We start from the raw sequence: 72,089 nt of genomic DNA on the forward strand, positions 1-72,089 counted from the left end.
CCACTCGCGTAAAATGCGCTTGGCATTCAAAAAAGTGGTTTTTAAAACAATTCAAAAAAGGGCCAGATTGAGAATTCAGCTTTTTGTCTAGATGTTACCATTTATTGTAGATGTTGTGTCAAAAAATATAAATTCATGTATATGTTCCTAGTTATAAAAGATAAAAAATTTAACAGACACTACCAACATCATATTTTAAGCAAAACATGTTTGCTGATTAATCAAATTTTAAGTATGTTTTTTAAGCTCTGAGTTTACCCCAGATTACACAACAAATTTAGTTGACTCATTTGAAGTTTTTTATTTAGCATAAAGTTAATTCATCAAATAACATATCTTAAGGATTATTTGAAATATGTCCTTATTCTAAATTGCATTACTAATACTTTCAATTGAAAGCATTTAAATCAAACCAACTTTATTTCAACAAAAAGCTTTAAGTAATTCTAAGCCTTTTGTTAAATGCATAAGTAAAACCAGTTCAAAAAAAATAAAAACTAACTTTATTTGCTTTTTTGGTCAGAAGTCCATTGAAGTAAGTGATTTTTTTTTCAGTTAATATATATTTTAGTTTATATTAAATAAGTATTAGAGTGTCCTTGAGACGAAATTAATTTCAAATGTTTTTATATCAAACAAACTTTTTAAACATATCATTATAAACAAACTTAATCGATGGGATTTGCGAGATGCGTGCGTGTTTGCGTATGTATGTTTACAAATTTTATATTATTTTGTAAAAAAAAAAGTTTTGTAATTAAGTACAAAATTGCTGGTAAAGTTTATGTTAATAAAAAACTTCCCAATTGAATGTAACACGTTGTAAAATGTTTCAATTACGAAAAAAGTAATAAAATAAAAAAAACTGATCATTTATGTAAAAACTGTACCTAACTATTTGTACTAAATGTATTAATTACAAAATGAAACTTTATTAAATGAAAAGTTTTATACTTTTAATTTTTTGTTTGTTTTTTTTTCTTCAAAAAGTTTACTTTCTTTTGAACTTTTGTTTGAATTTCTTAAAACCTCATGCTGTTCTTCAAAACCATTCCAAATAAAAAACTCTCGCAGGATACTAAAATTTATATAAATGATTTTAAAACATAATATATTATTTGTGATATATGTTTTTTTGTGCTTATTTGTGTTAATTTGTACGTTTTTTGCAATTAATGAAATCAAGTGCCTTTTTTTGAATCTTCTCAAAATTTTGATTAAAATACGATAACAATCGTTTATACCGATTTGTTATGTACAAAATTAAAATTAAAATATTGTTTCGTTTTTATCGGTTTGTTTCGTTTTTATCGGTTTGTTTCGTTTTGTACCGGTTTTATCATAGTCATAAGAAATAGATTTCTTATTATTTCTTATGACAATGGTTCCTCTCACCTATTTCTTATGACAATGGTTCCTCTCACTTATTTCTTATGACAATGGTTCCTCTCACTTATTTCTTATGACAATGGTTCCTCTCACTTTTTTAAGAAATAGTCCTAAAAATGTTGCTTTTATAAAACCATAGTCAGAATTCTGACTATGGTTTTAATAAAGCAGTATTTTTTTATAGTCATAAGAAAGAGAAATCTATTTCTTATAACAATGATTTTTTTTAACCTTGTTTTTTGTTTTGTTCATACCTTATTGTTTATTGTTTTGAGACGCAGGTGTTTACATTTATATGTTTGTTTATTGCCATTTACAAACAATGCGGCTTAATCTTTTTCATGCTAATTACATTTTAAAACCATTTATATTTTAATGCTGTTTTTATGAAATTATCATTTAGATTTTATTGCGATTTGCACACATTGCCATTTATGTGTTATTGTTTATTGTCAGTTACGTTTTATAGTCATGTTTTTATGGTTTACATGTTCCCTTTTTTAAAATGAAAATGAATGAAATTTTATGGCTGCAGTGGTACATTATAGCACATCTGAAGTTTTCATTTAAACTTTTTTCGTTTAACATATATCTTACTGTATTATTAATTACGCCTTCGTAATCGGTTGTTATTTATCTTAAAATGTTATTTATCTTTAAAATGTCATCATAAAAAGCTATTATAGTTTTGAGGCTAATAATTTGTTTGAAATTGAAAAACTGAAATCTTTATTTTTGGTAGAACCCCTCCGGTATTTTTTAAATTGTTAGCCAATTCGTGGTTTCAAATGCAAAAAATGGTTTCAGATAAAAAAAATAAAGATTTTAAATAATGTCTCTAACAATTACTTTTAAAAATTTCTTTATGAAAATAGTTTAAAATCGCACTGAAACACTATTTTTAAACGGTTGTAATTTAAACAACAACAAATAAAAGGGTAATAGTGAATAAAAACAGTAAGTTAAACGGTAATAATGTATAACAACGATCAGGTACAACTTAAGCGTGAAAATATTTGTCGCAGAAACCATGAAGATATCAATGATGAGCTGCATTTTACAATTATACAAATAAATAAAAATTCTAATATTGTAATATAAGCGCAAAAGCGAATTAAAAAAATGATTTTGTGTGGGCTATCATACTCTATATGGAATCTTTCGCCGATTTATTTTTTCTGCATAAATGGTAATTAATCAAACAGTGTATGAAAATGGTTGCATCATTGTTTATTAACGAAAATTGCAGCGACGATAATTATCTATTTTGTTCTGACGTTGCATTATACCGGTATATACCTAAATAAGAAAAACATAAACTATGTTACAAAATTAATAGTATGACATGTATCACAAAATATAAACTTGTATTAAAACGATTTTACTTGTATTAAAACGATTAAAGCTGAAATGAAGATCATCTGCAAAATAGAATCAGTTCTTGGTTAAGAAAAGCTAACGAAAAATCTTGTACAAAAATGTAAACAGAAAAGTTGACGCAATATGTTATGAAGACGAGAAAGTATTTTTTCAGTTCTGAAAGTAAATATATAAAATAAATTGCTTACTTCTCTGTACTAATTTTTGTTCATTATTGCTTGCGTTTATTTTGAGAAAATATTTTGTCACCAGGGCTAGAATAAAAAAACAACAACAGAAAAACTAAACATAATTTTTGCATCACTAAACATCTTTGCACTAAGGTTTACCCTGACATTATAACTGCCAATTATCCTTGTAATATCTCAATAATCGTACGACATTGTAAGATCGTATGACATTTTTTTCTTTTTTATACGATAATCTATATTGGTATTGTATAAAGTTGTACGATACTCTTTATCTTTTGATTAAAATTTCCATGTACTTGTATTTTATAAGTGCAAATTATAAAAATTCTTTTTAAAAAATTTAACGTTATTTATCGATTTTTTTTTTTCACTATTCTGTGAAAAAAGAAGGTTAAAATTATTACTATTATAATAATAATAATTATTTATATTATTATTTGTATTTTTGTATTTTAATCAAATTAAATATATACAGATACACATTATAAGTTGATCATCTATGTTAAAATACATCTAAATTAAAAAAAAAAAAAAGTTTTAAACTATAAAATAAAATTAAAAAAAACTAGAGAAATTGTAGCAATAATAATAAGTTTATATAAAATTGATCTGTTGTTGTAGCAATAATAATAAGTTTATATAAAATTGATCTCTTGTTGCCTATACCAAGCAATATTTTTTCTCGTTAACTAACTTTATAACTAAACTCTATAACTTATAAAAAGTTTTAAACATAAGTTTAAAGCAAAGAAAAATATCTTTAAAAGACACGAGCTTTACTCACTTTCATAAAATAAGACAACCATTTAATTTCCGTTAAAGTTAATAAAAATTAAATGAAGCGAGAAAAGCATACAAAGTCTTAAGGAAATTTATTAAGGAGAATCTATCATGGAGAAATCATATTGGTCTTATCAAAATAAAAATATCCGTTGTAATTAAGGGCGTTGTATATATCAAAAGGCTTTCCTGATGATACAATTATAAAATATATGAATGTCCTAGATATATCTTAATTCGTTTCAAATATTAGTGCTTATGTATAGATATAAGAATGCTGCCAAAAGTATTTTATGATATTTTTGCATAGATTTTTTTTTTAAGTTGGTGTCAAGGTCAACGATGCCTCCGGCGTCGTTGACCCTGACATCAACCACGTCTATCACTTACCCAGTTTAAAACTACACGTGTTACAATTTATCAGTTATTAGACAAGGCCTGTCATTATGGAATTAATTTAGGTATAACAGTATAAAAGACTTTAAAAGTGTTTTCTCTTTTAAAAAAATGTAACTGCATCTTGTTAACTCCGGCCATATTATAACTGCTATAACTTATATTTATTTTTATACACCTATAATTTACATATATTAACTGTATATACCTAATATGTTAAAACGTGTTTTTCTTAAACTTAAATGAACTCTATGAAACGGTTGTGATGACATAAGTCATCTGTATCTTTATTGCGCTCCTGTCTGTTTTTTATATATCATCTTTATGTATTGTAACCGTTTCATTGTAAGTAATTTTTTATTTTATGAGCAAAATAGATATTAAAAGCAAAATAGATATTAAAAAAAAGTTTGTATTCAATTAAAAAAATTCTTTTGTTTGTTTATAAAAACGCAATTACAGTCAATTTTAAAATCTTTTAAGAACTTCACTATTAAAAGTCCAATCAACCCAACCATATCCAGAAAAAATATAATTATATAAAGGCTAGAGCGAAATGCACAATTAAAGAAATTTTGAGAGTTTTCTAGAACTTTTCGTCTAATTCACATTAGACGAAAAGTTCTAGAAAACTCTCTTCAAGATGTCGACTTTTAAGGGCGTGATAGGGCTTCAACCCAGAGTGTTTGCAAACAAAAGTACTGTGACACAGATCAACTGAAAGCAATAAATAAAGAAGAAGGCATGTTTCAAACTGAGAGGCGTGTTTCAAACTGAAAGAGGCGTGTTTCAAACTGTTGAGAGGCGTGTTTCAAACTGTTGAGAGGCGTGTTTTAAACTGTTGTTTCACAACTAACTATTGATATAAAATATTTTTATACAAATAATCATCACTCACTTTTTTAAATATCAGAAAAGAGTCCAAGTTGCTTTGTGTGACAGAGGAAGAGAGATAAAAATCTAATGTTTCAAATTTTCAATAATTTTATATTTATACAAAAAAAACTACTCACAAAACTCCCAACAAGACTTATTTTTTATGTTTGATGGAAAGGTAGTGAATTACGGAAGTTTCTCCACCCAATCATCTAATGTTTGTGTGGCAAAATTTTCCGAAACAAATGTTTATAAAATATGCTCTGTGATAAAAGGCTTTAAGAAAAAAATTTTCTTAAAAGGAAAATCTTTTCTTAAAACAGAAAAAAAAGAATTAAAGCCAAATGAATAACCTAGTCATTCAAAGTGACAGATTTTATCAACCACTTTTGTTAAACATGAAAGTTTTAATGGAAAGCCACCGCCAGACAATATCTTTCACTTTTGAAAGTATAATAGTTATCAAATGTGTGCATATTTTTTATTAATAATATATAATGCTGTATATTGAGGTTTAAATACATTATCTCATTATTTAGAAAATTTATAATTTTAAATCTACGATTTATTTATGTTTCAAGTAGAAACAGATGGTTTAGCCTCACAAAAATACAAAAACTAAATTAGTTAATTAATATATGAATCAGCATACTAGTTTTCCGCTGATCAGAAAAGTCTAATTCACTTTTTGATATTAAAAATTAAATTCTTGATCCTCAATTTATTTCATTTGATAAATTTTACCTTCATTTTTATTTTTTGATATAATTTGGAACATCAAAAACAAAATCTTTGACCCCAAAACCCCTTAATTTCATGTATTATTTGTTTATATTACATTGATAAACAATATTTGCCGCTTCTTCACTTCTCTGACAAAGTGCACAACTTCAAATTTTTTATTGCTTATATCATTATCGCATAATATTGCGTCATTTGGAGGTGTTGATAGATTTTATGTTGGTTTTTTTTTTAAAGTTTTTGATGAATGTTTGTGAAATACTTATTGAAAATTTTTGAGATTAGGTTTGGACGGAATCTGTCAATATACATTTCTTGATTAATAATGTTTTCCAAGAAAACTTTTGAAAATGTTAATTCAATAGAACTTTCTAAATCAGGCCAAATCTGTAAAAGAGATATGACGTTAAAGTTTAAAATATCTAAAAAGTCTTAATTTATTGTTATTATTTGATTATTGTAAAACAATCTTTAATCTAAACTTTATATTTTGAGCTTCTTAAGAAATTTTCAGTTTAAAATCATTTACTCTGAGTTTGTTGGATAACACTTTAGCAAAGTAGTACTTTGCATATAAATATAAATGCTTCTGCAAAAAAAATATTTCAAATTACTATGATGGAGACAAAAGAATTAAAGATGGATGTGAAAACAAATTTAAAGAAGTTACTGCTTTAGAAGACAAGCAGTTAAAGTTAATGTAGCAGTTTGAACCTAAAAAAAAGTATTTTTATATGTTTAATATAAGAGTTCAACACGCTATATTATTAGAATACTATATGTTTAAACAAATAATATTTGTTATGCAAGAAATAACTTTTAAAAAAGTGAACAATATTTGTAAAGATATATAACAGATAGTAATATTAGTACGAACTAATTTAATTAATTTTTAACTAATTGTAACATAAGTTCTTATTATGTAATAATTAGTGATTATTGCAATAAATTGTAATTTAAAATGTAATTTACAATTAAATTGCAATAAAAAACAAAAAGAGACACAATAATATATTTACATGTTATAATAATAACAATAAGTTAAAAATTTAAAATAAAGCAAAAAAAGTTTGTTGGATGCTAAAAAATAGGATTTTACATTTTTTACATTTATACACAAAATACAACACCTTTTCATCCCAAAATGTTTTTTAAACAACTAAATAAGATTTAAGTAAAAATAAATAAAGACGAAAAACTTTAATAGCCAAACGTACTTGTTTCCGCGTATTGATTTAACAAATATATATACGTTAAACAAACATACTTGTTCACGCGTATTCTTTTAACAAATATATATTTGTTTAACGAACATATTGTTCCCGCGTATTAACAAATATATATTCGTTAAACTTGTTCACGCGTTTTCGTTTTAAAATTATTTTTGAGTTATTATTTAAACAAATGTTGATATACAATTATATATTTGTACATAAATATTTTATACGAAAATCTTTAAGGATTATTTTTTAACGAATACTCCAACATCAACATTAGATAAACAAATATTCGTCCGTCACTAGTATATAATATAACGTATATTCAGAAGATAAACAAAAGAGAACTAAAAATATGATGTAAAATATAAAAAATAACTTTTTATTATGATTTTGCGTTTTATATCATATATTTTATATAATTTTTATGTTCTTTTTCAATTAAAATCAAGTTGTTTAATAATAATAACTCTTTTTAATGGGCATTTTTAGCTAAATTGAAAGAAGAGAAGTTTGTTTCTTTTATCTACCTAATCATAATGTGGTCAAACGTGCATTTCATTTTGTTTGGTTTCTTTATTAAAGGTAATTTACAACTTATTTATTTAATGTCATCAAGTGCGTGTGTGCATATTTACACCAGGTTTACATCTGCATACATTTTTTTTTTTAAAAAAAAAAAAAAAAAGCTAGTTTAGTGTTATTTTGATATATATGAACAAATATAAGCATATATATATATATATATATATATATATATATATATATATATATATATATATATATATATATATATATATATATATATATATATAATTTAGAATTATTTTGCCATAAAAAAACACCTTCGCTTTCTTGCTGAGTTAGTTAGATATTACTAATATTGCTCAATGACATTTTTTTAAAGGTTTTTATCTTTTACACATATAACCTTTGTCTTGGCAGATCATGAAGTTGTTGGTATTGGCAGATCTGGTTGAGCTAGGGCCCTGCGAATCCGAAATTTTGATTTCGAATCGAATCTCAAATCGAATAAAATGATAAATTTCGAATCCGAATCTTGCTTTAAAAACAAATTCTTTCACAAAACATGTATTTATTTAAGTTTTAACAAAATCAATTGGTCAGTCAGGCCTATACCAACAAAAAAACTAAGTCCTTGTTTGCTCTTGCCCAGATTAGTTTTTCACTACTGGCAAAAGTGTTTGACAGTCATTTATTGCAAAGAACTTAACCACCAACTGAGTTAACTCGTTCGCTAGCACAATTGGACGATTGAATTGACAAATAATCTCTAGTAGTCTGGATGTCAAGTATGTTTACATTTATAATGCAGAATTGCACTGTCAAATGTTTCTTTCAAATTATTGTAAGGATTCGATTTGAAAAGATTTGAATTAAAAAAGATTCGAAATCGAATCTCGAACCCTATATAGATTCGCGAATCTGATTCGAATCCAAAGATTCGCAGGGCCCTAGGTTGAGCACCCATACTTTTTCTTTTTTGACAATTTAAAAGTTAGAACTTTATTTCAAAAAAATTTTTCACAAATCAATTGACTGTCAAAAAGAAGCATTGTGAAAATATTAAAATTAAGCATGTCCTGTTCCGATTTCAAAAGCAGCAATGAAAAAAGTTTCTATTAGACATTTCAAATATCTGTAGTAATTTTATATGGTGACTGTGGGATCACAAAATATTTCTTTCGGATTGGATTAATGTCATTTGCCGTCACAACCTTTTGGTTTTTGGCTTTCCAGATCCCAGCCTTTGCACCTGTGCATCAGGCTTTATAAAAACTTTAGATTTGTAGTCCAGTCTGGTACTTTTTAGGTATTTTTGCATAGATCTGTTAAACAAACAAAAAATGTACTTCAACCATAGTATTATATAAATTTATATTATAAACTATGATAAAAAATATCTGTTCTCACCAATGGTTACAGTGCATTTAGGCATGGATGTCGATATTCGAGGAAAAAAACGAGGGAAGAAGGGCTTAGCTCGAAGCGCAAAATTACTTTTGTCAACATAATTGATTTTATAGTTATATTATGACATTGAAAATGATTGTTTATTTTGTAACTCCTGTACAGGACAAAAAAAATAAACACACTCCTGGATAAGAATTTAAAGCTAGCATAAATTTCAGTTGGCTTCAAAATAGGAAAAAAAGTGTCTGTTTGTTTTAAAGGTCAAAAAAGCAATAAATATCACAAGGGTAAATCTAAATTCGAACTAATTATTCCTTCTTGAGGCATTCCCTCAACAGTGTTGAATGAACAATAAGCTAGGCCAAGATCCAAGTCAGATTTGAATTACCGATTGAGAATCTCCGAGGACAAGCATATGATAAAGCGAGTAACGTGATGGCAAAAATAAACTGGTTAACTCAACAGATTTTAAGATAGAAACCAATTTTTATTGTCACTCCAGCAACTTTCAGTACAGCTTAATAATCTTTTTCCACGATACGACGGACAAAATTCTGGTTACAAGGTTCAATGAAAAACACAAGATTTTTTATTTATTTTTGCTATTTTTTTATTTGCCGTATAATATGATTTACCGTATAATATGATTATGCCGTATAATATTTACCGTATAATATGATTATGCCGTATAATATGATACGGGCAGGACTTCAAGAAGATAGTAATGACCTTATTACGAAGCCCTTAACAAAACTCTATTTTCTTCAACAATAAAAACATCTTCATACTATATAAAATAAATATATACCGAGAATATATAATCACTAAATATATCATAATTTTAATACTCTACATACTTCAGAAGTGAAATTCAAAATAAAACATATATCAATATGCAGTATAGCAACTGAAAATCTTTTTAAAAAATCAAAAAAATCAAGAATCCAAGAATACAAAATTGAGCTTGTTTATTATTGCAAAAAGCTTTTTCTAAAATGCTATTATTGCGTAGGTTATATTTGTTTTGGGGTTTAATTTTGTAAAAGTTTACAAAAACGGGACATAAATTCTTTACATAAAACACAAAACATTAAATACATTTAGTTGATAAACATTTAAGGCGTCCAATTTTTTTAAAAAGCGGTTCAGAGTTTGAAAAACGATTTTTAAAATTTATTATGCGAGCTGCTTGGAAGTTACTGAAAGAGAAAAGATGAAGATTGTAGAGCAAGATAACGATTGACGGACGACTTAAAAGATTGCAAACTATATGAATCAGGAAAACAAGATGAAAGAAGCGAATTCCAAAGAACTGATGTTCGAGGAAAAAAACTAGACGAATAAGCGTTTTTGGAACACTTAAGAACAGTCACAGAAAAAGGATGACACTTAATTGAATGACGAGTAACACGAGAATGAATTTTGGTAGATGGCACAAAAGACGCTAGCTCTTTAGAGCAGTGCCCATTATAGTATTTGTAGAAAAGAGAAAGAAAAGCAACATTACGACGATGTGATAATGGTTGGAGGTTGGCTGCAAGAGCAGGTCCAACTATGTTTGCAATGCGTTTTTGCACCTTGTCTAAAAGAGAAAGGGCATCATTAGAAGATCCGTCCCAAATATGGCAACAGTATTCCGTGCAAGGCCGGATTTGAGATTTATAGAGATAGAGAATAGAAGTAAGAAAGTGACGAGCTCGATAAAGAGATGCAACCTTAGCAGATGCTAATTTTGCAACTGATTTGATATATGGTTTCCAAGAAAGATTGGAAGTAAGAGTTAATCCTAGAAGATGAAGAGTAGGTGACTCATCGACTGTTCATAAATATAGGAAGATCTAAATTATTGCGATAACGATTGGCTGAAAAAAATTGAGTTTTATCTGAGTTAAAGTTTATTATAAAGATTACAAAGATATAAATGGATATAGATGAGAACGTTCGCAAAACTAGAGCATACCTTCTACAGGCGCCATCTTTGCTATTTAACAACTTGACAGTATTAAACAATCATAAACGAACTTGTATTCAAAGGCAATGAACACTTCATCTCCATCTTTTACGTACGGCCCCTCTACTTTATAAAATTGTACACGGTCCCTCCACTTTTTAAGATGTGGCTACGCTAATTAAGCGCGGCCCTCCACTTTTTAAGATGTGGCTACGCTAAGTCAAGAAAAAGTTTATTTACTTCTTTTAGAAGTTTAGGTGCTCTTTCTAGTTAAGCTTGAGCTCTATAAGCGCCTCTTTTATTGTCTTCTCTCAACATCTTGCTTTTCCTTGTCTTTGTAAGCATTTATTTTATATTATTTATACATTTATATCTATATCATCATCGACTGGATCTTCCCACAATAATGGATCGTCCTCATCATCTAAATGATCTCCCCCATCATCAAACAAAAAATTCATAGCTTTTTTCATGTTGGACGCATTGTCTGTCACAACGTAATGTACTTTATTGGCAATATTATTTTCTGCAATTATTGACTCTAACTCATCTTCTATATTTCTCCCAGTATTAGATCCTTGGAAGGAGCGAAACGCAAGAAGACGAGATTGTGGTTTACCATTTATAAAAATACAGAAAGTGACTGCAGGAAATGAGTGTGCTCTTCTATTAGCCGCTATATCAGTTGTTAGTGAAAGATAAGACGATTTAGCTAAAACCTGATGCAATTTTGTAAGCTTAGCTTGTTGCATCTTTGGTAAAATTTCACATGAAATTGTTTGCCTGCATGGTGGTGTGAATTTTAGATCTATATCTGTCAAAAACTTTCGGAAATCATTGTTTTCCGTTAATGAAATTGGCAAACCACAATTTACTATGACGTTGGTTATAAATGATTGAGTTAATAACTTTTGGTGAGGATTTGCTGAACTGTAGGAAACATTCTGGTCTTTTTTTTTTTGGCCTGTTAAAAACTTGTCATTAAGAGTTGATCATTATTTTTGATCCTCTGATTCTTCCGATTTGTGTACTGCTCATATAAAGACTCATGTTTGCAGGATAAATGTCTAAAATATAGATAATTATGCAATATAAAACGTTCATGTTCAATTATACAATATTGAGCTAAAATCAAATAGGAGAAAGACGCCTAGGATGGCGTACTTAACTTTGACCCTTTATTATTCAATATCCTGAAGACCAATAATAAAAGTTTTGATATGGGTATATTCCTTGTTACATGTAGAACGATTATAACCCTCGGAGTTTTCATCAGTTCTGTTTTTTTATAAGTTATTCCTATTTAAAAAAAAAAAGCACAAGTATTAAACTTAGCTGACTATTTATCTCCATTTATAAGAAAATTTTTGTATCCAAATATGATGATTGATGGTAAACCTTTATCCATTTCTTATATCTTTTTAAACACACAGGAGGATAATTATTAAAATCATTATACTATTTCAAGTAAATACTAGATATGACAACTATAAAGATCAAAATTTCATTTCTCAAGTACCTTAAGGCATACTTGGTACCTTAAATTAATCTTCTAATCATATTAAAACTGGTCCTGATTACGAATAATCTTACTTTTGTAAGTATATTTGAAAATTAACTCTGTAACAATTTCAAGAACTTTCATACTTTTTAAATAAAAACTTTTCTATTAATGAATATTTTATTCTGAATGAAAATTTTAAAATCGTTCGAATTTTTTATTTCGAAAAACCAAATTTTTCATACATTCTATCGTCTACAAAATATCACAAGAAATTTTCATTCATTTTTTTAAACTAACTAACTGTAGGTAACCAAATAATATTATGTAACGTTAAACGTTAATGAATTACAGCATGTTATTTCTATTTAATCAATAATTCTATTGTTCTAAATTCAAAAAATGAACTTTGCATCATAACATAAATTGTTCAATATTATTTATACACTATTGTTTAATATTTGAAGTAATTGTCTTAATCATCATGTAAAAAGTTGTTATCGATATCTTAATCGTTATGTAACGAGTTGTTATCGATATCTAAAATAACTTATCTTAATCGTTATGTAAAAAATATTTTCAGATTTGAAAATACTTGATAATAATAGCAAAATTTGTTAAGTTTTTTGGTGTTTAAGAATAACTAATTTAAATGAAGCAACTAGTTACATGTAAATACACCCTAAAAATTTAAAATTAAGGAAATAACGCAAAATCAAGAAACCACATTTTGAAATTCAGCAATAAATGTGCATTTATTCCAAAAGCATCATTTCCAAAAAAAATATTTTCGGCAATACATGTTCTACATCGGTAAAGGAAAAAGAATCGCATTCTTTATTAGTTCTTTTAAACTTATTAGAAAAGATTTTTTTTTGTAATATTTCATTTCCGCCATTAGTTTTTTTTAACAACTTTTTGCTGCATATTTACAGCATGATTCTTTTTTTACCAATTATAAACCTGATCGTTTTTCACCTTAACAACTATAAACCTTCCTTCAGACGACAAAAGTATCAGCATTGTTGCCATCAAAGTTACCATCATAAAGGTTGTACGTACTAAATTTGATGTTCTATTGATTCATCTGATGAACCCTCTTTCTTGACTGTCTTTTTTTCAAATTCTCTAAAGAGTGTTCTAGGTTTTGCGACGAGCTCCTAGCACGAGTACAAAATACAAGTTCTAATTTTGAAACTTGGGAATCTCATGTTATGCAAGTTACTTACCGGTAACGTTACTGACCGATAAATAACCGTTAACTTAATTCTAGTTACCAGTAACTTGTTAATTTTTTTTATACTTAATAATTAAGTATAAAAAAAATTTTTTATACCTAAAAATTAAGTATAAAAATTGTTTTTTATACTTCAAAATTAGGGTGTAAAAAATTTTTTTTATTCTTAAAAATTAAATATAAAAATTTTTTTTTATACTTAAAAATTAAGTATAAAAAAATTAACAAGAGTTTCTGGGAAAAATTATTTTTCACGTGACTTTGATTCCAGGATAATCTTTTAAGTTTTAAGTTTTATTTTGCCTGTGGAAACGTGATAAAACCAAGTAAAAATACGCGTGACGTAGTTTATGAAATCCCACGTTCTTAAAAACCTTAAAATTCTTGTTAAGGGATCGTCCATAAATTACGTAACGCGAAATTAAAAGTATAGACAAAAAATAAAAGTTTTCCCTCGCAGTGTCTTTAATTAAACCAACTAAATAAACAAGCCTTTAAGGTCAGCAAAAACCGCCGCGCAAAAGTGCAAAATGATCTCCTACTTATATTTTTTAAATAAGTTTCGCGTTTCCTAATTTATGGACAATCCCTAATCTGTTAAATAAATCTAACAAAAGAATAGTTAATATGTTTGTATCGAGAGATTTTTCAAGGAATCTGAGTTAACTTTGGAAAAAAATGTCCACAAGATATGTATAAGATTGAGGTTTTAAATAGAATAATGACATGAGATAATTGAAATGCTTTAAACTAAACGGTGTTTAACGCCTTGATAGTGACAAAAGCTTATAGCTTCTTTGCATGAAACTTCGGAAATTAACTAAAGTTGTAAAAAATATATATATTTCTAGCAAGGGACTAATTTTGGATTTTTTCTTCTTTTTTTACTGAAACTGCTTTTGAATATTTGTACGCAAACGAATTAAATGAAATCTGCGCGATTGTTATTGATAAAGTAAGAGTTCTTCTCACATTATCAATAATATTCAATCTTTTTTAAGTTACTTTATTAAATTATAACTTAACCAATATATTTGTAAGTTACATTCAAGTTACCTTAAGTTACGCCTAAATTACCGCAGTTACCGGTAACTAAAAGTAACTGTTTTGGAAGTTAACGAAGTCGTCGAACCCTACTTGGGATAGACGGTAAACATTTCAAGATCGTAATAAAATAAAAAACGTTCTAAAGTTTAGAAGACGTTTAAGAGACATTCGTAACGTAATTTTTAAAATATACACCCGTTGCACAACAAAAAATGGCAATAAACCCCTCACAATTTTTTTTATAAATTAGGTGCCCTTTCTTAAATAATATTAAATTACAATAATTTTTTATTTCAAAAGTAAAAATAATTTTTTCATAAAAATTTTATTTTGTATTTTATAGTTTAAATTTTATAAAGATCTTATTTTCAAAGAAAAATGTGAGATTTTTATTTATCAAAAATAGAGTATTTTTGATTTAAATAAAAGTGTATATCTATTTTTAAGATAATCTTTGACTCTATATATTTCAAATGTACTAAAAAGAAAAAAAAAGTTGCTTAAATTTGAAGAATTTTCGAAAAAAAAGTAACAAATAATTGTATTTTTTTGATTTATATATTATCTAAAATTTAAAATAATGTTCCACCGAGATCCAAGAATATGTATATTTTTTCCAGTTAATTAACATTTCTACTTTTAGAATATAAAGGGATTACTGCGGCCTCCTGCGGTATTGGAACATATTAAAGAAATACAAATGTATGAACCCATAAAAGCATTGTTTTCCACCATTTTTTAAAGTATTTTATAATATCAAACAAATGAAAATGGCAGGAAACTTAAATTTGAGTTTTTACTTGTATTAATTGTTCTAATATAATTTTTAAATCATAAATATTAAATATAGTTTTAAAAAACGTGCTTTTGTCATTATATACTATTTAGAAATTCTAGTATTTTTGGTTTTCGAAAATATTTATTGTTAATTTTAAAGAGCGATTTATTATTCGATAAGTACAACATGTTTGAAGCAGCTTTACTCAACAGCTTTAGTATTTTCTGTAAAATAAAATTAACTTAGTAATATAATATAAATCATATTATTACATAATAATATAATAATATTATTATTAATATAATAATATTGATAATAATATAAATAATATTACTACAGGAAATGTGATAATTGTTAAAGCAATAACAGCATAAACTTTTTAAACAGTATAAAGTAAAAAAAAAAAAAATTATTTAAATTGTTTCTGATATATTAATTTTATAATATTGATGATTCTTAAAGATAATAACAATGAAAAGATTTGATCTTATTCCAAATATACGTGAATTAGGAGTGGATAAATTTAGATTATGTAAGGATTTACTTTATTAAATAAAAAATACAGAAGAAATTCGCAAGGAAAACTTAATTTTGAGATTTTAACAAATAAAGTAAAGGTTGCTAAAGTTATATTTATTTCAAAGGTGAAGAAAAAACTAAACTAATGTGGCCGAAATTAAGCAAAATGAAAATCATTGGCTTCAAAGAAATCTCATGACCAATAAAAATATTCATTTTGGTTCTGGAAGGCCCCATAAACAATTGAGTGTTTTTGGAAAGTGAAGCAAAAGGAAAAAGATAAAAGAAATAGCCACTGAACATCTTGAAGCTCTATCTTTAGCTTCTACAAGTAGTGCAAATGCTGCTGGAGAAAACAATATGTCTAATGTTTAAGAGATCAAAAGTTTGATGAAACTTTGGATAAAACCATTCCCAATACTATGAGTGTATAGAAAGCTCTTGCATTAAAAATAAACACTGAACACAACTTGAACACAATGTACATATTTATCCTACCTTGCACAATATTTTAGTGGAAAAATTGATATTGCTATCCTGAAAATATACATTTTTCTGAAATTTTTGCAAAGTGTACTCTTCAAAGCATGTTAGTAGAATAACTAAAATGATTGATGTGCCACAATGTGCAGTGACGGATCCAAAGGAGGGGGGCATCCTCCCCCCCCTCCTCCTCATAATCTGAAAGTGCTAAAATATCTTGGAAATTGAGAACCTTTTTTTTTTTAAGGAGACGCAAATGTGGTGCGTAATACAAAAATATTTCAACATTCCCCCTTCCAAAAAAATAATTTGCTGGATCTGTCACTGAGATTGTGGTCAAGGTAACGAAATATTTGAAGTTTTATATGGAAAGATTGGTTTTGATGGAGCATCAAATCAAAGTGTTTATAAACATAAATATGAGACAAGCAACACAAGTATAGAACTTAAGAATGAAGAAAATCTTTTTAGTACAGTTTTTGTGCCTTTATTGCTCAAAGTGGAAGATGGCGAGGTCTTTTATATTATAGATAAGAGGTCTGCAAAAGTTGTCACTTTTGTAGACCTCTTCATCTACAATATAAAAAAGAGAGCCCGATTTTATCCGGAGAAGAAGAATCAAATCTAAAAAATCAAATGAATACCTTAAAGACGTTTTTCAAAGTTTTTAATATTGCAGGAATAATGGTCACATTTAAAGTCAGCTATAGGACATGGCCGGCGACATGGGTTTTGAATTGGGGGTGGGGGTGGGGGGGGCAGGGAATAATCGTAAATTTAAAAATAAAAGTCCTTCTATATCTAGAGTTTTCTTTTCCTAGGCTCCCCCCTTTCCCCAGTGTTGTTGGTCCTGTAGGATTGATCTTGCAATGTTTAATATTAAAGTAGTTAATGCACTTGCAGAGACAAAACCCACCCAATCCTGCAATGTGTGCAATGCTAAACCCAACGAATTGAAAGATATTGATTAAAAGCAAAAACTGAGAGTGGGTCAGCCTTGGCGCTCGGAATTTCAGCTTTACACTGCTGGATAAAATGCTTGTAGTTTATTCTTCATTTGATTAAAATGGAAATTATAAAAAGGTATAAGCCAAAAAAAAATTAAAAAATTATATGTAAACATAAGAAATAAAGAGATTTAGTTACTCTTCAAAGAACGGTTAAGCCCATATGTTGACATGCCTAACACTGGGTTTGGCAATACCAATGACGGCAGTACTGCCAGAAGAGCATTAAAAAAAAAGTGATGCTTTTTCTGAAGTTACTAAGGTTGATTCTGATATAATTTAAAGATTGCATAATATTCTTATAAACATTTTTTGTGGAAATCCTATTAGTATCACTGAATTAAATTTATACTGCACTGAAACAGCTAAACGTATAGTGTGTTTGTATGACTGGTATGTTATGCCTCCTACTCTACATAAACTACATAGTTCTTCTATATCACATAAACTACCTTTGCCAATCGAAGGTATATTCGGAAGATGCACTGGAGAGTTTAAATAAACAGATAAGATATTCTTGACTTAAGCACACAGAATACATACAAATATATCAAGGTTAAACACTACGATAAATCAGATGCACTAACTTCTAGTAAGATCAGATCCAAAAGTATGTACCGTATGAAAACCGTTACCAGATGAAGTTATTAAATTAATTGTAATGTAAATAATAAAATAAATGTAATAAAATAAAGTTTTTTTCTCTAGGCATCGAAAAACTATTTTTATATAAATATCAAGTAGAGTAATGTATCAAGATAATTTGTTTGTCTCGAATATTATAAAACTTTAACAAAAATTATTTTGCGCGCATCGTACGCGTCGAAGCTGCGGGTAAAAATTAGAAATCTTTGACCCAAAAATTATTATTTTATTATATAACATGTTTATTTACAATTTATGTCAAATTTTATTTAATTTTTTCTAAAATATTGAAAATACTTTTCTTCAATATTTGAACTTTTTACTATTTTTTATATAGCTCTACCACTGTAGCACAAATGTTAAAGGTCTTTTTCTAATCAAAATTGCGAATTCTTTACGTTACGAAGAACCATATTTTTGTTATTTTGTAATTTTACAGATAAATATACAAATAAGAAGTTTTAACCAACTGATTTTACTTAATCATTAATTAAAATCAGTTGATTAAAAAAAAACTTATTTGGCCTTTTTTTAAAAAAAACTCTATAGACTTACAAAATAACAACAAGCAATGTAATAAACTACAAAATAAAAGTAAGTTTTTAACTCCCAAATCAATTAAACAAAAAGTACAAATTGTACTGTACAATGAATTATTTGTTTTGTTTTTTCGCGAAATAAAAATATAAGCTATTTTCACCAACTTTACTTATAAAAATAGTTACTAAACTTTATCTCACATACAGATAAGTTTCAATTAGATAATAAATTAAAATTCTAGTTTCATACAAACATCTCTATTAAACTTCTCATTGTAGACACTAAATGTGCTCATGTCTTTAAAATCTTTTAAAAATGGATCAGACGGTTAAACTTTTTTTTTAAGTAAAACTTTTTTTCTTGTGTTCACAAAACAAAAAATGAAATAAAACATATATTTTATGGATATTATAAACCATACTAAAACTCAAAGTACCCCAACTGTTTCCATAAATTTATATTTTATAGTCGATTTTTTAAAAAAAACAAAAAGTTAACAAAAAAAGCAAAGCAAAGAGTTTTAATTTTAGTTCAAGTTGTAAATCGAACCTTTAAAGTTACGTTTCTGTAACCTTTCTTTAACGTTTCTGTAACCTTTTTGTTCAAGTTTATATCTTTAAAGTTACATTAATTGTCAAACTGTTCTTTGTTCTCGGTTGATAAAGAGCTTTAGTGTCTGATTTATTAGACTGAATCAAAAGTGCAACAATAGCATTTTTCATTTCTTGTATTTCAGAATTTTGTTTATGGGACATTCCTATTTGGCATGTGGTGGATGGAAGTTTCCTTTAAACACTCTTTTCTTTTTTTTTATTATGTACTAAACTATTTTCTTTAATACTTTGTTACAGTAAACATAATATTTTTCTAAAACTATTTTTGTATGCAGCAAATAAATCTCAATTAATAGTTAACAAAATTTTATCATTTGGCTTACAGTCAACAATTTTAAAGAACAAGCTGTTGTCACCATCTTCTACATAATATTTTGTATTGATGTCAAACTTTTTCTGGTCAGCATATTTGGTAAAATAATATTTTTTCCATGTGAAAATACATTTACATTATTGGTATAAAATACAAGAAAGTTTAATTTTTTTTTTAAATTTGTGCTTTATAAATAAATATAAAAATAATATCTCATGTAAATATATGGTTTTGTACTGAATATGCTAATATTGCTAAGGTAACAGTAAAAGTCAAAAATAAGAAAATATTAATCGATTAAATATAAATGAAGGGTGCAAGGTAAGAACAGGGGAAGTCAGTTTTTCGCAAACTGAGATAAATCAAATTTAGTTTTCAAAGTCTTCCCGTACGTTATGTTTTTTCCTTTCCTTGTCGCTAAATTAGACCATTAATCTTTATTTATTTGCTTCAAATTTAACACTGAAGATAGTTTATGATTTGTACAACATGTTAATAAAAAAATCTCAATATTTTCAAAGACTGACATTCCCTGATTTTACCTTGCACCCTTCAAATATATGTAATAGCATTAAATAAATAAAAAAAATAAAATTGAAAAACATTTTTTCTAGATTTTGTTAATCTTTTCATCTCAGATGCATGTCTCTTTTCTTTTCTGTCTTCTAATTTTGAGATTTTAACATCAAATCCTCGCATGCAACGTAAGCATCGTATTTCTCTTTGTTGAAGCAAAAACACTTTGACTTATATGGCTTTTTAAAATACCCTCTGATGAACAATATTATACTGGCAATCAAGGGTTTTGGTGAGAAATAAATTAAAAGATCATTTCTGATAAATCGAGAGTTACTTGGTCGGTGGTTTTTAAAGTCTGTTTACTCTGAAAATCAGTGACTAAATAAATTATTTTCTAATTTGTAAGGCCGGTTTTCACTGATTTCTTTTTTTTCTTTTTTGACAACAAGTAAAAATTTATAAACGGAGGAGGGGAGGGGGGGATAATAAGCTTAGGGCGGGTGGAAAAATTTTTCAAATGTTAATAAACGTCCCTCCCCTCCTTTTTTAGGTACTCAAGAGTAAGAGTTTAGTTTGAATCCTAGTTTTCATTATTGTTGCAAGTTTAACAATAATGAATCTCCCATTTTCATGGGAGATTCATTATTGTTAAACTTGCAGATTCTTTTGTAAATTTGTAACTACAAAAAGACAAGCCTTGATAAGAAAACCTACTGCGCGGAAAAAAAATTTGAAAATACTTGACTCAAGTATTTTCAACTTTTTCAAGTTCTACTTCCAAGTCTTAAAAATATCAAATTCTTAGACCAAGATTTTGATTTAATTAATTTTAGATTAATTTTAATTAAAGTAAATTTTAGTTAACATTAATTTTTATTTACCTAAATAAATTTAAAAAAAATAATTATTTTAACCTAGTTTTACCTAAATTTCAATTTAAATTTAAATTTCAATTTCAATTTAAATTTAGGTAAAACTTTTATATATCTTATTTAGCAATTTCAACCGCTGACCATTTTTGTGAAATTATTTCTAAGTTTGGTGTAGGCAGTCCCCTGGAAAATCTAAAATTCTACCGCACTAAGTGCACTAAAGTAATCCAGAATTTTATCTCATCAACTCTAGAAGAAGAAATTTCTAAAGAAATCAAATCAAAGCCGTTTTCCATCCTCATTGATTAATCAACGGATGTGTCAGTTCAATCCACCACCTTGCGATATGCATGAGATATTTTTCAGAAAAAGAGAAACACATTGTCGATGACTTCCTTGGCCTCATTCAAGTGATCTCAACAACAGGCGAAGATCTCTTTAAGGCTTTAAATTATAAACTCCACTCTATTGGATTAACTCTTGAAAACTGCATCGGATACAGTTCAGATGGTGCTTCAAATGTTATTGGCATACATAACTCAGTCTGGTCTTGTGTACAACCTAAATCGCCTAACTGTATTATGATGAGGTGCATTTGTCACTCTCTAAATCTTGTTGTGCAAAATGCCATTAATGCAATTCCATCTCCAGTCGGCTTTCTTCTGAGCGAGGTTCCCCGGTTTTATAACAAGAGCATTCTTCGTCGAAACGAGTATGAATGTTTTCTGCAACTCATTGGTTGGTTCGAAGAAAGTGTTTTTATAATTTGCTTGTGAATTGGCAAGAACTAAAAGCATTCTTTATTTGTGCTGAAATGAATGCAAACTCTGAGGTCCGTTACAAAATCTCTTCAATAAGCAAAATGTTCCAAGACAACACCCTTTACCTCTATGTAGTTTTTCTCACTCCAGTCATTCAAGAGTTTGAGCATCTAAACTCTCTCTTTTAAGGGTCAAATGTTGATCCAGAAAATCTAATGAATGAGCTAAATTTTGCACCTCAAAAGTTTAAAGCAGCGTGTTTTTGATACCAAAGGCTTTGTACTTTCTCTTCAGTGTGTTGATTTTGGAGCCAAATTTTCCTCAGAGTGCAAAATTACATTCAAGGGCAACCTCCAAATGCAAAATTGAATGCTGAAGAATCAGTCAAAAATGTAAAAATTTGCTGTCATGATTTTCTTCAGAGGGCTATAACCGAGCTTGAAAAAAGATTTCCAGAGAACAAATCAATTTTTCAGGACTTGTCAAATCTGTCTCCAATGAAAGTTCTTTCCCAAGTTGAAAAGGCTCCATTTTCAAAGTCACCTTTTCCATACCTAATGGGGACAAAAAGTAAAGAAATTGAAAACCAATACAGAAAAGTCAGTATCGTTGAAACAGATGTATGCGAAAATGAGGACGACCTTCACGTATTGGCTGAACTTTATTAAATGTATTACAGATTAATACAAAACTAAATAAATTTTGGAATAAAATGGTTCTACTTTACTTCTTTATTTTTTATTTTTTTGTTCTGGTTTATTTCTGGTTTATTATTTATTCATTTTTGGCTTATTGCCGAAAAAAAACCTGGCAACCCTGTTTAACATGTGAAGCAAATACACCGTCGACTTCAACCTTTTGAAAATTAGGCCAGACTTGTTCCAGAATTTTTAATAAAAGTTATTCTAGTCGATTTTGAAATTATTAGTTGTTCTATGTTTCTTTTGTCCAAAGGCGAAGAAGTCATATTGAAAATTATTTTTTAAAACGTTTGAAAAAAGCCATTACTGTTACCACGGTATTGCTGCAAACATTGTCCCATTACCACGGTATTACGCAAACATCAACCCCATTACCGCAGTATTACCCTCACTTATTTTAAAACTGCCCCCAAACCACAGTTTACCGCGGTAACCGTCCCCATGTCATTGTCTAGTTTTTAGGTATTGCTAAAAGTAAGTATGTCCTCCTTTTGTCTTTTCTATTTCCTCCTTTTGGTAACCGTGCAACTGGCAACATATATATATATATATATATATATATATATATATATATATATATATATATAGAGAGAGTTAGAGAGAGCTAGAGAGAGTTAGAGAGAGCTAGAGAGAGCTAGAGAGAGATAGAGAGATAGAGAGAGATATAGAGAGATATAGAGAGCTAGAGAGAGAGAGAGAGAGCTATACAGTAAATATGTTACTGTTACCCGCAGTACCAGCTAAATGCTATTTGTGTGTAATAGCTAAAATGCTATTTGCGTGTCATATTATGACGCAGTAATAGCTAAATGCTATTTGCGTGGTCATATTATGACGTGAAATCGCACGCCTTCCTGGTCAAGCCTGTATATATATATATATAATGTATATATATATATATATATATATATATATATATATATATATATATATATATATATATATATATATATATATATAAATATATATATATATATATATATATATATATATATATATATATATATATATATATATATATATATATATATACATATATACACATATATAGAAATTATGTTAGTGTATTCTACAAACAGAGTGTTCAATGTTCTTAAAGAACAGAGCAATAATAAATTAGTAAAAACACTTATCTAATTTTTTTTTTCTTCTACACAATGTTTCTCCATCAGTTGGTTCATCAGGAAGAATTCTTCCTGATGAACCAACTGATGGAGAAACACTGTGTAGAAGAAAGAAAAAATTAGACAAGTGTTTTTACTAATTTTAAATTGCTTTGTTCTTTAAGAACATTGAGCACTCACTCTGTTTGTAGAATACACTAACATAATTTATATATTTATATATATATATATATATATATATATATATATATATATATATATATATATATATATATATATATATATATATGTATGTATATAAATGTGTATATATATATATCTATATATACATATATCTATATATATAAATATATATATATATATATACATATATCTATCTATCTATCTATATATATATATATATATATATATATATATATATATATATATATATATATATATATATATATATATATATATATATATATATTAAGTAGAAAATATAAGAAAGTACCTTGACATCAAGATACTCAGTTGTTATTAATTTAATTTTGTGCAATAAATATATGCATTTATTTATAGCCGATTTATTTGTTTTAAATGGAGGAGCTTCTTGGTCAAATTGGAAAGAATGGTCTGATTGCACTGTAACATGTGGAGATGGAGTAAGCTTGCGAACACGAATTTGTATTAAAAATTTTCTTCAAAGCAGCTGTCCAGGAGTTGCTTTAGAAGTTTTACCTTGTAATTACAAAAAATGCCCAAAAGAAAATGGTAAGTTTACATGCATAGATCTAAGCTTAAATTATTACCTGTGTGGTCCCAACTCTCTTAGAAAAACTATAGCTATCTTGCAGCTGCAATCTTTGTAAAAATTGTGATCATTTTTCTGAAAAAAGATCACTGATAAGCAAATGCAAGTCTTTTTTTTTAATAAAGAGATAAATGTTGTTAATTGAGTTCTTGGCAGTTTATTTTAAATTAAAAGGGGGTGTTTTTAAACCATCATTTGTAGTTTTTTCTTTGAGCAAACTTAGTAAATGTTTATTAGTTGTTGAAAAAAAAGTAGTATATGTTGCAAGTAGAATGTTTTGATCAAAAACCAAATTAAAAGTTATTTAAACAGTTAAAAGGGTTTAGAAATTACACTAGTGCATAAATTTTTCTAGAAGCTTACTAATTTTAGATAAAAGAGAAACAGATCTATAGTTAATGCATAAAAGTTTAGAAAAAATATTTGAAAACTCAGAGTTAAAATTTATAATAATATTAATTTTAAATGTTGTTATAACCTAATGATTTTCTTGAGTTCAATTTAAATAAAAGTGGTGAATTTTCAGGAATGTTATTTTATTATTGGAGATTATTGGAGATAATAGTATACTATTTAAATATGTTTAATGGAGGTAATAATAGACTATGTAAAATTGGATATTTAAGATCTTTTTATAATGTAAGACATTTTGATTAATGTAAAAGGAATGAATATTGAATTTGAATTTAGGAGAAGTATTTGTAAAAAAAATTAAATTTTTAAGACATAAGAGTCAGGTCAGTTATGTTTCATTATCTTGTACACAGTTGAGAGAAAATTTAAGATTTTTTAAATTTATTAGATTATTAATGCCTTTTCAAAGTTTACAAAGGTTTTTTACATTTTCTGAGAAAACAATTTCTGAGAAAAGTTTAATTAACATAATTATTATGTATCCATATCTCCTTTTTTACTTAAAAAAATGTAATTAATATGTATTTAAATTTTCTAAAAAAATTTTCAAAGTATTTACAAAAAAGCAGTCATTTTCTAAAAGTATAATTAAAGGGTGTAAGGAAAGTTTTTACAGTATTTTATAAAATGTTTTATGTGACTCTGCAGCTCACTGCCCAAATTAATGCTTGTCCCACATGAAATCCATGTAGGAAAAGCATTTTTTATATAAATAAAAGCAATTTGTGTTTTCAGGTTTCTGAGACCAACTGTAGGAGTGATTTTTGGAATTTTTTTCTTCTGTTGTCTGAAATTGTATTTTATAATTATTTAACTCAATTTAAAACATAATACCCCAGTGAACTAAAAAACTTGTCTCATTTGGATTTCATGTGGGTTCCTATTAATCCCACATGGAACCCCATAAGAACCCTTATGACATGTATGTATGACAAGCATTTTTGTATGTATGATGTATGACAAGCATTTTTTTTCACTGGAACAGTTCTATGCAAGTGAGCAACAGGTAGATGCTGTAAATCTTTAAAATCTAATAATTTAAAAATTTATAAAAATATTGTAGGCTGTGATGCCATTTAAGTTTTTGATCATAAAATATTTTCATGGCAACATTTACAGACAAGTTCTTGTTTAATAAAATTAATACTGATGAATTTATTTATTTCTCCATCTAACACAAATCACACAATTTTCCACAATGTTCGGCTTGGTCAAGAAAGATTTCCATGTGAATATAGAATCTATTATTACACATATAAATTATGACACCTCGTGGCCGTAGACTAGCTGCGGCTTGGGGGTAGTACAGTTAACTTTACATAACAATGTTTTCTTTGATTTACTTACTAGTGATATGTCTTTAAAATGGAATCTGTCTGGTGTGTAAGGAAAGTGTCATAATTGATGAAAGGAAAGATTGGAAGAGGTAGATAAAAATCACACTTTTATTTCTTTCTATTTAAGAACTGCCATCTCAACAACTTCTCTTAGCACTGGCTCTAATGTTAAGAATATATCTTTTTCTAGCTCTGCAACTACCACTACTCCTGTGTTTTTATTAGGTACTACTTTAACTTCCAGTAATTTTGCAGTATTTTTACTATTGTATCTCTTACTGATTCTGTCAGTTCTGTTAATTACTGCTGTTAATTCTTCCTCGGTTGGCTCTGTATCTACTAAGACTACTGTGACATCTACTGTGATTTTGGCATTCTTGAGTTTGCTATAATGTTATATAAAAGTCTCATATTTTATAAAACTTGTTTTTTAAGACCAAACTTTGTTTACTATTTCTTTTAACTCTTTGTTTACCATTTCTTTTTCACATACACATTTAAATATTATATTTTAAGATCATATTTTGCTTCACACTATAAAAAACATTTTTAAATAATAAATTACCACAGAAACAAGTTAAATTATGAAAAATTATTTGAAAAAATAGGAACTGGAACTAACAATCCATTGAATTACTTAACTTATATAAAAAATGTTCTAAGTACTATTTAATAAATGGGCAATTTCATGTCAAAGCATCCACGTCTTGTATAAAATATAACCCTAAGTCTCAGACTTTGCTGATTTTTACACCACTTAAAGATTTTAATAAGTTATGAACATTCTCAAAATTTCATCAACTGATTCCAAACGGTTTCAAGATATGAATATTCAAACTTTCTCTTGAAACAGCAAAGATCTGCCATTAAAAAATAGTTTTGGTCATTGTTCTTGTTTGTGTGCAATAGAAAGCTGAAAATGTGTACACTTACATATTTATTTAATCCAATAAAACAACTTAAAATATATAAAAATGAACATAACACTTGTGATTTTGACCTTTATTGCAATTTTACTGGGGCAAGTTTAATTACAAAAATGCTGATGTGGCTCAATATTTTGTTCTTTTTAGATGTCTTCCTGAATAGTTTGTTAGAGTTATTACAAAGAACTGGAGAGGGTCTTTTCTTAAACAGAAAAAAAACAGGGTCAATTTTACTTAAATTTGTTACTTAAAAAATAGGAATTATGAAAAATCAAAGGAAAAAAAAAGGTGGTACTCTTAAGTGCTTAACACACAGCTGTTGATGTTTAATGACTTTCGAAAATTTTTTACTCCCACCCTGAGCTTATTAAGACTCCCTCCCTCCCATTTATTAAATTTTATTCAGGAATTTCAAACATTGATTCATCTGTGCACAAGAATTGTTGAACCATTGTTGAATTGTCTAATCTTTATGTATTTTTGCCCATCTCAATCTTTTAATTTTGTTTAGTTTGCCTAGTAATGGTTTTTTGGCAACAACACATCCTTTGTAATTGCAAAACATTGTTTTATGATTGAAATAGGTGTTTCCTGGGTGAAATTAAGGTCTTGGCAAATTTCTCTACACTCAGCTGTTTTTTTTTTATCTATTTCATCAAATAAAACATAAAGGACAAAATATATATATATATATATATATATATATATATATATATATATATATATATATATATATATATATATATATATATATATATATATATATATATATATATATATTATGTACATTAAAATACTTTTTTAAAGTATTTTAATGTACATAATATATATATATATATATATATATATATATATATATATATATATATATATATATATATATATATATATTATGTACATTAAAGTTACAATAATACTATAATATTATAATATTTTACTATAATAATACTATAATATTTTGCTGTTACAATCACTATCGTGTTTTATAGTATTATTATACTGAATAGTTTTTAGTATTAAATATTTTAATGTTTATATAATGGTTGTTATAATTTTAACCATTACTTTGATATTTATCACCAAAACAATTCTTCATAACACAGTTGTCTGTTTACTATTGCTGAAACTATTGTAAAAAGGTTTTGTTTAACGTCAAAGCCCGCTATTCTCAAGTCACGAAATCTTGAATTTATCTCAAAAAATAGGCTCCCGAGACTGCCTAAGAATTTTTAACAGTGTCTATATTAAGGGCAAATCTGTTTCACTTCTCTTACATGGTTCATATTTTGTTACCTAATCTAATGACAAAGCTGAATCGTTTGCTAAGAATTTTTCATCAATCTTATCTCTTGATTTCACTAATCACATCTTACCTAATATAGCTGACAAACGTGTTGATCCATTGCTTGACATTCATATCACTCTAGCTTCTGTACCTAAAGTGATATCCTGCATAGACTGTGGTCCTGATCAAAAATTTTGGAGAGCGGTCTGACTCCTCTAACTACCGTCCCATTAGGACATTATCTTCTTTCATATCTTCTTCCTATCATAAGCAAGGTTTTTGAGTCTTTAATTTATAAACACTTAATCTCTTATCTTAAATCTAATAACTTACTATTCATACTAATTTTCTGATCATCAATATGGATTTTAATCTTCTTGTTTTATTGCTGGCTTGTTAATGGTAATAACCGATAGGTTTTATTGTGCATTAGATAGATGCAAAGAGGTTAAGGCTCTCTTGAGATTTCTAAAGTCTTTGATAAAGTTTAACATGCTGGCCTTCTTCCATAAGCTCTCTTCTTACTGTGCATCAGGTTACATCTTTAAGATTATTGAATCCTTCCTAACCAGTAACCAAATTTCCTATAAAATCAAGGGCTCCTCAAGGTTCTATTCTTGGTCCTATACTTTTTTTTACATTAATGATCTCCCACAAATTCTCACATCTAAGGTGGCATTGTTTGCTGATGATACTACCATTTATTCTTGTCTTGCTAAGAAGCCAATACTCTCTGATTGATTGGAGGGGGGATTTGAGCTTGAAAAGAATCTCGCTTCTGCTACAGAATGAAGCTCTCTCTTTTGAACTTTAACTCAAATAAACTCAACTTTTTAAGCTAATTGTTATTGCAATAATCTAGATCTTCCTATATTCATGAACAGTAATGTACTCAATGAGTCATCTACCCTTCGTCTTCTAGAATTGACTCTTACTTCTGATCTTTCTTGGAAACCATATATTAAATCCATTGCAAAATTAGCATTTGCTAAGGTTGCATCTCTTTATCATGCTTGCCACTTTCTTTTTCCAGATTCTATTCTTTATCTCTATAAATCTCTAATCCCTCCTTGTATGGAATACTGTTGCAATATCTAGAGTCGATCTTTGAATGATGCCCTTTGAATGATGCCTTAAGACAAGGTGCAAAAATGCATTGTAAACATAGTTAGATCTTTTCTTTGATCTTGACTTGTATTGTTGCTTCTCTTTCTCTTTTCTATAAATACTATAATGAGCATTGCTCTATAGAGCTAGGGTCTTTTGTACCATACCATTTTGTACTATAATTCATTCTCGTGTTACTTATCATTCAATTAAGTCTTATCCTTTTAATGTGACTGGTCCTAAGTGCTCCAAAAATTCTTTTCCTATGGAAAAATCAGGAAAACAAAATGAAGCAAGCGAATTCCATAGAATTCGCTCGCTTTATTTTGTTTTCCTGATTTATATAATTTGCAATTCTTTTTTTTCTAGTAACTTCCAACTCTAATAGTGGTTGCCTGCAGCCTTGTTGGAAATAATGATATATATATATATATATATATATATATATATATATATATATATAAAACAACATAAACATATATACAAAAATGTACACAAATAAATTAACAAAACTTTTTGTTACAGCTGTGTGCAGCACAATCAAAGCATCAGACTGTTCGAAAGAAACTAAAGACAGTGTCAGCAATATTTTAAAAGAAAGTGCATACAATGACTTACTCGCAGAAGTTTCAAAATGGTCATTAGAGCGTTTAAGTCTTATATCTGGTAATGATTCGTTTTGTTGACAATTTTTATTTTACTGCATATGACTTATTTTATATTTTTCTCCTAAATTGTTTTTAAAGTTTCAAAATTAATTTTTTTCATAATTAATACTAGTGTCTACACTCCTTTCAAACTAAAACTGAAGTTAAAAATATTTTTTATACTAATTTTTATTCATCCTAGTAAAATAAAAAATATAAGTAAATATAAGGGTAATTCCATGTCAAATCAGCGGGCTCATGTCACCCAAGGTTTTTGCTAACTATTTTTTATATGTTAAAGGGGTTTATAAAAATTAGAAAAGTTTGAAATTTGGAACCTCCAACTCCTTACGGTTCTTGAGATATTCAGGATTCAGTTTTCTTATTTATGTTAACTCAGCATCTTTTGCAAAATACTTTTTGTTGTTAAATAACAATAAATCTATAAACAAAGTATAAATTTATCAGGAAATTATAAATTTATACTTTGTTTCTATTTTTTTGTACCTGGGAAGGCTCATGGTCCAAATGGGAGGAAGGGGAGGGGGGAGCAATTAAGCATTTTCCAACCCCCCCTTCCCTTTTTTTTTGCAAAAAATGTAAAGAGAAGTGCCCAAGAAAATTTTTTTGAGTAGTCAAATTGTGCCTTACACATGCTTGCATAAAGTTATGTATAAACTATATTTGAAAAAATAACATTCAAATATAAAAGTAATAATGCATGAGAAATTTTTTCTATGAATTTTTATTATTTTTTTAATTTTATAATTTTGATAATTTTTTCTCAATTTCTCTGTCGCATATATAAAAACTCAATTTCTGAAATTTTATATATGCAACTATTTATTGTAAATGGTAGATCAATGGTACATAAAACATGATTTGTTGGGACCCAACACATATCTTCCTGTGCGGGCCATGAAAAAGTTTGGCTGGGACCATATGGATGCATAAATTTAATTTTATAATCTCCTTCTCTTTCATTTTTTTGGTTATGATTCCAATCCACCAAAAATTTTCATACTTGCAAACTACATAATTTGTATGATTATAAATAACCTGCTGCGCAACCAGCTCATTAGGTATCTGCACGAGGTTAAATGTCATTTCCGAAATTTTCTTACAAATGCAACTCCAAAGTGTTCTCTATGATAATAGCAAATTCTTGTAAACAATTTTTCACAATCAAATAAACCAGCTCTCTATAATAATTCATGTTTTTCATCACTTGAAAATGTTGATAGGTCTAAAAGACTTTGTCTTCTTGTAAAACCTTGCTTGTGGCAATCAACATTACATTCTAATCCAATAGAACACTTTTACATAATTTTCCAACTTTTAAATTTATTCAAAAAATCTAATTTTGAAATATTTTACAAAATAAATTTTTTTTAAAAATACCATTAACATTATTTAGTTTATGGTAAGTTATTTATACATTTTATTTAATTAAATGTGCCATATTATACGACTTCCTCTTACACATTTAAATAATTTTAACTAAATTTAATTTAATTTACCAATCATATAATAATCACTTAACATTTATTATTTAATTATTTAAAATATAAGTAAATGTAAAAATCTTGCAAAGTAACTGAAAACTAATATTTACAACATGAAATCAGAAGCAGTAATATAATAATGAGGAAATAAAAGGTTTTACAAAGACAAAAAAACTTCTTTTATAAATATAACCTTTTAAAAAAAATGTTTTTTATAAATGCATTTGAATTACAGCCTAGTAAAGTTTTTTATACTTTAAAAAAATGTTGGTCCTTTACAAAAAAATTAGCTTCAATAAATAAATTTATTATTTCTAATTAATCCTTCAATAAATACATTTATTATTTCTAATGCTCCATAAGGCCTTTAAAAAGCTTAAAAGAAAATTTTGTTTTTAACAAAACAAAATTTTCAATTTTGGAAAAGTATTTAATTTGGAAAATATTATTTTATTTTATTGGTGGAGGGGGAGCCTAATTGCCCCACCCGAGTCAACCTCCCCTCCTCCCATACTTTGGACCTAGCCAGATACAAAAAAAATATAAATAAAGTATAAATTTATCATTGCCCTCAAAAGCACTTTAACAATAAATTTTTACAGCATAAAATTAAGGTATAGCTTTGTCATAAATAAGTTAGCAATATTTGTCGACTCGGCATTTATATAATTTATATTAAAAGGGTGTATTTGCAGTGTAAAATGTGTATTTATATTAAAAGGGTGTATTTGCAGTGAAATTTATATTAAAAGGGTGTAAATGTGGTAATATTTTTTTTATTAATAGTGATGTTTGATACCTGTATTGTAAGTTAAAGCAATGCCAAAAAAAATATCAAGGTGACCGCCACTTTGATCGTCAAAATACCCTAAAATATATGCCTTTATTATTCAGTTTACATGTAATTAAGGTGGTCTAAAATAATTTCAACTTGATATTTATCCATCATATGGAAGATTGTTTATGTACAAAATTTCAGGATGATGCCTCATTTGGTTCATAAAATATTGCTATTAAAAGAGAAAAAAAGATTTTGTAAAAAATGCTGAGTCAGCATAAATAAGAAATTGAATCTGAAATATCTTAAGAACCATAAGGAGTTGTAGGTTCCAAATTTCAGATTTTCCTAATTATTGCAAACCCTATACCATAAAAAGTTAGCAAAATCCAAAACATGGGGTGACATTTTTTGTTTTTTTCTGCTGATTTGACATGGAATTACAAAATCAAAGGAATTACAAAGGGTATATAAAGTTTTTTGTCTACATTTTGACTCTACAATTTTACTCTTTTTGTAAATTTTTCTGTGCTAAAAGAAACAAAAATCTTTTCCTGTGGAAACAGTAATTATGTATGTATTCCTAGTTATGTTGCACACGAAAAAATAAGTAAAATAATATATATATTAAAAAAACTAAATAATTATAACACTCAATTTATTTAAAACATTACTCCGAGTTTCACGCAAATAGCGATCATCAGATGTTACAAATCTCAAAAAAAACAACGACAAAAAAAATATATATTAAAAATATATATATATATATATATATATATATATATATATATATATATATATATATATATATATATATCTGTGTATATATATTAGGGGACCCGGCTTTAGACATTCAATTTAACACATTCACAAGTTCTTTTAATTTTATTGCTAATATTTTTTGTTACAGAATGTACAGGTGATATTGGTGATTTAGACGACCACATTGATGATCTAAAGAATCAAGTTTCATCTCTGACTAATGCAAATAAAGCAACTTCATCAGTAAGTTAAAATACACAATTATTTTTTAACATATTGTCAAATATGCAACTTATAAAAACTAGTTTCATTTATAAAAACTTGTAGATATGTAAATGATAAAATAAAGTTTTAAACGTTTTAAGTAATAATCATTATTCCAACAAATTGAATCAACTTGAATCAATTTAAACAGTTTTTAATTATATTTTTAATTAATTACTTCCCTTTCTTCTTTTTTTTCTTTACCTTTCAAAATCTTTAAAATGCTAATGTTGATAATCAAGACTTCACAGAAAAGTTAAACACAGTTCTATTAAGGGTATGACGAGTTTTAATTCTTGTTTAAAAGTAAACTTACCAACATTATAACAAATAAGCTTCACTAAAGCTTTAAAAAAAGTTTAATCAAATAAATAATTTAAGTAAGGTTTAGTTAAATGTTTAATCAAAGTGGTTAAAGTATTTTTTACTTTTTTAAAGCTGTTTTTATTTTATTTTGTTTATTTTTTTCTTTAATATAAATAATATAAAACATTATTTATTATTATTATTATCATTATGCCAGTTATTAAATTAATAAAAATGTAAAAATATTAGTCAAAGTGATGTCTAATGGAAGTTAATTTGTTTAGAATATGTGAGGGCTACAAAATTTAATTTGCCCTTATTTTACAACTCACACAAGTGTCTAGAAGAAATAATAGCAAGTATATATATACAGTTATGAAATATGGGAACTTAAAAACAATTTTACATCAAAATTTTGCAAAAGCATCCAGCAAACATTATTTTAGTGGATTTGGAGTGGATATAGGTATTTTTTAGTGGTTCATTAAAGCTTTGCTCAGCGGTTACTTAGTGGACCATTACACAGTGGGACAAAATCGAGTATTTTTGTGCCAAAATTATTATCGTAGTTTTTTTTAATAGAATAGCTATATTTATATATAAAATGCATTAATAAAGTAATAAACATTTAATTATATAATATAAAAAAATATATTAAAAAAATTAATTATTTTGGTGAAAAATACGAAATATACTTTTAATGGACAAGACAACTTTTATCAGTGTAAACATTAAAAATATTACTTTTCAATGCATGTATTTGTCATAAAATAACTTTTTTAGATTTATATTTACAAAGCTTATATACTATAACAGTAATGAAAGATTTTGTAGGTATTCTTTGTGTAAAAAACATGTTTTACATGTTCAATATTTCTCATCAACTGACCATTAACCGAAGACCAATCTTTTGTTATAACTTTTTTTATTGCAAAAAGTTGCAAAATATTTATGATGCATGGCTATTTACATACATTTAGCATGAGATTTACATAGTCAAATGTTTAGGGGATATTGGAGGATAGTTCATCTGATACCTAATAGTAAAGGTTAGTAGCAAAAAAAAATATCAAAAGTTGTCTGTTTTCGATGCATAAAAACTAATGATTACATTTACGTTAAATTGTTTTTAAAAGCCTGAGCGAGAAAAACACTCTTAATTAAAATAATATAGTTTAAAATGAAAGTCAATAAAGTTAATTTAAAACATTAGTAGCGTAAGAAAGTTGATAAATAAAAAATGCAAAATAGCGTTAAGGAACACACGTCAAATTAACGTGTAAATAACCGCATAAAATTAAGCTTAAATTAATATTTAATATTTTTTTAACTAGATATTTCTTCTAATGAACATGTCACCATTATGACAAATTTTCACCGTGCAATGCTGATATTGATTTTTTGGTATTTTGGCACACTCTGTCCCACTGTGCATTAGTGGCAGCCATTATAAATGGCAAATCGATAACTCTCTGACATGTAATAGTGGCTAGTTATCGGCTGCCGCTCAAAATACCTATATAGGTCCACTGAAATTCTACTATATAATGTTTGCTGGGATTTGACCATTTCTTACGTCAGTTAATCTATGATTATAAAGAACCAGCTCTTAAGTAAGATGATTAATATAGAAGTACGTTAATCAGTCCCTTAGACTGTGGGGACATAAGTAAATTGCAGTTAAATAAGTCGACTGGAAGATAATGCATAATGGATATTAGGAAAAGTAGGTAAGTTTAAGATAGTAACAGTTTTTTACATTTGACTGATTTTTTAAACTAAAATTCATAGTATAAAAAGTTTGTCATTTTATTTTTTTGTTAATTTTGTTTAACTATTGTATTTTTTTTTTTTTTTTTTGTTAGATAAAGGTTTATAATTTAGTTTAAAAGTAATTCACAATTTTTTGTCTTTGGTTTTGAAAAAGGTTTTAAATAATATCAAAGTTTTGGTCGGCTGTTCTGAAGACACTAATGGTCAAACTTTGTACGAACGTTGTCAGGCAATCGTAGGCCAAAACGACACAATGAGTTCGGAAATCAACAAATTAAATATGTTCCTTGATGGTTTAGAAAATGTAAAAAGCCAATGTCAAAAATACGGTATGTAAACCAATTTTTTTAATAATTACTCTTCGAGTTATTAAGATGTTTGAGGTAAAAGTGTACTAATGTTCTGAATTTAAAAAAAATATTTTTTTTTTAGGTTTCGTTACAAGTATTATTAAAAAAGTACTGCAACCATTTCTTAAATTTTAGTTTAAAATTTCGAAGAATATTTTATGAGTATTTTTTTGTTGCTTAGAAATATAATTATACGTAAATATACGTATAATTATATTTGTATATTACGTAGATAATTTTCAAATGTAATATAACTTTAAAGTATCCTTAGTCAAAAACTTCAATAGGATTTTGAAAAAAAAAATTAATAACCAAAAACTTTTTTTAATTAATTTTTTTTAATTCTCATTGGTGGGTATATACAACGGATAATAAACTTGACATTCTTTTTGCTTCAAAGGTTTTCAGTACTTTTTGACTAAGGATGTCGATTAATTGATGTTTTTGATATATATAAATTTGATGTATTTTTTGATTTTTAAATTTTTTTATTATATAAAATTATTTTGCTTTAGCTGTGTTTTAAAATTATATTTAAATATTACTGCCGAATATACCGTTAAAAGTTTAAGCTTATGGGTGGTCATCAGGCGATTTATTACGAGCAGTTAACCAAATATTACAGGAGTTTATAAATGTTCCCACATTGACCAAGTAGAAAAACATAAAAATAATCTTGAACTCTTAATAACCGATCAAATTGTAGAAATAGTTATAAATATGGTTTTTTACAATTTTGCAACTTACACTCACGTGCTAAATACAAGGCCCCACCCCCACCCCCCTCGTCCTTGTATTTAGTGGGGAATAAAAAAGGGAAAGTGGAATTTTTCTCCTGATTTAATAAAAAGTTTTTTTTATTAAATCAGGAATTTTTTTACAGAATACGCATAAAACAATTAAATCCATATCTGGCTTGCGTCAAATTAACAGGTCTTTTTTAAAAATTGTTTTATCGTAATTTCAATAGGATTTAATAAAACTTTAAAATATCCTTTTATAAGTTTTATGATGAGGAATAAACCAAAGGTTTAGTAAACACTATTTTTAAATAAAAAATAATTTAAATTTAACAAAACTACAGCAGATTTTGTGAATTTTAAATTTAAAAGTAACGAATTAAGTCTTAGCAGTTTCGATGATGCTATTCTTAGAATAGGATGGATTCATGGAATCTTAGATGAGGATAATAATAAAGTCATGAACAAATCAGTAAAACTAATTAAAATGATATTTTCCTAGTTTAGTTTTTGGTCCAAATAAAGCACAAGTCACTGAAACAATAAGTAATGATAGTATCTGTTGAACAAAAACTAAATATGTACCAGGTACCTGGCTTTTTTTTTAGGAATCCTAACGTTTGTAAGTGTGCTAGATTATATATCTCAGCTGATCTCAATTCTTAACTGTACTAGCTTGGTCTTTTCTCTTTTTTATTCAAAATAATCATGTACTAATTAAATCTAAACTTAGTTGACAATGAAGTTAATTGAAACTTTGTTGTCAGTCAAGTTAATTGAAACTTTGTTGACACTCAAGTTTATTGAAACTTTGTTGGCAATGAAGTTAGTTGAAACTTTGTTGAAAATCAATTTAATTAAAACTTTGTTAACAATGAAGTTTGTTTAAACTTTGTTGAATTAGGAAAGTAGTTTTGCAGAAATTTATTTACATTGATGTTTTTATTTGCTACTCTTGTACGTTGTTTCTATCATTGAGTTGGTATTAAAGGATCCCACTTACACCGGTACGTCTTTGTTGCATTTGAAGAACGAGAGATGAATGCAATTTTCGACTTAAAACGCTTTTAACATCTTTAATTTTTTTTAATATAAAAGTTATGGCAACATCGGCAATAAGCAAATTAGCATCTCGACGGTAAAGGGCTTCAACTGTTGCTTTTACTGGGGCTAGCGCATTAATGATAGCAGATACAATTTATGATTTACAATATAATGCAATCATAATTTAAGAAAATTTACTGCTCAAATAACCAGCAATTAATTTATTTAATTTAATTAAAACTAGTACTATAAAATAGTCACAAACAAACAACGTCTATTCGAAATAAAAATGGTAAAAAACTTGAATAAATGCGACCAAGTACCAACAAATTTTAAGAATATAATTGTAATCCAATTTCTATTATTTAATAAATCCGACCCAATTATTCAAAAACATAATTGCAAGAATTTCGAATTTGTAGTTCGATCTTGATTGCAATCGAAAAAAGTTCGATTTTGATTACAATCGAAAAAAAATAATTGAGCAGTTTTCGATATGAAAATAGTCAAATCTCAACCGAAGAATTTTAATTAAAAATGTTCAAGCGAAAACAATTGAAAAAAATAATCCCGGTATTAAATGCTTAATCCCGGGATTTCAGGATGGTTAAAACGGCGAATTCCGAGATCCCAGGGTCTTGGAAAGCTCGCACGAATATGCAAGCTTTCCAAAATAAATTTTCATCAGTTATAACTCCTAAAAAGTTAGTTTCATGAGTTCTCTCAATGATTATATTTTCTATTTTTAGAAAGGTTAGAATATTTGGTAATGTATTTCTTAGCTGATTTGAATGAAAAAAAAGAGTATTTTATTTTACTGTGTTTAGGGATAACTTATTTGTTTTAAATCATTTATTTAATTTGTGAGTCCTATGTTCACATTAACATACAGATCCTTAATTTCGTCAAAGAGTAAAATAAATTTGTATTGTCTTCAAATAAGTTGCTTCAAATTCACTTGCCTCAGAAACGTAAGATCCGTGGTTTAAATCCCACCTCTAGGCAAGTTTTGCGGTATCGGTTGGGAAGGAAGCGTGAACTTCCTATTAAATGCTTTTCCGCGGTGCTCTGTGATAAGACCGTAAAGACTTTTTAGGCCAACTAAAAAAAAAAAAGTTTGCCAAAATCTTTTGGAAGGTAGTTTATATAAATTAGAAACAAAAGAGGAGCAAGAATCAAACCTCGGAGGATACCGCATGTTAATTTCAATAATTTAGTGTTGTAATTATCATCAGTAATAACACACTATTGTCTGTTATACAGGTAACTTTTGAACCACTGCAATGTTTGGTTTTTTAGTCCATACTTTTCTCTTTTTTTAAGATTTCATGATATATTGTGCTTTTGACAAGTCTACCAAGATTCCGATAGATTGATTAATATGACTTGGATAACCGAAACGTGGTGTTCTGATAAATCATTTCAAACGAACTCAAATTTTAAACTAATATCTTTTGAAAGAAAAACAAGTTTCTTTTTACAGATTGATTCACTAATCCAGTTCGTGAGATCTACGATAGCATGCTCTGTTGAGTGCTGAGTTTGAAAACCATATTGATTTTCATTTAGAATTTTGTTTATGATTAGGTATTTATATAAATGATTGTAGATTATTTGTTTAAGGAGTTTTGAAAATACAGAAAAGATTGATATTAGTCTGTAGTTATTTAAGGAGGAATTTCTTCCAGATTTTTTATTTATTTTCGGTTTACAATGTAAGTCATGATACAATAAAATAAAGTATTAAAAGTCCTTTACAAATATATACATATATATACTAGGGTGATCTTGCCCTGAAAAGAGCACAAACATATTTTCAGTTCATATATTTTTTTCTTTGTTGTTGGTGAAATGCTGTCTAATAGCGAAATGGTAGACTAATCTGATGTTGGTAGACTAATCTAATGTTGGAACCCATTCGGAATGGTAGACTAATCTAATGTTGGAACCCATTCGGAAAATTAATTTTGATAAATTGAGATTAAAATATATTCAAATGTTTATTTAACTCTATTAAATGAAAATTAGAAAAAATAAACAGTCCAATCAGCATTTAATGTACCATCTGATTGGTTCTAAGTGCCTTTTTCTTTGGTTGGGCAACATATTTCTGTTGTTTTCTACAACTTGTATAATGTTCTGGAACTTATTTTCTTTCTTACAGTTCCTGCAAAATCACTACAAAGCTTTTACTCCGCGTTCAGCAGAATCGTTAACAACAGATAAATTAGAAACCACATTTTTGGAAGTTAAAAAATCTTCATTTTTATGCCATTCTGTAACCAGTTCCTTGAGTAAACTACTATTTATATTTAATATGGTGAAAAATACTGGGAATTCACATTCACAGCCATTTTAGGAACCATTAGAAATTTCTTTTTGAAGTTATTTCATTTAATGTTACATAATTTTTTAGTGATAGTATTTTATTTGCAATCTTTTGCCTCTGCTTGTCCTCTAATTTATTAATAAATAGAGACAGTGGAGCTAACTCCTCAGTGAGATACCACATGTGATTGCTGAAAACTTTCAGAGCAGCATTAACAATAGTAAAATCAATAACTTTATACTCTAATAATGAATTAATAAGATTTAAAGCGTTTTTAAGAGCTGCTGAAGATATAGGTACACTGAGCCACCATGGAATATAACAAAATACGACGAATTGAACAATCCTTTGTAGCTTAGGAAGTTGTTGTAGAGCAAAAATTGTTCCTTTAGGTAGCTGGCTGATTTTTTTGTTCAACAGAACAAGTTTTATAGAATATAACAATTTTGCCATTTACCCTGAATTGTGCAAAGCGCCTGGTCTAATAAATCCAGAGAATAACACATCTTTGCCATTACTTAGATACAACAATGTTAGTTGAACAAGTTCTCTATAATCACCTCTGTTGAAATTTTGCCTCATTGCTTCTTGGAAAAGATTGGTAATTGCATCTTTTTTGTTTATCAAAGACTGTGAAAATTGAGGGATGTCTAAGTCTTCAATAGTTTGGCAAGTCAGTTGTTCAAAGTTTTTCTTAAATCTAAAAACCAAACAATGCATTCATTATATTGTTGCTTATAACACTAATGTTAGTTTAATTTTAAATACTTTATAATAATAATAAAAAATTATAATAAACATGTTAGATTACCTTAAAAATAGATTGAAATTAGGACCTTGTGAAATCTCGATATTTAAACTGTTCCATACATGAGTTAGTATAATCTCTCCTATGTGATGTCGGCAAGCAAGACATAGAAGTGGCTTGTTCAATAAATTTTGAATTGAAACACAGCCTGCAGTTATAGCCCCAGTATTTGATGCTGTTGTGTAAAAAACCATGCCTGCCACACAATCTGCGCAGTTTCAATCTTCTAGGAACACAGTGTTGCTTTAGCAATCACTGGTCCCATCTTCTCGGTGAGTTTATATGAAAGCGCTGGTACACCAAGTAATTTTACACTTGAACAACCTAAAAATATATATTTTTGAAAAAGAAATAAAATATGAAATGCTAAATATTAGTATATAAATATGCTAATATGTAAATTGTTCATAAGTGCCTAAATTTACATGAATTGACTGGCCAAAGTTTTATTTTAGAGCTGAAAGAAGAACTGAAAGCCTTTCTTCCCTAAAATTTTTTTTGTCAAGTGAATCCATTAACTTGCTATCCCAATGAACAACACCAATTTTTGGAGATTTCCAGGAGCTCCTTATCTTGGTAGCAATTGTCTGCACACGCTCCATTTTGTTTCTAAATGGTTTAAAATAAAAAACGCAAGAGTAAAAATATTGATGATTGAATTTTTTGGATCCAAAGAAAATTTAATTAAAAGTATAAGTACCTAAAGTAAAATTTTCGTCTTAGAGAAAGTAATATTTCAAACAAAACAAGAAATTTCTATTTTAAATAATATATATATATACATCATACATCCAAGTTCATCATGATCAAGACAACCTTCGTCTATCTTCATTAAATTTTTTTTAGTACATCTCAAGATGCTTGATTGCCGTTCTTTTTCTTTATAGATTCTTTCTTGTTCAGCAAATTTTCTGTCATGTAATTTTTCTTCCACAAGACTGCGCTTAAGATCAACTGAGCCTATGGATGCTGTCCTATCAGTCATCATGCTGATCAGAAACTGTTTATCCTCTGCATCAACCAATTTATCTAGCACATTCCGTGGCCAGAACCTCATTGTTTTTGTTAGCTTGTTTTAAATCCAATAATTTTTTGAGTATTCTTGACAGTGTTTCTATGGGCATGGTCAATTTTTAACAGACTCTTTAACTCCTCAAATAATTTTATGATTTCTTCTGCCATTTTATTAGATTTAATTGTTTGTATTCTTGCCCGATTATAAAATGGTAGAATTGATTTAACTGTTTTATTTGCTGCATCTCTCTTAGATTTTGAAGTAAAGTGTGCAAGAAAACATAAAAGCACCTGACGAGCAGTTGGTAACCTAGATCCCTGTATATTCTTATCAGATTCAATAGGGATGGTTTCTAATATAAAATATCTTGGGTCTTTAGATTTTGCCATTTTTACCCACCTAATTTGCCAATATTTTATTTTTATCTAAAAAAAAAGTTTGAAATAAGTTGTAAATATATCAGTAAAATAACAACAAAAAACAACACAAATGAAAAATAAAAGACAATTTTGTGTAAAACTGTTCAACTGCTTGAGAACAGTTTTATACAAAAACTGTGATAACAGTGTAAACTAGGTTTAAGAAAGAAGATCACTAAGATCTTATCGGGACTTTAAACAAATTAAAATTTGTTTGACGAAAAAGTTCGTTTAAAATTTTTTTTTAAGAATGTATTTGTTGCTGGGTTTTAAACTAAAAAGATCTTTTTTAATTTAATTTAAAAATATATATTAATATTTCAAGTTGTTTTTACAAGATAGTTATAGTTAACACTAAAACTAATTTAAATTAACACATTTAACTTTATATAAAGTACACACACACACATTTTATAGACAGTACACACACACATATTTTATAGACAGTACACACACGTATAAATGTCATAAAAAAAAATTACAAGTGTTTCATGAAAAAAAGAAAGAATGTCATGAAAATTTACAATTGTTTATTAATTGTTATAAATATATATATATATATATATATATATATATATATATATATATATATATATATATATATATATATATATATATATATTATAAAAATACAATCTTAGCTAAAGATATAAGTCAGTATAAAATAAAACAAAATTTTAAAAACGACAAACCATTGCGAACGCAATTATTACCATACCAATTCTTGATATGTTTTTTGAAAACTTCAAAACTTTTTGCGCACGTAGTCTCGTTATTTAAAGTGTTCCATTTCCATTTTTTATAGTAAAAAGATTTTTCACAAATATTAGATTTAGACGATTTAAGAGCGGGGAAAGATTGCTTTTCCACATATAAACAAAGCATAACTTTTTAAAACGTTGAGTTCAATTATATTTAAAATTTTCATTTCAATGAAATAAGATTTACAATGAGAAAAACGGTCAGAAAAGTTCTTTAAAAACTAGAGAGGAATGAGAGTCCTCGATGAGAGACCTCAATGCAACTTTCGAATGAATAGTTTGTAGGTTAAGATCTAGAAGCAAGTCTAAGACCTATACTTGCAAAGTATTTGTTTTCAGATAAAAAAAAATTATAATTAAATTCTTTTTCATTTATGAAAACTTTTGAAGGTAGTTGGTTCGAATTTATTTTGTTTTTAACAACTGTTTCTTTCATAATATTCCAGGTTTTTTTATTATCTCTTTAAAATTTTTGGATTTGCTTTGAATAAAATTGTTTTTTTTTATCTTTTAAGTTTATTTTTTTAAATAGATTTTTATATTGCTGACACTTAGACAAATCATCTTTGCTTCTATTTTTTAGATATTTTATGCAGAGTTTTTGTTTTGACAATTTTCTTATTCCTCTGGTAACCAATGGAGTGGTCAGGTATTTTATTTTATTTTTTTGACTTTTGGAAAATGTTTATTGTAGAGTTAGGAAAATGTCTATAAACTTATTCCGAGATTACATTCGCGAGGTTACATTCCCCGGAGGTTACATTCGTGATATATTTTTGACCAATTTACTACCGCTAGTGACTCTTTTAGTTATCGCTAATGAGTCTTTTAATTTTGGGTCAAAAATTTATTTATAGTTCCTTTGATGATTTTTATTATAGGTTAATGACACAATTTAACACAAAATAGCTTTTTATGTTCAACAATGTTTTTTCATGTTTGTTTCATAAAATTTGAAACGTTATAATATTTCTTTCACGTGGTTTATAGCAAGAGGATATTAGGAGGTTTTTTGTAGTATCGTTAACGACTTCAACTGTAAAGACCTCAATATTTGTTTCAGAAATGGAAAGATTTTTTCTAATTTTTGTCTTTAGGTCATAATATGTCGGTTTTTGTAGGATTCCACCTCTTGAATTTTTCTTTCATAAGATTTAAGATTATAGATAGGGATAAGAAAGTTTGAATTTGTGTTGGAATTTTCGTCAGAATACCAAGTTTCTGTAAAACATATCATTCCACTTTTTCTCATTTGACTGATTGTCTTTCTCACTTCTCTTTACCTATTTTTTAAATTTAAGTGAATCTGTCGATGTACAAATTGTCAAATAAGACCCGTAGCTATTATTATAATGGAATGCCTTGCCTTCATCCCTTCCAATACCTCGTTTTCATTTCTTCCGTTAGTATGTTACATCAATTGCTCTGATGTCATAGGCTCTGCTTGTCATACGCATGTTAAAATCTTGAGTTTTCTTATAAATTGATTCGTTTTCTTGTAACTTTTTAATATTGTAATATTTGTATTGTTTAACCAGTCATGAAAGTTTGGTATTCGTCTCATCTTTTTGGCGATCGGATAGTTCCTGCGCCATTACTTTGCTTGCATCATTACATAAGAAAACTTTAGAAACAGGTCTCACTGAACACAGGTGTATCATCTGTCCAGTTAAATGTGCAACTTTGCAACTTGCGTTTGCCAATGAAAGTCGGTTCTTTTTGGTAAACTACCCCCGCGATTTCGTGAGTTACAGTATCGCTTCTAGTTTTGACCGAACTATACGTGTTCTTTGGTACAATGGATTGGTGTGCATTGAGACCTCGACTGAAATATCAACACTAAAGCAATGGGCTTTTATAGCAAAATAAACGTGCTGCTTGTCACGTAGACACTTCATTCGGTCATGTAGGTAGGTTATTTATACCAGACTGAACGTGTTGTTAGTCACTTAAACGCCTTAATGGTTAAATTTGTATACACAAAGATCCACGTCTACATTAGCAACTATTTACTAAGTTTTAAACATTTCCCATTTATTTCTGCAATACTTTTGGACAGAAAACACATGTTCCTGGCCTAAAACGCTATTTAAAGCTCAAATTTCTGTGATATTTGGATCCAGCAGCAAAGAAAACATATAAAATGATATATTACACATATATTTGCGAAAAAATATGTTTTGACCAACTTTTGGCAGCCATTTTAAAACATAGCAAATTTCTCCCGGAATTCGCAAAAATTAATCCAGATTAGAATTTAGCGTCACATTTCGCGTTAGAAACAGCTCTTTATAAAAAAACTTTCAGTTTTGCTCTATTCTAGTAATAAGTTAATAAAATATATTTTAAGTTAATATTTTTATCAAATTAAAATTTTTATAAAATTAAGTTTAAGATTTCATCTAATATTCTTTTAGTTTCCGAAACTTCTGACATTATGAATTTTTCCTAAAATGAAGGGGTTTTAAGTTTTAGTCATAACCTTTAAACACTTAAAGATTACTAGATAATCTAGACTTGGCTACAAAAGATAACATTTTTATTCGGGATGGTTAATTTCATTGCAATATTTCTTTTGGACCCATGTTGAACGCTTTTCTAATCTAATTTTGGACCCGTGTTGAACGCTTTTATAATTACTCAATTAACTTGAACATTGTAACACAATAAAAGCACATCTTATCCCAAATAGTAGCAATAGATTTGTTAGCTATAGGACGTAGAACATTAATGTAGTGAAACGTAGAATATTAACGTAATGAAACACCATTACTTGTAGTGCAAGAGGTCAACTAATACAGATGTGCATTGAAAAGATGACAAATTAAAGTAAAAAACCCGCAAGAAGTGTTCTGATCAATTAAAGTTGGTATTTAGGTCAAATTTATGAAAATTTTTCTGAGAGGTTGAATTTCGAAGGGACCATAAAGTTTGTTTGAATTACGTGAATTTAAAAGTTGCATTTTAAAGTAAAACGCTTTTTATATCTAAAAAGCTACAAAGCATTTTAGTTGATATTGTAAAACAGACTGGTATACAAATGAATTTTTAAAATTTTAGTCTGCATAAAACACATAGGATACATTACTAGTAGTCTATACACGCTCACGACTGGTATTTTATTTTATAAAATTTAAGCACAGATCCGAAAAATACTGTCTAAACTTAAGCACAGATCTGAAAAATACTGTCATCTTTTTCATTATTTTTATTTCACCAATACTACGACAATATCCAACTACTCAAAAATATTTTGTAATTTCACAAAAAAAGAAGACAATAAAATAAACTGTTAATAACTTCCCAGATCTTTAAATACTGTTAATAAATTTCTAGATCTTAAGATAAACTGTTAATAACTTCCTAGACCTTAAGATAAATTGTTAATAAAACAAGTTTGCTGATGAATAAGAAACCATAATATTTCGGTAAAACATCTTTAAAAATCTTTTCAGGACAAAGGAAAAACAAATTAATGACAATTTTTATATTTTATAACTCGTCTCCCCCGATTTGAGCAAACTACATAATGAAATCGTATACAAAGAAAATAATTAAATTATTGATTCAAAAACCATTATTTTTTCTTCTTTAGTTTCTTGTGCTTTTTGTTTGATGGAGTATTTTCTTCTTCGTTTATAGAAATCTAGAAAATGAGTAAATTACAACATACATAATTGAAACGCCGACAGAAGAAAAAACAACAAAAAAAAGAAACCCGTACTTGTGTATGTGTCTATATATATCTATATATCTATATCTATATCTATATCTATATCTATATCTATATCTATATATATATATATATATATATATATATATATATATATCTATATATATATTACAATATTAGTTGCTTATTGTATACTTTATATATTAAGCTTTTTGTTGTTGGTAGAAAAGTTACAATAAAATCAATAAGAATCGTACACAAATATTTGCAAATAATGACTACAAAGGTGAATTATATACGCTCCTAGAGACAAAGGAAAACATTTTTACTTACCAGATTCTATGACTCTAAATCTGGTAAGTAAATGAATTTTAAATAATTTTGGAACTTCTGGTCTTATCGATCAAGTATATATAAAGTCACTAGTAGACGTATGATCATTTCGAAAAGGAACACAACACAACAACAACAAAAAAATACATAACTTTTTTTAAATTGAGATTGAGATTCAATAACTTTTTTACATTTGCAAATACTAAAACTCTGATTACTCTGAGGTGCTAAATTAACGAGCAAGAAGGAGGAGTGGGAAGGAAAAAAGAGAAGGGGTAAAATTTAGTATAAATAAGCGGGGGAAGGAGTGGTGATGGACGTTTATTAGACACCTAAGAGTAGTACTATTAGAAACTTGTATTAGAATAATTAGAAAAAAACAACTCAAACAACTTTATCAGTACAATCAGAAAAATATCACAACATTTGTCTTGAATAAATTTTTATTTTTACTCTAACGCTTTTTTACACGCAATCTAATGCATGTATCTAATGCATGTATCTAATCATGTATCTAATGCATGTATCTAATGCATGTATCTAATGCATGTATCTAATGCATGTATCTAATGCATGTATCTAGCGTATCTAAGTATATAGGAAATGCACTTATTTTTATCTTTTTAACTATGCAAATTTATTATGTAAATTGCAATTTTTTTAGTGTTAGTTTTTTGGTGTTTTTTTGTATATACGATTTGTATCTGCAAACCTACTCACCTGCCTTTTGCTTTTTTAATGAATGCCAAAATAACTTAAAGTGTTTTACTTAACCCCCAGTGTTCGTATCCCTCAGTTACTTAATGTGATTGTAAACCTTGTTTGTTAAAGATTGTAATAAAATGGCAAATTCCTTCAGTCGCAGTTAAAATGAGAGAAACAAGTTTTGCTATATATGTGGCGAATATACTGCAAAAAAAACGAAGAAAACAACATAAAATTAATGAACATATTCGAAAGCTGTATGTTACTTATTTTAATGCAAAAGTAGATGTGGCTACTTGGGCACCACAATATTGTTGCATAAGCTGTTCTTCACGACTAAGAAATTGGCTAAATACTGGCTACGTTATGCCATTTGGTATTCCTATGATCTGGCGTGAGCCACAAAATCATTTCAATAATTGTTATTTTTGCTGCGTTAATTTTTTCTTACTGTAAATAAGAGAACTTGAACTGAAAATATCGAAATGTTCAATCTGCTCCTCAACCAATATTACACTCAGAATTTCACCCAAAAAACCTGATTACCTGCTTGTGTGCTTGTACACACAGATGTCGAAGAAACAGATGACGACCTATGCATCGTACATAAAGATAACAACTTTCTTCCATTAGGATTGGATTAAAATGATGACAGATCTTGATTGTTTTCACAACTTGAATTAAGTGATTTGATCCAAGATCTGAAGTTGACTAAGATCATAGTGAACTGTCATAACAACAAGCATCAAGATTAAAATAGAAAAATAATTTTTAAAGTTTCAGTTTCATCAACAAACACAAGTTTAAACAATTTGACGTTCAATTGGTTTGGTAAAGTTAAGTTTAGACGATTTTACAATAGCACCTTTTTGGTCAAAGCTTTTTCAATTTGGAAAAACTTTGATCAGGTTTAATTTTACCATTTTGTAGTTCTTAAAATACCAAAATCATATAGAAGAAAAATGTTATAATTAGTTCACCACGTTACTGTTTTATTTACTTTGTTATTGTTAACGGGTGATGCGGAAGTTATCGGACAAATCCTAATTTCATTATTTGAGCATAATAATTAGTTTTTGTGGTTTTAAGTGTAGGCATAAATGTTCTAAAAAATATAAACTTTATTATTTGAAACACAATTATTTAAAATGAGGTTAAATGCAGCTGAACGAGAATCTTTTCGAAAGTGACTAAAAATGTTTTTTGTAAGTAAACCTATTATATAAAAAAAAAAATCGTAAATCATTTTGAAAAGGAAGGATTTGCTCGAAGTACAATATATGATAACCTAAAAAGACTTGAAACTGTTCAATCGTTTTTTGATAGAAAGCACCCTGGTCGTCCGACATCCTGGACTAGAGAAAAGAAAGCCGAATTAACGAGACTTGTTAACAATCGAAAAGGGGTCAGTCAGAGAAAAATAGGTATTAAATTCGGTGTAAATCAATCGACAATTGGTTGTCAGTAAAAAAAATGAATATTAAATATAGAAAAAGTGAAAAGACTCCAAAATACACTATAGAACAGCAAATAAAGGCAAAGAAAAGAAGCAGGAAACTAGTTAACCAACTCTATAACACAAAATCGCTTCTAGTCATCGATGACGAAAAATACTTTTGTTTTGCAGGGGACAACATGCCTGGAAATTCTGGATACTGCACAAACAACAATAAGACATGTCCAGAAAGTGTTCGTTTTATAGGAAAAGAGAAATTTCCAAAAAAATTATTAATATGGATAGCCATATCTGACCGTGGTATGTCCGAGCCATTGTTTAGCACTTCCAAGGCTGTAGGCTCATCAATCTATATTAATGAATGTTTAGAAAAACGACTTCTTCCATTTATTCACAAGAATCATGGAGACTTTAACTATTTATTTTGGCCAGATTTAGCAAGTTCTCATTATTCTAAAGATTCTCTAAATTGGATGGACCAATATGTCTATTATGTTGACAAAGAATCCAATCCCCCAAATGTGCCTCAAGCACGACCAATTGAAAATTTTTGGGGGCATTTGGCACAGAAGGTTTACGAGGGAGATTGGCAAGCTTCAACAGAGCAAGTTTTGATTGATCGCATTAAACTAAAACTACAAGAAATTGATTTAAACTTTTTACAGTCGCATATGAAAGGCGTCAGAGCAAAATTGAGATCAATTGCAGATGGTGGTGGTTTTTCATATAAAAAATAATATATTTTTATTAAAAGATAAATGCTTTATTTTAAAAAAATATAATAGTAGTTGTTTTTTTTATTTATAAATAAGTTATTGACGTTTTTATTTTGTCCGATAACTTCCGCATCACCCGTTACAATAAATAAAAGCAACAGTACCAACAGAACTTTTTATTGCTTCAATTGTTTGCATTGTTGGATCATATTGAAAATTAGAATCTAAACCTGTTTATGGTAACGCCTTATACAAAAACTGTTTTACACCAAACATGACACATCATTAAACATGACACATCATTAAACCTAAAACTATTTTTGCTCATTCATTGGTGGAGTTTACAAATTTTATAGATTTGCCAATAACATTCATTATAAGAATTTTAAGGCGCACTTAATATCATAGTGATAGCTTTCAAAGGATATCACATTTTTATTTTCAAATGAAACTTTGGAACAACCAAGTTGTGCAATGTATCAGCAGATTGAAGATGTAAACAGTTTTTTATAAATGTATGATATCATTAGGAATGTACCGGAATTTCCGTCGAAAGTTGCGATTTTTTAGATCATTCCGGTTCCGGCCGGAATATTATTAATATTTCAGGCCGGAATGCCGGAATTTTTTTATTTTTTTTTAAAGACATGTAAAGACACAGACTGCGTAAATTAAATCAAAAAATGATCGTTCTACAGGGAAATGAAGATCTATAGATAAACCTAGGTAAAAAATACAAAACTCTTAACCAACACAATGTAATTTTAGGTAAAGCTACAGTTAAGCGGTCTAAAATAATTTTAATTTTTTGCTTGTTGCACTCTCGTCAGTGGAGAATTTTTAAACATTAGAAATTTTAGATGAAATAATAAAAGAAGAAAGATTATTGCCCCATGCCAACCCCTCAGTTGATGTAGCATCACGCCCTTGTAGCAGCTGGCTATAAGATAGTCGATGTAGCAACACTCCCTTGTAGCAGCAGGATAAAAGATAAAGGATGCAGCAGTACTTCCTTGTAGCAGCAGGATAAAAGATAGTCGATGTATGTACTAAAAGCCATTATATATTCTCTTCGTTTATATTAAAAAGTCACCCCTTCAAGCGAAAAAATAAAATTATTTTAGACCGCTTAACTGTAACTTTGCCTAATTTTGTTTGCAGTAATCACTTATGTAAGGATTTCTGAGAGTTTAGGAATATTGTGGTGCAAAAAGTTGCTATCCAGTTTTGGGCGACAAACGAGCTCTTTTTTCATCAAAAATGTTAACTGCCTCTTATAATAGTCTCATTTTAAATGTTTCTTAACTTTTATATAGTTAAAAAGTATAGGATGCCTAATACAGTAAATATTTCAATTTTAACCATCAATTTTTAAATGTAAAAATATAAAACAAAAAAATATAAATATTATGCAGGCTAAAACCTTTAATAAATAAAATTATAAGAAACAAATAAAAATAACATTAGATTTAAATGAAATAAATATCAAATTAATGAAATATTATATATATATATATATATATATATATATATATATATATATATATATATATATATATATATATATATATATATTATAGGTTATAAATATATATTATGCAGCCACAATGCTGAGGTGCAGGCTTTCACTTTCAATCTTGAAGGTAAAAAACTACATAAATATAAAACTTGTTCCAATCTGGTACACCCCTAGATATCATGGAAAAACAAAAATATATAATTTTAGATATTACTTCATCACACTAATCATTGAAGGAAAAAAATATTGTCCGCTTTGACAAAATATTCCGTTTCATCAGGAGCAGTACTTCCTAAAGATAGCAATGATATAGTAGTTTGTCTTGGTGGTGCCTGTAGAGTCGGAACTTGGATTGGATTTACACGAGAAAATACAGATAGTGGATGTTTTGAATATTTTATAAACTGAAACTTTTTCATAGTCTTCAGGCCAATGATCTTCACAAATAAAAGTATTTAGGCTAGTATCTAAAATGTTATCTCAAGGTATAGCACTTATACCATCTTTTTCGTTCATTTTTTATTTGAAAAGCAAAAAACTCACTGACTCTGTCTGTAAAATAAAAAATGTTTTTTGCCTCTCCGGATGCAAAGATAACATTGTAGTTATCTTTGCATCCGGTGATACAATGCTTAAAAACCATATTCTATCAATCTAATATTTAGCTTGAAACTCATTGCATGTTAAATTAAACCACATTTTTTTCTGGAATGCATCAAAATACACATAAATAATAAAAAAATTGCCTACAGTTTTTTTAAAGCTGTATATTTTCGTCACTACAGCAGGCCAAGTTAGTATACATTTAACACACAATTTAGTTTATGGCAGTGATGGGATGTGCTACACTGATTGGATACATACTTAAACCGGATGTGATAGTACATTGTTAATTACTTTTTAGATTAGCTTTGATATCTAGACACAAACAGTTTGAAGTAGACACAGAAAATAGACATTTTGAATCCAATATTTCTTAAAACCGATTTCAATAAATGAAGTTGGTAGAAAACAAGGTCTAAATAATAACTACATAAAGCAAATTTATATTTCATCTCTTAAGACTGTAATCTAAAATAAGCAAAATGTGTCTGTGCAAAGCAACTGACCAAATTTTAGTTATTTATAAATACTTTTTAAAGCTTGTAGACTTTTTAGAGCTAGACAGAGTAATATTATAGACATAAGATCCTTGCTACTTGTAATTTTCATTCTGTCCTAACACTTTTAATACAATTTTGTTGCACTAAAAAGAACTAAATACAAAGGTAAGAATGTGTTGTAGAAAAACTTTTAATAAAGCACTGGAACATATAAGTTATCTTTTATATTATGAAATTTTTCCTCACTATAAAATCTAGGCTACCTCTCAATCCTAATAGATGAATCTCTGGGGACAGCCATTTCTGTCATGTTTTTTTTAAACAGGGTGCAAAAAGCAAAACTCATTGTTTTAGGACTCGTCATTTAGCAAAGTAGCATTCTTTCACAGTAATTGTTCTTAAACGCTCTTACTTGGCTGGTTTTTCTGCAAAAATCGTTTTTTTTCTTTGCAGTGTTTTACCCAAGTCATTTAATTTGCTGTTTTTCCTTTATGTTTTCCTGGACATCTCAATGTAGTTATCTTAATTATATCATGATAAAGATAGCGATCTTAATGACAACACAATTATGAAAAAGATACTGATCACAGTATTTGCAAAAATCTAAATCAAAGCAAAGTAATCACAGTGAAAACCCCCTGAATCTTGCAAAAATCTCAGTAAAATTTTGGAAAAAAATAGCATGAATATTCATTGTTTACCTTGTATAGGATACATCTTATTAGAAACTTCAATTTTTGAAATCCAAATTTAAAAACCACAAATTAATGAATATAATATAACTATTCTTACAATATACTTACAATATTACATTTAAAATGTTTACAATACTTACAATATTACTCTTATAATTTATAAATTATAAGAAATTTATTCATATATATGCATTTAAAAAAAAAAGATTTTCCTTGAACACCAAGATTTGCTAACACCCTGAGTAATAATTTTCCAAAACTTTTGAACTTCTGAGCTCTCCTAATTTAGGGAAATTTGTGACTGTTTATATAGCTGTTATTTGTAAGCTACTCTGTGCAATACTCGACTGAACTATTTATTAACAAAAATGTTAATTTTATTAATAAGAACTCTCTTTTCTTCTTTTTTTTTTTTTTTAAAGCTAGTGCTTTGCCAAAGCTTTATTAAATTTTTGATTTAAAGCACCAGTAACTACATTAGCCATGCCTTGCCTTCTGAATCTAAATCATAATCTAGAATTAGCATTCGTTGTATAGCATCAGCTCTAAAGTCAACTCGTCTTCAGCTATTCTTCAACATTATAGTAACTCTGACTAGGAAAAAATTCATAAAGAAGTTAAAAAACAGCTGCAATCAAATGCTTCACATCCAACATGCTGACACACAAAAAAAACTAAAATGAGACAATATTGAATTGAAAAGGTTTAAAGTAGAATGTTTCAATAAACCTTTTAAATGCTGTAGTAGAAGAGCACTCACAAGTGAGTATGAAAGAGCTCATGCCTGCCTTCCTGCCTCTGGTAGTACTGCGCTCAACTTGTTTCTATGCTCAGTGGCCTTTTTTGCCAAAGTTCATGTTTCGGAGTTCAAGAGCTTAGAGAGGGTTGTGATCACAAAAAGTAACCTCTTCAACTGTAGTGGCTCTCTTGGCCTAAGTAGGTGAATAACATAAATGTATGATGATAAGCAGCTAATCAAGCAACAACAACAGCACAAGTAAAATGGAAAAATTTCCAAAAAGTTTTAAACAGACTTTCAACAAGTCAATATAGTAAATGGTACTAGCATGAAAATTTAAAATGCAAGGTTCGGCTTCAAACATACATACTCAAGCCATATGTAAAATATTTTATTGCACGCACTAGATATTTTATTGCACAGCACTAAACTTTTTATTGCACCACATGTGAAAACTCAACTCAAGCTCCAGAAAAGCACCAGAAAGGAGTTAACATCATAACAAGAATAAATAAAAGATTGTTTTTTACTCTAATTTAAATACAATTTTAATAAAATTTTAAAATTAAGTAAAAAAGAATCTTTTTCATTTGACACCTTTTAACTAAAAATCATTAAAAAAAACATTTCATTGTTAATCTTGCGTATAAAAAAATTAAAAAATACCTTGGAAGTTCTTTTGCTCACTTTTTCTTTGGTACTAAAAAATTAAAAAACGTTTTTCACTAAAATCAGAAGAGCAAAAATCAACAAAAAAAAACAAAAAAAAAACCTAAAAAAAGATTAAGTATAAAATTTCAAAAACAATAGACAGAAAATCTGAGGGATTTTAGGTTGACACAAGTCAGCCAAGAATCAGGAGGCCATATGTCCATTTTTTGTTTCACAAAAAAACTGGTCTTTAGATTTTAGTATGTAAAGGCTTTCTGACAGAAAGTCCTACTGATTATTTAAATATTTTTTAAAGTTCTATTATTTTTGTGTCCAGATTTAGTCGACACACGCCCTACTGGTTGGTAAATATTTTGTTGATAGAAATCATTAAAAAAATAAAACACATAATATGGACATACAGCCTCCTGATTCTCAGATGATGATTAAAGTGCTGTCCTTAGCTTATGCCAAGACAGCAAAATTTGTCCTTCGATTTTTTGCATTCTGTTGCAATTATTTTAAAGAATGTTAAATTATTTTAAAAAATTTTAAAGAATTTCATTTTCATTGGTATTTTAGATTCATCATAGGAAAAAGGTCAAATGTCAAATTGTTAAATGAAATCAGTATTGTACAAACCATTTGTATAAAAGTTGCAGAGTTTAAACCCCTAATTTTCAATAACTTTTCTGCAAGGCATATTGCAACTTATTTAGAGTTTTCTTCGTGTAGCGCTGTAACGTTTCCAATTTTTATTTGCTTTAATAAAAAACCGTAACTTGTTTAATTTCCTTAATTTTCTCTTTAAATAATCTTTATCACTTGTGTATATCATAACTTAACTTTACGAAGACTTAACATTCCTGTTAAAATTCTTGATGTTAAATAATAATACTGATGTAAAAGGGGCTATTCTACTAGGAACTGTCCTGCTGCAGTGCACATTAGCATGTACTTATTCTTGGAAAAAAATTTGTTCAGTTTATTTATCGATAAAAAAAAAGTTTGTTAAAAAAAATCCAGCAGCAGAAAAGGTTCGTTGCACATCTATACATTTTGCTGGTTTCCAATGAATTAATAAACTATCGATTTTCTTTTAAATTCCTTTACTTTGCCATTTGAATTAAGGCACGATTTTATGCCAGGATTGCACTGAATTGCTATCTTAAGTTCATCTGTTTTGGCGATCTTTTGAACATACTTTTTTAAGACTTTATTCTCTTTAAACTTTATGATAAATGCACCAATAAATTAGCACCAAATATAAATTATTAAAAGTATGCCATTTCTTTTATTCCTTCAAAGACATTCCTGATTGTTTAATAAGCTACCAATAGAAAAAATAAGTAAAAATAATGCATAAATCAACTTAATGTAAACATCAATTTTTTTATGTTTATATATATACATTGAACCTGTTATTATATATCATACAGTTTTTTTTTAATAAAACATACCTATAAATTTATTATATATCATATATAGTTTTTTTTAATAAAACATACCTATAAATTTATAAACAGTAATTATAAATAAAAACTTATATACATAAAAACTTATAAATTTAATTGCAACGAGTTAATAAATTAAAAAATAAGAAGGTAAATTTATTTTAAATTTTAATCATTTTTTAAGTATTAATAAAAAAGAAACCCTGTCTAAAATACTTTTTGTCTCAGTACCAAACTATTTCTTGTTAATTTGAGAGACAAAAAATCACATCTATTTTCATCAATAACTCTAGTTTTGTACAATAAAATTATACAAGTAAAATGTTATTAAAAACAAAAAAAACTGCACTTTTTTAGATATAATTTCTGATCAAAGTGACCAAGCCCTTTCTCTTTATCCCCCTGCCAATATTGTTGTTATTAGTGACTTTAATGCTCATCACACTGAATGGTTTAGCACCAACATCACTGTATCATCACACTGAATAGCTTGGCTCTAACACCACTAAGCTTGCTAAGCTTCTATATTTCTTAATCTCTTTATCTTACTTGATAGATTTTTTTTTTACTCATTTTCTAAACAACCCTAATCACTTACTTTCACTCCATCTCTGACCCTAGCTTGTGTTCATTTTCTCTATCTTCACCTTTAGGTGGTTCCAACAATGAAATCAGACTCACCCTATTACTAATACCCAAAAGCTAATTGGGATTCTTTTTGTGATTTCCTCTATGACAGTTTTTGGGCTAATGTCTGCTGTCTCTCTGCTGATAAATGCGCCACCCACATAACTTCCTGGATTTAGGCAGGAAAGAAAGCTTTTATTCCTTTTCATCGTTTGAAAACTATTATTATTATTGAATATTGTTCTATAATATAAATCTATAATAAAAATATAAAATTACTATATATTTCTATATAAATAAAGATGATATAAAAGTACTATATAGTTAACAGATAATACTTTGTAAATAAAGGACTGTATGAAACCATTTATATTTACCTTGGTATACTTAGGTTTGAAAGTTTCTTTGTTTTTCCAAGAGCTTCATTCCATTCTTCATTAGTGCCAGTGATCTCATATCTAATTACATTATATTAAAGGAGACAACTATTAATGCAAAAAGTAAATTAAAAAAATTGCAAAATAAAAAAGTAAATAGAAAGATTAATCAATAAGTAAATAGAGCAATTAATCAAAAAGTAAATTAAAAGATTATTCAAAAAGTAAATTGAAAGACTATCCGAAAAAACAAAAATAAAATTATCCAAAAAGTATATTAAAAGACTATTCAAAAAACAGGAAAGATTATCTAAAAAAATGAAAGATTATTTAGAAAGTAAATTAAAAGACTATCCAAAAAACATTAAAGATTATTCAAAAAGTAAATTAAAAGATTAATTTAAAAATATATCAAAATTATAATCCCATTTTTCATTTAGTTTTGAGATCTTTATGATGCATATTTTTGTCTGGTCTTGAATTTTAATATTTTAGTTCTGTGTCTGCCCACATTGACCATAAGTCATCTCCCTGCTATTCATTAGCCATACAACTATACAACCTTTACTTTTATACTTATATCATATTTCAATAACTGCACATTTCTGTTTGTAATAATACCTATAAACCTCATTACAAAATATTTAAATTTGTTTATTGCCGTCTAGATTTCAGAATCTATTAACTATATAAAGTAATATATAAATGTAAACTTTTTTACTTATATAAATTTCTATAAAAATGTATATCTAATTGACTGGAAACAAAACTTGCTACAAAATATACCTAAAACTGAAAAAGTTTTATGGTGAAGGCATAGCTAAAACTATTAATAAAAAATTTTCTTAACTTTAGCATGATTTCAGAATTGTCAAACTTACTTCATTACAGTTAGTTCTCGCCTACCCACTACCTAAAATTTCCAATATAAATACTCTTCCGTTTTCAAGACTTTTATGTAAGCACAAGGTTCTGTTAGCCGCAAAATGTCATTCTATTAGTAGTAAGTGATTGATGCCTTGGTTTTGGTTAAATAGGACATTTAACATACCCGGCCTTGAAAAAATTATAAAATTTAGCAGGGGTTAGGAAAAAGTTTATAATACTTTAAATTTTATCAATTTATGCATACATTTAATATTTATTAAATTCTGGCATGTATATATATATATATATATAAATATATATATATATATATATATATATATATATATATAAATTTGTTTCAAATCAACTTGTTTCTCTGCGCAGCAGCCTTGTCCTTTAAGGTTCGTAATTCGGAGTTATAGAGTTGAAAGAGGGTTGTCACCAAAGTAGACTCCTTGACTGTAGTGACCTTCATGGCCTTAGAAAGGTGAATTGAAATAATATATATATATATATATATATATATATATATATATATATATATATATATATATATATATATATATATATATATATATATATATATATATATATATATATATATATATATATATACATATATTTAAAGCAGATTTAGAAAAATCGATTGCTTCAAGCAGGAGTAACTTTATAAAACCATAAAACTATAAGTAAAATTTAAAAGTCTTCATAATTTATCTTATTATATAATGTAAGTCTCAAACAAAGCAAAATTATATAAAAATTTCAAAAATAACCATCATTTTACGAATGACATCCAGAAAAAAAATTGTAATAACAAAAATATTGTTAAATTCCTTTTTTTTGTTTTTAGTTAAAAAATGTCAATTTCTGCTCACTAAAATCGAAAATAATTCATATTTTTGAAATTTTTATATAATTTCACTTCATTTGAGAACCAACATGACATACTTTTTTTTGATAATATTAGAAACCCATTTAATATCCGTAGCAACCCCTAAAAACGCTTTTTATTCAAAAAAAAATGTTTTTAGGCTTTTAAATCTAGTATTATTTTATTACAAAGAGCATATTTAGATGTGTCAGCAGATATTTAGGGTGGTTCTAAAAACAAAAAAAGTTGGTATGACTCAAGACAAAAAACATCATTTTTCAGAAAAGATTGAAGTGGTTTGGTTATCAGCATGTAGAGAGGTAGCCGCAGAGATAGCAGGAGAAAATGGTAATTTTAGTTAGAAGAAAACTTGGAGAAAGCGCATTTTATATGGTATGAATCAGCTTTAGTTATGCTCAAGATTGTTTATATTAGAGAAACAGCACTAAATGGGGAAGCAAAAGCTTGATGATGATGATGAATATGATGATCATGTTGATAATGATTGTGTTTATATATAAATATACATGAATATAAATATTAAATATAGCATATATAACAAACAGTTTTGATTTAAAAAAATACTTTAGGATGTAATAATGTTTATGCAGACCCAGTCACAAACCCAACCCTGGATATTTTTCATGAAAACTGGCCTAGGCCCCTGTCAAATTTCAACCCAATCACTTTCTATCTTTCAGTCATGCAACCATACTAAACTTTTTAAATTTTTTTATATTAAAAAAATTAAAAAATAATTTAAATTTAACTTACTGAGATAAATCTATATTTTTCATTTTTTTCAATTCAATATTTCTTTTTAATTGGAATTCGCGTTCTACCTCCGCCTGAAATAAATAACTAAATGTAATACCAAAGATTTATGTTAGTGAAGAACAAGAATAAATAAATAAATCTACCATCTCATCTTTTAATGTTTGTGTTGTAGGCTCCATAGAAACAACTGTACGCTCTGGTAAAAGACTCTTTTCAATTTCAGCTTCAAGTATTCCTGACAAAAACTTAAACAAAGATATTTTATATATAAAATATTTTATATAACACTTTATATGACTTTTTAATCTACCTAGTTTTTTATTTAAAAAATAGATGAACTTTTGAAAGTAACTAAAAATCCATTGATTTCATTTACTCTTTAAAAAGTACACTGCCAAAGACCATTGATTATTTGCAGGAACACATATGAATCAGTGTTTTTTAGAAGGGCAAATTTGCTCAAAACCCATTTTTGAGAAAACTAAAAAAAACTCTTTATCTCTTTTTCTAATAAATATACAGGACTTTTGTAATATATTTTAAAAATATGCATGCAAGATAAACATCTTAGTGCACTTTGATAATTTATATAACTTTTTGTTAGTTAAAAAATAGTTTGAAATTTCAAAAAAATTGGCCCTTTTAAAAAAAATCGAATTTTTTTGGAAGGAAAATAAATTAAAGCTTTTATAAAACAACAACATTTTTTTTAAACTTTAGAACAATGTTTTAACATGTAAGAAATCAATATAATACATAAATATAAGGTAATGACTAAAATTGCAGTAAGCATCAAGCCCAAGCTTTTTATTTTGAGTCTACTTCAGTCACTATCAGTTACTTCAGTCACTATCAGAGAGATCTTTACATTTAGTAGTAGGCCAGGAGTACAGCTTGTTAACTAAACTAAATTAAATTCTTCAGAAATAAACTCTTTTAATTTGGTAAGGTTTTCCATCTTCACCATTTTTCGACCACCTTTTTAAAAGTAACTTTGCCACTTGGGTAAGCAACTTTTGGTATTCACCTGAGGTAAATAGCTTGGTTTACCCAAGTGGCAAGTTTTTGGCTAAATATAATGGTGGTGTACCACCAGTATGTTTAGCCATGAAAAAGTATGACCAACCAAATCATATTGGTGAATGCCTTGATGAAGGCTTTTTTACCATGGTCATATACAAAATGAAATAGGTTACTTATAGAAAAGTGAACCTTTCTTTTTATTTGGGGCATTTTTACCCTTAGTTTCTGCAGAAACAAGACTTTATTTTATGTTTGGTGCTCTAACTCAGCTGCATCTACTTCTATTTCTTTCAGATCTATTTCTTTGCATCTATTTCTTTCACAGTAAACTTTTTTGAGCTGGAGCAAATAGTTAGACTAACCCAGTCTAAGTATTTGCTGGCTTATACTGAGGATTAGAGCAAGAACACTAGATATAGGTACACGCTATCTAACAAAATAAGGTTTAAGCTACCTAACAAAATACCTGGGTACACCTATCCAAAAATGGTCCCAACCTCAATTTTTGAGAAACCTCGCCTTTGAAAAAGCGGCCAAAATGTAGCAGCTTTTTGTGGTTTTTCTGTCTTTTAAAGATTCAAAGTTACATTAAATAACTAATCTAGTAACAATATGAGGTGACTAGTGGATATGGGATTCTATGGTTGTTAGACATCACATCTGTGTGTACTTTGTCTGAAAAAAGAGTGCTTTTTTTGACCTTGTTTGTACAAAAGTAGGAGCAAAAAACACATAGAGAAATTTTTTTCTAGTTGTTCTGAATTTAAAACGCATAAAAAACTCATTTTGTTTTAGTAGTTAAACCCACAGGTTTGCTTTGTTGTTTTTTCTAAACATTATTGAACAAAAATTGGATATAATAACAACTTTTTTCATATTGTAAAAATTATGTTTGAATTGTAAATTCAAAATTAGTCGGTAATTTATAAAATAATTTCAGTATTAATGTTAGAATCAAGTTTTTTTTATATAAATCAAAAATGCATAACCTTGTTGTGCTTTTTTTTTGTTTTGAAGTATCTCCTAGACTCCTATCTTTTATTGCTCTGACCAAGTTTGTTTCTACTATTTAAAAATCAAAAGCCACAACTTCAAAGTAATTACTTTTAAGTAATTACAAAAGCCGCAACTTCAAAGTAATTAAAACCTAAACAACTAAAAAGATTTTTTATCAACACAAGCTTGTACTGAAATTATTTTTCAAAGATCAGTTTTTTAACCTTTGAAATGCCATATAAAAGAAAAACTCATCATGATTGTCGGCAATCTGTATGCTTTTTTTGTTTTTCAAAATGTGACAGACATATTACTGATTTCATCAAGGAAAGGATACTAGATATTTTTTCTGGAAATTCTATTGACTTTAAGGATGATAGAGTTCCATTGGGCATATGCAGTTCCTGCAGAGCGATGGTACAAAAGCATGGCAAGGGTGATAGAAACTTGCCTCTTCCCAAGCCTCATGACTATAACAAAGTGATTATTAGACCAAAGACCAGAAGATTGGATTCTTGTTTAATTTGCCAAGTTGGCAAACTAAAAGGACATTCTACAAAGCTCACTTTTTTAACCAATCAAGATTTGAAAGAAACATCAAGTAGCTTTGATAAACTATGCTCAAACTGACTCAGTGTAGTCAAAAGAGGAATAACACATGTTTGTTCACAAACCACCAAGTATGAAAACTTAAAGAAAATAATAGCAACTGATTCAAGAACTGCTGAAAAATTTGCGTCCTTTGTAATAACTCAAAAGGTATCCTCTCCACAGGGCACAATTAGGTTGAGCAGAGAAAGTGGTAAAGCATCAACTATTACTCCAGGTACCTCCAGAGCTCAGTGCATATCAAGAACTTCTTTAACTACTTTGGACATGGTTCAAGTTCAAATCAATACTGGCCTTTCAAATAAAAAGATGCAAGAACTGGCTGTAACATTAAACAAGACTACAAATTCAAAAATTATTGAAACAAAATTTAGGGAAAATTTTACAATGGCTGGTTGAAAAGTTGAAGGTTTATTTAAAGTTTCTAAAATCTCACTTACAAATCCATCAACAAAAACTGAAGAATTGGTGGATGTTGTTCATTGCAAGAGTTAAGGAGATTTTTATAACTCAATTCTCAGTGTTAGAGCAATCACTTCATCGCCTCTCATCAAACTAGGTATTGATGGTGGAGGATCTTTTCTAAATTTCAGCTTGAGTGTTATCTCCAATGTTGGATGTCAAAATATCACAAAAGCAAATACCCTTGCTAATGGTGTGATGTTAAATCTGATGACCTCAAAGAACAGGGAACTCCAAGAAACTTCTGATCCATTAAGATGCAATACAAAGCATTCATTGAGAAAGGGAATGGAAAAATGTGCGCAAAAGATTTTCATAATGTTGTTCATAATCCATTGTTTGACCAAGAAGATGTCAAACAAGTTATTGAGTTTATTCCCCCAATGGAACTTCATCTTCTCCTTGGAATTGTAAATCATCTCTACAAATCAATGCTAAAGATATGGCCTAAAGGCAAAGATTGGCCATTATTTCTCAAACTGAAATTGCAACCTTATCATGGTGGAGAGTTTGTTGGAAATGATTGTCATAAGCTTTTGAAGAACATAGATGTTTTGCAAAGAATTGTTGAAAGCGAAAAAGCAGAACACATGCTTGGTTTTGTAAAAACATTCCAACATTTTAAGAGTGTTGTTAGCTCCTGTTTTGGATGGACATCAAATACTGCATATGTTCAACATATCAAAGACTTTAAGAACTCATATCTTCAACTCTCAGTTTCAGTCACTCCAAAAGCCCATGCAGTGTTCTACCATGTTCTTGAATTTATTGCTCTAAAGGGTTCGGCATTTGGCATTTTTAGTGAGCAATCAACAGAAACCTTGCATTCAATCTTCAGTGCTCAATGGGCAAGGTACAAAAGAAACCCTGATCACCCTAGTTATGGAAGCCAGTTACTGAATTGTGTTATTGACTATAACAGCAAGCATCTTTGAATTGGATTATTTAAATAATTCTTTTTTTCTTAACAGTTAAACAGTGATTTCTAGAATTTCATTCTAGACAAAACCTGAGACAAAATTTGTTGATAATAAATATTCTTGTCTGAAATTTTTGTTTATATTAAAAACTATATTTATTAAGTTTATAAAAAAATTTTCAGAAGTATATAGCTTATTTTGCAAGTACAAAATAAAAAAATATCAACAGCAATTTGAAGAAAAAGTAATAAATATCACAACAACAACATAAAGTAATTTTTTTAAAGGAAATCATTTGTTGTCTGTGTATGTGTTTTTTCAATGGGAGATTAAGGTTATATAGGATTTTCCTCTGTTTGATATCTTATTAAAACCCAATTCAGTAAAGATATATTTCCTATTTAAATAAAAGAAGTTGTTACTATTGTGTGTATTTCCAATATTTGGTCAATAATGTTTAGAAAAAACAACAAAGCAAACCTGTGGGTTTAACTACTAAAACAAAATGAGGTTTTTATGCGTTTTAAATTCAGAACAACTAGAAAAAAATTTCTCTATGTGTTTTTTGCTCCTACTTTTGTACAAACAAGGTCAAAAAAACACTCTTTTTTCAGACAAAGTACACACAGATGTGATGTCTAACAACCATAGAATCCCATATCGACTAGTCACCTCATATTGTTACTAGATTAGTTATTTAATGTAACTTTGAATCTTTAAAAGACAGAAAAACCACAAAAAGCTGCTACATTTTGGCCGCTTTTTCAAAGGCGAGGTTTCTACTTTAAGAGCTATATCTTTTCACAGATAAAAGATATCTTGCTCCTTTTTTTTTGCCTAAAAGATACATGCCAAGGCTTCATTCTATTAAATTTTGAAACTTCCATAGTCAATAATAAGGTTATAATAAAAACGTTAAGCATCCGTTGTCTCTTTTTGAAGAGGTTTTAGTGCTATACTCTATGCTTTAGGTCCCTGTACACAAACCACAAGTGTTAAAGAGCTGATTTTTTGTCAGGTTATAGCCAACACATATATGTAAAGAGTTTTTGATATTTTTTAAAAACTCCATAACCCAAAAGTGAAAAAAAAAAAAAAATAGATTCACAACGAAGCTTTAAGTGCAATCAGTAGCGCGAAGAGCTATAAAGCTTTAAATGTGTTTTTCTCCTTAGGCTATAGAGATTAGATTTTAATTTTTACATCTGGTGATACAAGAGACCTTGCAGATTAATGTCCAATAGGTCGTTTTTTTGGTCCTCAAAATTGAGGTTGGGACCATTTTTGGATAGGTGTGTGGGCCTAGGTTTTTTAAATTATACTATGATATTATATTTTGAAATATGCAATACTCATATAATGTAAACATTCATTCAAAGTGATCTAGATGTATTGAAAAACTGAACTTTACCTGCAACTATACTTAAGTAAACTAAAGGGTACTTTGGTGGAACTTCATTTTCCTTGTGATAATAGTTCCATTAAACGAGCTTGTTTTATCTTGTTATATTAGAACTCACTTTCTTTCCTTTTTCATGGACTGGGAATATCATATCCCTCATGAAAAAACTATTTATTATATTAAAAAAAATATATACAAAACTTGACAGCAACTACTGTGGCAATTAGTTGATTTTGAAGCCATATAGAAAAGTAATTTTTTTCAAAAGGGCTTTTTTGAAGCAAATTCGCCCTTTTAATAATAAAAAATTCAAACAATCTTTTAAAAGAAAATAATGAAGATATCATCAGAAAACACTAATCATTGAAAAAATAGATTTTGCCAAAAATGTCAACCCTTTTAAAAAATACTGATTTATATATAACTTAAATTTATTTTTTTAATCAAAAAATAAATAAAGCTGCTAAATTTTAAAATTCTTTTTTTAAAAAAAATATTATGAAATAAATTATTACTACAAAATAACTCAGGTTTTGTACCAAAAACTTTTTTTTTGGTATTTAAAATTTAAGTAACTGATTTTTATTCAAAACTATTACTATTTCTGCCTCAAAAAATATAAATAATCTAAAGGTAATAAAAAATACGGATTGATATAAACTTCATATATAAAAGCATATTTTATGTGTGTGTGTGTGTGTGTGTGTGTGTGTGTGTGTGTGTGTGTGTGTGTGTGTGTGTGTGTGTGTGTAAGTATTATTATGGATAGGTTAGCTGTGCTATGAGTGGGATTTGAGGAAAATTTTTAACTAGCCATTTTTTCTATAAATGAAAGCATTTATAAATAAAAGAGTTATCATAAAAAGAACATTTCTACTTAAAATGTGTACTCCAACAATGATACTAAATTTCAAGAACTTATTTCTGCTTTTAAACAAAAATTTAAATTTAAATGAAAAACAAATCACAATAAATAATGAATAACAAAAAGTTTACTTGATTTGCTTTGCGAATAATTTTATTGAACAATCCCAATACTTGGCTACTTGGTAAGGTTAACTCTTTCTAAAAAATAATGAAATGGCATTAACTTTTATGTTATCTTTACAGTATAACACCAACCCAACCAGATTAATATTTTAGGTTCATATTTTTTGTTTAAACTTAATTTAACGGAGTATTTTATTTTTCAAAATAATAAAATTAGAGTTTACATCACATGAGAACCTGACAATGTAATTTTGTAATTCTTATTATTAATGATAATGAAAGTTCCAGAACCCATGATTTCTTTTTTAACAATCCCTGGTAATTCTTTTGCTTATCTAACAAGGCAATTAGTGCAAATTTGTTTGTAGTATTTGAGCTAATTTTTTAAATTTTTCTGGAATTTTTGACAAATTTAATTTCAAATTTTTATAACTTTAATAAAATAATTAAATTATGAATCTATTTTAACTCTTCTTATTATATATAATATTTTACATTATTTAAAATTTTATAAAAAATCAAAAAAATTTATGATACTAATAAATATTTTACAAAATTTGATTTTAAATATTGATAACTTATAATATATAACTAATAATATAACTTATATATTTATACAAATAATATAATCAACACTTGAAATATAATTTAAAAAATTACTTATTCTCAACATAAAATAATATTATAAATATTTTAAAATAATTAGTAATTTAAAAAACTTGAAAAAATAAAAATTCTAAAAGATGTTAAAGAATAGTAATCAAACTAAAAAATACTTTTTAAGTTTTTTTTTAATTCTTAAGCTGATGTTTCCATTTAATTTATAAAATACAAAATGTTTTTATTTAACTTATAAAATACTAAAAGAAATACAAAAATACTTAAAAGAAACATAATCTTAAATAAATTATTTACTTCTAAAGTCTCTATAGACTTCCTTTGCAGACCAATGCCAAGAAGAATAACCTATAATGTAAAACATTTTTTTATTTACTTAACTATTTTTATATATAAATTACTGATTTGCTAAGAAACAGAGCCAGTTTGTTTACAAAATGTTAATATAACATACCAATAAAAATAATTGCCCCTAAAGCAAAATAAATTTGTAAATGTGATTATAATAAGTTATACAATAATAATATTTCATGCATAAAGTAACTAATATAATTATCATGAATTAAACAATGATATGTTTAATACATTATTATATATAAATATTTGTGTATTTATGTATGTATGCATGCATGCATGCATGCATGTATGTATGTATGTATGTATGTATGTATGTATGTATGTATGTATGTATGTATGTATGTATGTATGTATGTATGTATGTATGTATGTATGTATCTATAAACAATATTAACTAAAACTATATAAATAAAGAATATATACAAATAAAAGTAAAAACAATAAAAACCTTTTGCACCACAGATAGTTGAAATTCCATTTTGTTCATAAAATATAATCTTGATACTATTAAAAAAATGATTACATATTTTAAGTTTATAAAATAATTTTCATTTATTTATTTTTTATGTTTTTTTGTTTCCAGTTTTTAAACTGATTCAATAGCAAACAAAGAGGAATAAAAAAATCTAATAAATGCAAAATACCTCTGAAACAATGTATAAATAATCAATTTTAAATGTTTACAAAATACAAGAAAATAAAAAAAATACCTTCAGGTACAAGATCCATTATAAGATGATAATCAACCATATTTTTAGCATAAAGTTCTAATCGGCTTATATCATACTTTGTAAAACTGAAGAGCAACTCATCCTTGTTTATTGGTGCTGAAATTAGTTTTTAATCAGTTTTTAAAAACAAAGCATATAATATGCCCCCCCCCTCCTTACACACAAATAAAAGGGTCAAAACAGATGCTGGAAATAATAGTGTATGTATGTATGTATGTATGTATGTATGTATGTATGTATGTATGTATGTATATATATATATATATATATATATATATATATATATATATATATATATATATACACTGCCGCTCACGGAAGTTAGGACAAAAAATATTTTTTCAAAAGAACAATATTAAAATGTAATTACGTTATAAAATTATTTACTTATATTAGTAAAATTTATGTTTATATAAAAATAAATTAAGTTAAATAAAATTTGTATCAAAAAAATTCTAAGTTAAGTTATTTTAATGTAAATATATTAAAATAACTAACATTTAAAATAACATAAATTGTACTCACAAGTAAAAGTCTTATCATTTTAAATAAATAAACAGAGAACGCAGAAACATATTAAAGGTCACGTATGAACCTGTATTTTACATTGTCAACTCAAATCTTTTAAGTTTGTCATTTAACAAGTATTTCTATTGTTTACTGTGTTTTTGCAGATATTTTGTGTATTTTGTGTTAGTGTTTTAAAAAATTCAAGTGCAGAAGTTTAAAGGTAAAATTAAAAATTATTTTTTTTTTGTAAATTCAAAATATTGAAAAAATATGCCTAAAGGTAAGCCAATAAGTGTTGAAAAAAGGACAGCAATACTCACTTTGCTTCAAGAAGGCTATACAGTTAGAAAAATAGCTGAAAAATTAAATCTGAGTAAATCAACAGTTAGCTATACGATTTGTCGATATCGAGAATCTGGAAGTTTGGAAGACAGAAATCGTCCAGGTCCTTCTCGCATAACAACAAAAACTGATGACCGACGTATAAAAATCATCAATAAGCATAATCGAATGTTAACTGCTCCACAAATTACAGCTATTTTTAACTGTGATCGAGAAAAAAAAAGTTTCTGTCAGTACAATCAAACGAAGATTGCAAAAAGCTAATTTGCATGGTCGTGTTGCTATCCGAAAACCATATCTACGAAAAGTTAATCGACAGAAGAAATTCCGTTGGGCACAGCTCCACAAAAATTGGACGATGGATGAATGGAAACAAGTACTCTGGACCGATGAGTCAAAATTTGAAGTTTTCGGAAATAAGCGAAGAATTTACGTTAGAAGATCTGCTGAAGAAAAAATGCTAACTCAATGTCTGGTTTCAACAGTAAAACATGGTAAAAGGCTCTGTGATAGTTTGGGGTTGTTTCTCTGAAGTGGGGTTGTTTCTCTGGAGTGTTGTTGTTCTCTGAGTGGGGTTGTTTCTTTGGAGTTTCTTGGGTTTCTTGGGGGTTGTTTCTCTGGAGTGGGATATTTGCATAAAATCGATGGTATAATGAGAGCAGAACATTATAGAGACATCCTGGAAACAAGTGCAATCCCTTCAGGACTTCGATTAATCGGAGACAATTTTACTCTGATGCATGATAATGACCCTAAACATACTGCATTATTATGTAGAAATTATTTAGAATCAAAAAAAGCTGAAAATGTATTACGTGTAATGACCTGGCCTCCCCAAAGCCCAGACCTCAACCCCATTGAGTTACTATGGGATGAACTGGATAGAAAAATTAGAACTGTATGTCCAACATCAAAATCTCATTTATGGAACATTATAGAACAGGAATGGAATAATATTCAAAAAGAAACAATTAGAAAATTAATTGAAAGAATGCCGAGAATAGTTAAAGCAGTTATTAAATCAAAGGGTGGTTTTTTTGACGAAAAAAAAATTTAATTATTATAATGGTTTTTGTACATTTTTATTACATAAAACTGACTAATAATATATTTTATATTGAAAATGTATAAAAAATATAATTTTTATTTATATAAATTAAAAATTCTTTAACGTCATTATATATTAATTTTGCTTTTTCGAAAAAAATCCACTGTCCTAACTTCCGTGAGCGGCAGTGTATATATATATATATATATATATATATATATATATATATATATATATATATATATATATATATATATATATATATATATATACACACACACATACATATACATATATATATCTTTATTTTATCAACAACTTCATATTATTATTTTTACAACTTTAAGTATATTAAAATATGACATCATACTAAAATAGCCTGCTGCCGAGGGCTTCAGTATATACATCGACTGACAAATAGCCTGACTCGCAGTGGAGTACTGCTACATTGACTGAAGGTTTGGAATGGGGCAGCAATCTTTTCATTCATTATTTTTTGTCTTCCTCTTCTTTTTTTTAAAAAGCCGTATCGATTTAGATAAACAAAAAAAGTGAGCAAGTGCTCACATAAATATGATATAGTAGATTAATATATTGTATTTTAAATACTTTTGTTGAAAGTATTTAGTATTTGTACTTAAAATACTTTTGATTAGGATTTTGTACTAATTGAAAATACCTGTAATTCAAATACCGCTTAAAACATTCACAACACTGCACACAAACAACTACACTAACTGTTATGTCATCGTGTCACTCTGCCACTATTTATTTTGAATTATTTCTTATTTTATTTATCTACCTTGGTTTATCTGCCATGGTTTATCTACCTTGGTTTCAATAGAATAATTACCAAATTAATTTGTGAGAATCAACAATTTTAATTTAAAGATGGCTGCCGTGAGCTGCGAAAACGAAATGACTGAAGTTAATAATGAAATTTTACCAGCCATTGTAGATGGTACCTTTTTCAAAATAATAGCCAGATCAAAAAAAAGTAATAAAATACCAACATTATGCTTATTATGTGTACATAATTCAAAGCCATTATCAGGAACGCTGGCGGCAACATCAAATTTTGTTAAGCATTTGAAGGTAATTTTAAAATTTAATATTAGTTAAAATTAATTTACCGTATCTATTATAAACAATATGCAATTAATTATCAACAAACTATTTAATGTTGCATTAAAGGCAAGACAGTACAAGTTAATATAAATCGAAATATACAATACTTATTTAGTTACAACAAAAAAATAAGTAAAAACCTATTTTTTAAAAGGATTTATGTTTACTTTATAGAACTCACACAAGAATCGCTTTGGAGACTATAAGGCAGATATTTAGAGAAAACGAAGCTAGGCAAGGCTGGTGTAGGAAGAATGGCTGATGAAGGCCCTGCTAATAAGAAGTTCAAACAAATTACTTACCATAAAGCAGCATCGGAATTTTTACCACGACGTCATATTATATCGCAAGAAGAAGCTGACAACTTAATTACGAATTATATTACTGAAGAAATGTGTCCTTTGACTACGGTTAAAAAACTGGCTTTTTGTCAACTACTTTGTGTGTTTAATCCTAATTTAAGTGTCATGTGTTGCAAGACTCTTAACAAACGTTTAAATTCAAAGTTTCTAGGATGCATGAAAAAATAAGCAAACTGAAAAAAGCATCATTTGTTTGCACTACTACTGATATCTGGTCAGTCAATAGAAAAAGTTATCTTGGCATTACTGCACATTATATTGAAATGCCACTAGTTGATTCTAGTTTCATGAGCAGCTGTATCCCTTGCTTGCCGTCAATTTTATGGTAGTCAAACATGATACAATTGCTGCAATAATTTCTAAAATTCATTGTCAATATGATCTTAACGTAGAAAAAATCTCAGCAACTGTCACCAACAATGCATCAAACTTTGGAAAAGCATTCAGAGAATTTTTTGTAAAATCAACTACAATTGCAGCAGCAACTAATGTAAGTGTGACTATGGCTCCTAATACTTTTAAAGAGCAAGAGGACATGGAAGAGGACATGGAGATATTCTTTCAGTTTCACCAGAACATAATGATGAGTCCATAATGAGCCGAGAGTATTTCTTTGCCATCTCATGAAACATGTATCAGCCATTCACAGAATCGATTGGCAACGAGCCCTGCACTAGTTATACTAGATGGAAATTTATAAAAAATCTGTTACTTAACCAAAATCAAACAAAATTCTTGTATGTTTTTGTTGTAAAAGAAGTTCTGCCCCCTCATCCATAAATGTCTCAGCAAGATAAATAGATAAAAATAAACAATTGCTTATGTTAAGCAAATAATGTTTATTTTAGCTCATCTGTTTTGAGTTATATTATATGTTTTGAGTTATATAAGTCAATTAAAAAGTTATGAATTATTATGAAACTTAGTAGCAGGGCTGTGGAGTCGGAGTAAAATTTCTAGGTATTGAACGTGCATGTACAAAATATTCAATTAACCCTATATTCATATTAAACCTTCAAAGAACTTTTCATAAATTTAGCAACAAAAAAAATTTTAAATTATCATGTAACATTTTTTAAAGAATTCAAAGAATTTTTCAAAAATTTTATTTTGGAGTCGGAGTTGTACTCTAGAAATTTCAAAGA

At 27.6% G+C, this 72,089-nt stretch overlaps 2 protein-coding genes across 4 annotated transcripts in view; one reads left to right on the plus strand and one right to left on the minus strand.

Moving 5' to 3' along the window:
• The first annotated feature begins 400 nt into the window (after positions 1-400).
• Positions 401-36,337, plus strand: LOC105846964 (A disintegrin and metalloproteinase with thrombospondin motifs 3). Of its 3 annotated transcripts, none has more exons than XM_065801060.1 (7): positions 401-535; positions 7,463-7,555; positions 24,079-24,270; positions 29,905-30,045; positions 33,220-33,314; positions 35,569-35,743; positions 35,847-36,337. In XM_065801060.1, exons 2-7 carry the CDS (start codon positions 7,510-7,512, stop codon positions 35,897-35,899), a joined length of 702 nt encoding a protein of 233 aa, XP_065657132.1. In that variant the 5' UTR covers positions 401-535; positions 7,463-7,509; the 3' UTR covers positions 35,900-36,337. The 3 variants fall into 3 exon arrangements, with proteins under 3 accessions (XP_065657132.1, XP_065657134.1, XP_065657133.1); XM_065801062.1 differs by lacking the exon at positions 401-535 and adding an exon at positions 6,206-6,477 and having other exon boundaries at positions 35,847-36,020; XM_065801061.1 differs by lacking the exon at positions 401-535 and adding an exon at positions 7,216-7,330 and having other exon boundaries at positions 35,847-36,020.
• Positions 36,338-46,362: 10,025 nt separating this feature from the next.
• The window catches only part of LOC100199282 (RNA cytidine acetyltransferase), an 83,285-nt gene continuing 57,558 nt past the window's right edge, over positions 46,363-72,089 (minus strand). Inside the window, exons 20-28 of the mRNA XM_065801063.1 lie at positions 67,534-67,650; positions 67,272-67,327; positions 66,764-66,814; positions 65,855-65,923; positions 59,590-59,691; positions 59,444-59,517; positions 56,929-57,009; positions 54,486-54,519; positions 46,363-46,526 (exon numbers count right to left, since the gene is read on the minus strand). Coding sequence (XP_065657135.1) covers positions 46,458-46,526; positions 54,486-54,519; positions 56,929-57,009; positions 59,444-59,517; positions 59,590-59,691; positions 65,855-65,923; positions 66,764-66,814; positions 67,272-67,327; positions 67,534-67,650 — 653 coding nt within the window. The 3' untranslated portion in view covers positions 46,363-46,457. The remainder of the gene's footprint in view (positions 46,527-54,485; positions 54,520-56,928; positions 57,010-59,443; positions 59,518-59,589; positions 59,692-65,854; positions 65,924-66,763; positions 66,815-67,271; positions 67,328-67,533; positions 67,651-72,089) is intronic.

Source organism: Hydra vulgaris, chromosome 07 (genome assembly GCF_038396675.1).
Source record: "Hydra vulgaris chromosome 07, alternate assembly HydraT2T_AEP".
NCBI lineage: Eukaryota > Metazoa > Cnidaria > Hydrozoa > Anthoathecata > Hydridae > Hydra > Hydra vulgaris.

Coding starts and splice junctions, on each gene's coding strand:
- LOC105846964 (XM_065801060.1), top strand. CDS start 7,510: ATGTGGTCAAACGTGCATTTCATTTTGTTTGGTTTCTTTATTAAAG. Junction 7,556..24,078: donor GTTTGGTTTCTTTATTAAAG/GTAATTTACAAC, acceptor ATTTATTTATAG/CCGATTTATTTGTTTTAAAT. Junction 30,046..33,219: donor GCGTTTAAGTCTTATATCTG/GTAATGATTCGT, acceptor TTTTTGTTACAG/AATGTACAGGTGATATTGGT.